At 40.9% G+C, this 71494-nt stretch overlaps 5 protein-coding genes across 6 annotated transcripts in view; 3 read left to right on the forward strand and 2 right to left on the reverse strand.

The window, feature by feature from the left end:
- Positions 1-17331: 17331 nt before the first annotated feature.
- Positions 17332-18427, reverse strand: LOC146633066 (cyclin-dependent kinase 5 activator 1-like). Its single transcript, XM_085351975.1, has 2 exons — positions 17912-18427; positions 17332-17823 (listed from the first exon to the last, which is right to left on the reverse strand). The coding sequence occupies exons 1-2, from the start codon at positions 18425-18427 to the stop codon at positions 17332-17334; spliced, it is 1008 nt and encodes a 335-aa protein (XP_085208101.1).
- Positions 18428-26379: 7952 nt separating this feature from the next.
- rpain (RPA interacting protein) lies at positions 26380-29059 on the forward strand. Its single transcript, XM_085351976.1, has 7 exons — positions 26380-26545; positions 26645-26836; positions 27079-27151; positions 27231-27342; positions 27608-27671; positions 28699-28839; positions 28952-29059. The coding sequence occupies exons 1-7, from the start codon at positions 26474-26476 to the stop codon at positions 28979-28981; spliced, it is 684 nt and encodes a 227-aa protein (XP_085208102.1). The 5' UTR covers positions 26380-26473; the 3' UTR covers positions 28982-29059.
- A 1150-nt stretch (positions 29060-30209) lies between these two features.
- LOC146633068 (26S proteasome non-ATPase regulatory subunit 11A) lies at positions 30210-42102 on the forward strand. The gene is made up of 13 exons (XM_085351977.1): positions 30210-30309; positions 31004-31105; positions 33096-33292; positions 33751-33808; positions 34016-34210; positions 34300-34444; positions 34561-34621; positions 36199-36261; positions 36395-36520; positions 36642-36677; positions 36797-36848; positions 38816-38959; positions 40846-42102. The coding sequence occupies exons 1-12, from the start codon at positions 30219-30221 to the stop codon at positions 38956-38958; spliced, it is 1269 nt and encodes a 422-aa protein (XP_085208103.1). The 5' UTR covers positions 30210-30218; the 3' UTR covers position 38959; positions 40846-42102.
- A 1684-nt stretch (positions 42103-43786) lies between these two features.
- On the forward strand, positions 43787-49246 carry LOC146633069 (homeobox protein Dlx3b-like). Of its 2 annotated transcripts, none has more exons than XM_085351978.1 (3): positions 43787-44138; positions 46502-46686; positions 48800-49246. In XM_085351978.1, exons 1-3 carry the CDS (start codon positions 43787-43789, stop codon positions 49244-49246), a joined length of 984 nt encoding a protein of 327 aa, XP_085208104.1. The 2 variants fall into 2 exon arrangements, with proteins under 2 accessions (XP_085208104.1, XP_085208105.1); XM_085351979.1 differs by having other exon boundaries at positions 43787-44135.
- An 18837-nt stretch (positions 49247-68083) lies between these two features.
- Positions 68084-71494, reverse strand: part of LOC146633070 (homeobox protein Dlx4a-like) — a 12129-nt gene continuing 8718 nt past the window's right edge. Inside the window, exon 3 of the mRNA XM_085351981.1 lies at positions 68084-68326. Coding sequence (XP_085208107.1) covers positions 68084-68326 — 243 coding nt within the window. The remainder of the gene's footprint in view (positions 68327-71494) is intronic.

Genomic DNA, 71494 nt, shown 5'->3' on the forward strand with positions numbered 1-71494 from the left:
TGTATTTTGTAACAGTAATAGTCCTGTATGTTGTTTACATTCATATTCCTATATTGTTTATAATGCAGTGAAAATCAGACAAGAGTAGCATGACAGATATTTCGTTTGATTGCACAAAGGGTAAGTGATGGATAACAGCTCGTTTTATAAGGTTTTAAAGACATTTTTTTGAAAGTTTGACCTTATTTGACCTTGAAGATGAGGCCAGAGGTCCAAAGTCCCCATATATCATTCCCTATATGCCTATATGTTGTCAATTCAAATGATGGTGGGAAGAAACATAGTTTAAATGTCTCAATATTATCACTTTGACCTTCAGATCAATCTGCTGACCTTGAGGTCAAAGGTCTAAGCCTTTTGTCAGTTTTTGACCAGTAAATCAATAAATATGTTGACACTGAAGTCCAAGGTGGATGTAAGCCAAATTTTAATCAGCTGTTAGCATGACTCCACTCTGCGCACCTCCAAAGTTTTATCAGAATTAATTGAAAACTTTTCGAGCTATTGTCTTTATAGACAGAATGACGCGCACGCAAACACTATCAAAAACCTAACCTACTGTATTGTAAAACTGACAATAGTCACATATCATGTTTGGATTAAAATTTCCCTGATAACGGTTTTCCATCACTTTTATGTCTTGGTGAACTCTTGGCCCATGCTCATAATCGCCTACATTTAGTTTAAAAAAAGTCGAGATGAGAAAGTAAAAAGTGCGTCGTCAGCGACGTTCTGGCCCTCATTAGCTGATATGGTTTCAGGATTTTATCCACAAGCTCAGCATAATTCTCTGCTCTGTGATTGCCAAGAAAATTCTGGACATCTCGCACCAATGCATTCCCCGTGCTGATTTACTGAACTCCTTGTCAAGAATCAGTTTACCAACAAACATTGGATGTGGTGTCACTTTTCATAAGACTGAACTTATTTCTTAAATTCTGAATCTCACTGACATTTCTGTCCAGTCATCCTAGTTGTCCAATCCTTGGAACATAAAAGCTAAAAATCAAAAATGGGACATGCTAGACCAAAACAGTTTATACAGTAAATCAAGCAGTATGGTGCATTTACAGTAACTTTGGCTTTAAGTCTTGAGCTTGTGCTCTCTAATCCAGAAGGTTTTATGAGGACCAGATGGCTGGTGAGACTGAATAGTGAGCCAAAGGTCATTAGTTCAATCGGCAAAGGGAACCCAAGTGTCTTACTAAACCATTTACTTCTCTCCAACCATAACCTGACTCGCTGCAAATTGGCACGAAAGCTATTACGAGGCAAAGGCAGAATATTCCCACATGAATTCTAATTTCAGTTTAGCATTTAACCTCAGATCAATAGTCACTTACTGCCTCACCATACTACCCAGGGTCGACACATCTTGTTCTTAAAGGTGATGTAAGGTTTATTATAAGCACTTTGACTGTGGTTATTTATTATTAGTGTAATGCACAACTCTGGGTCCTGCTGCTGACTGGTATTGCCGGTAGTGAACCCAGAGGAAAGGCTCCAATGAACAGCTGTTCATTCATTCCTGTAACCTGTTACAGACTCTGTTAACAAGCTGTATTTTATGGAGAGTTTAAAAAAAAAGTGGGCAAACTCAGTAAGTGAAAACATAATGTGGGGTTTTTGTGATTTTGGAGGTCTGGTGTGGATGCATAAACTAAACCTGTATGATATGGGCAAAGGTATTGAGCCACACTTTCTTTTAGTCTTTACACACCTGATCTGTATTGTCAGGCTAGCAGCTGTGTAAACACTGTGAGTTCAGCATCACAGCGGGAAACCCATAGTTGTATCTTTTTTTGTCATTCCCGCCTCTAGAGCAAAGCCAACACAGTGTCAGAAACAGGAGATGAATGCTGGGCTTTTACAAATATGCTAACTCGTGCCGACATCTGGTCCATTAAGGATTTTTCTCTACTGCCTTCTACCCTCAAAGCTGGATGCACTTGAATAAAAATTGCTTGCTGACAAGCCACACGAGCTTTCCACGCTCTGGGCTTAACGCGTACATTTTGCTGGATGACTGTGCACACTGTAAACTGCTTTCATAGACTTTCTGAATGTTTCGCAGACAAAATCTTTAATGGTTTCTGGCTGATTATAAACAGGAGATGTGGCATTCATGGACTCCTGAACAGCAATCCATCGGAAAACTCCAAAATGCTACAGGCAGCATTTTTCTACCCTCAACAGCAAAGAATCAGAGAAAAGCTGAACCAAGAAAACATATGAGCTGATGTGTTGCAGTGACAACAGTGATAACAGTGTTGACAGTGCGATCTTCCTATATTATGGTCCCGGTGTATGGTTACCATAGTAAACGTGAGATATTAGAGGGCATAAGCGTTCTTGTTTTTATTGACTAATCGTATCCATATCTCAAGTTTGCATGTACTTATATTGAAGTATTTATTTGTATCTTGGTCACCAGTGAAATAAATGTTAAGGCTCTTAGCAGACCTAGCAAGTTTCTTTGATAATTTCATGCTTGCTAGCTTGTGTGGTAATATGCTTTAGAACAGGATTCTCTTGCTGAGACTGTTGTTGATGCCAGGACCGTTTCAGTTTGGGGAACTGTTTGCTTTGTCCTGATATCCTCTGACAGATGACTTTATGCCCTGAAACAGTACAAACTGTGCTGGGCACTTCAGAATGAAGGGTATACGAGTGAGTGCCAGCTGGGGACATCAAAAATCATGCCTGTGGACACTTCTGACAAGCTGGGTGACCAGGGGGGAGGACATGCTATCTCACACACACACACACACACACACACACACACACACACACACACACACACACACTGCACACAGACTTGGGGAAATGTGATACATTACTAAGTATGGTAAAGGGAAACATGATAAGCTTTGTATTCATTTGTGGAACATGCTCTAATGCAAAGACACTGCTCAGTGCTACAACAAAGAGGTAGAAGATAATGAATGCACAGTAATGATTAGAATGTAATATAGACAGCAGAATGTTTTCAGTATTAGAGCACGGTCATTGATTTCCTTTTATCTTGTAAAACTAAAGTCAAAAAATTGTGAAAAGTTTAAAAATTTTCTGATGTGAATTTGAGGCCCAACGTATATATACACTGGAAGCATTAGATGTTTGTGAATAAAAACATGCACTGTAAAAAGATGATGATGCTTCTAAACAAGAAAAGAAAGAAAGAAAAGATTCTGGGTTCAAACGATTCTCAGGAGAAGACAGCAGCAGGGAGAATTTCAAGGTTTCCAGGAGTTGAAGCTTTATCGGCATCTAGCTGTGTGTATGTGTCAGGTACAATAGTATCTTAGATTATTGCATATTCAGTACTGGTGACCATTTTCAACTCAGAGTGCACTTGTTGCCAAATGCAGTGGTCTGATTGGTCAGATCTGTTTATTGAGCTGATAAAATAAATACTGCAAATTGGTCCTTTAAAGTTATGTGTTCAGTGTAAATGGCTGATAAAGAACAGGTGAGTTGGCAGAAAAAAATCGAATGCACAAAATATTAATACAAATTTTATGTGTCAGGTCTGTGAAGGTCTTAAGATTTAATTATTTTTTTTTTACACTGAAATGTAAGCTAATTCTTCATGGCTCGAGAAAGGAAGACATTTTTCCTGGTGACAGAGAGCTAGTTTCAGTCTTTTAGCATGATTTTAAGGATGTAACTCTTTTACTTTATGCACTTCTTTTAAAAATAAATTAACTGGAAACATCAAAAACTCAGACAGATGCAATCTTGTTTTGTCAGTTTACTTGGAGAACTGAGGTTAGCACAATTAGCTTGCTAGCTAATGTGAAATAAGAAGCTGCTTGTTCCCTTAACAGATTTTTTTTTTTAAAAGCATTGCTTCATAAAAACAGCTAAGAACATGGAAATTAAACTAGCCTCTGTTGTCAGAGTAAACTCCAAAGAAGCTGTTTGACAGGGAAAGGTTTCTCTAAGTGTTAAAAAAATCTTAAGAAGCTTTGATTTCTGCTCCCTCTAAAAATGTTTTAGAAAAATTTCCATCTTGAATCTTTATGGTCTTCATGGCTTGTCAACTTCATTTGTATTAGTTTGCGTTGGTTTTGAGTCTTTGTGCAGTTTTATTGATCCTTTGTGCTCATTTTGTGTCTCCATAGTCGTATAGGCTTGAATAGTTTGTATGAGCCTCTTTGTGATGATCGTCCATGTCTTTTTGTTCTTTTATGCTCTTTTTGTCTCTGTGCATACAGGAAGCTTTGGCCACACAATTATTATTAAATGATGCGTGGGTCTAGCTCATGTTAAGTTGTTAAAATATAGTACTATGAATTGTTGTTATATACAGCAATATAATGACAAAAACACATTAATAACACGCAGGCAGATTCCTCATCTAAATCATGATAAAAATAAAACCTGTGGTCATTTCCATGCAGTGTTGACTGAGCTCCCTTGAATGCTGAACCTCATAAATCAGGCAGCAGTTGGAATGTAAAGACATGCTGATAGAGTAAAACGACTGCTGGAGTATCAGAAAACAGTCCCACTGAGGGAGGAGGTGCTTCCACTTTAAGTGTGATGTAGCAGTCATGTTTTCCACTGACACATGAAATCCGGGCACACGCAGCTTGAGGCTCGTTGGATAACAGCACCAAGCTAATGGTGTGTGCTTGTGCTACTCTCCAGCTTTAGCATGCAGAGAGGTGATCAAGAGGTTAAAGAGGTTATGTTAAAATACAGTAAATGTACCAGCACAAGGCACACCCTCAATCAGAAGCACACTGGGTTTCACTGTTTTTAGATGAGCACAGTGAGAAAGTTGTTGTGTGGAATGCTAAGGCTGTTAGCACCTTGCATCATGACTCGGCAGACCACCTGCACTTTTGTGCTGATGAGTCTGTCTTCAACTCAAATTAATACAAGCTCTGCACTGGAAATGAAGCTGCACTGCACCATTTACATGGTGACGTGGTAGGATGGGCTTTTTTCAGAAAGCCATTGTGTCGTAGACTTTGTAAGTGACTTGTTGGTTTGATCCATTTGCCTTCTGGCCAATGGTGACATGAGAAGGTTTAAACCTTTCTCATATTTGTGTAGTATGTAGCCAACAGCTGATGTGCTTAGCTCAGCACAAAGCCTGGATGCGGAGTTGGAAAAATGAGAATTGTCCTTTTAAGAAGAACTTTGTGCCAGGCTAAAGACCTATTTCATAACATCCATTTGACATTAAAAATAGGTGTTAACCATACTAATTAAAGTTCTGCACCTAAATAAAGCTGGACCTTCATTAATGCAGTTGGTAACACCACTGTTTACCTAAGATTTCATGTTAAAACAGCAGAACCTGAGACATTAAGAATCTCCAGGCAATAACTAATAAAGGGGACTTCTTATATTAATTTCAAGTTCCATATTTTATCATCTGTGTCTACAGAAGTTGCTTATTTATCTCACTGAGGAATCATGTGACTGCTAACTGTGTCATTAACTTGCCCGCCATTTTGGATAAGTGACAATCATGGTGACAATGTAGAGTGAGTGCACAAAGTCCCAGAGTCATGCAGGCCTACAGACTGATCCACAACCATCTGGCAACCACTGTCGGTGAGGCAAACACCTCTCTGCAACTGCTTTGGGTTGCTGGCAGACTGGTACAGTCACTGGAACATGCTGGGAATCTGTGATTGCCTATTAATGTTTGCAGACAAATACATGTCTTCCATCCAAAGTAAAGCTGCCCCAGCAACCTTCCATATGAATGGAAGACATCAGTTTGTCTGCAAACAATAATAGTCAAGCGGAAGCTATCATATATAAATCATAAGGAGGTTTTTGGTACAGACACTCCAGCGACAACTGGTGACCGTCAGGAACCACTCTCCAATCAGATACACATTTCCCCTTGTAACTAGTAGTTGTATCACATCCTATATGGTGGAAAGCTCTTGTGTAAAGTCCACATAATGTTGCATGAAAAACTTCTATACTGGGATGCGATGCTGCTCCTCAGTTCAGTGTTTCCTGTAGGGTAGGGTTTGTGCTCGGTCATGGACACGTAGCAGCGTAAGAGAGTGCGGACAAATAGTCATTACTGGCTTTTCAAGTCCACTTAAAGTTTGCCTGAAGTGAACATGTGTAAGTTAGCATCATAGTGTAGTATCTTGTAAAAAGGTCTTCGCAGTTACAAAAAAATGACAGACACGCATGTATCTAGTGATAAAATTCTGTCACTCTGAGACAAACTGACTTACATGATGCCAGATGTCAAATTTATCTTAAACTGGAGAGCTGGTGGGACAGACTCAATGCAAATAAGCTGTGGAACACTGAGAATACCCATATGGAAAAGAAATAGTAAAAACTTATATGATTTACTCATGAAAGTGGCCACTTTCTCATTACTTTCATACATTGTTTTAGTAAGTATCCAAAACATACAAGTTTCATTATATAATTTTTCAAGGGATCTTATATCTGTTTTCACTCTTGTATGCTTTTCATACAAGTTTCACACAAGACAGATACAAACTTTATAAGATTTATATATATCTTTTCCATATGGGTAAGGAGTGAAACTCAGTTAAATGAATTTCAATGTTTGGGTTATTTATGACACTGCTGATCTTAATTTCACAGAAATTAACTTGAATTATTTTTTGTAATTGAAACTGTGCGGCGCCTGCTCAGGGCAGGTAGAAAACTTTCCGATTCGCAGCATGTAGGAGAAAAAAATCCCCCAAAGTTGATTACATGCAGACAGCTTAATATTGCCATCGCAATTTATACTCGATGGTTACGATAAAGCCATTTTAACCATTGTACGTGGACAAACGAACACATCGAGTACATTCGATATATTGCCCTATAATTCACCATTATAACAGTGTAGTCTTGGCACTTTCTTTTTACACAGTGAAAACAAATGTGATAAAACGTTATCTGGTAAGCTTTAGAGAAGAGCTTAGTCTGACTTGACTAACCATGTCCACTGTTTGCCTGTTTTATGCTAAGCTAAGCTGAGCAGCTGCTGGACGTAGTATCATAGTGATAGCAGGTGTCAATATGTTTCTCCAAAGTCATACATGGAGTCATGGAGGTAAAAGAGGCCTGGAATAATGATATATATACATCCGCAAAAACGAGAACATCTGTCAACTGTCGATATTTATCTTTTGTGTTGGCTAAAAGTTCAGAAGCCCTGCAAACAGTATTGTTTGTTTACAAAGATTTCTCTGTTGGCTGAGGACAAAGGGCTAATAAATTACAACACAGACACAGAGGTGTTGGTGCTAGCTTTTCTCAGTATATGCCACCCTAGTGACCAGGTTGCTATTTACTGCGTTGCATAATAAAGGCAGCAGTTTGGGGGTATCAGGGTTTAACCCAATAATTCCTACTGCAGTACCAGTCCTGGTGTTATTGCCAGGAGTGACCTGTATAACTGGGGCTGTGTGAGAATGACACCGGGCCACTAGGGGAAGCTGAGGCCGGTTACCTGACATCATCCTCCCTCCTTTTCGACAGGTTGCACGCAACCTACATGTGCATATGTAGGTAGGTTACAGCCCACCAGTCAGCCGTGCTGCTCTGCTGCTTCACACCGCATCCAGCGCTCCCTAACGCCAAACACACACACACACACACACACACACACACACACACACACACACACACACACACTGGAGCACGTAAGGCTGTTTTCACCCTTGTCACCAAAGCACCACTCTGCGCGTCCCACACAACACCGTGCACCCTTCCACGCATCCACGAAGCTTCTCAGTGGTCGCTTTTCACGCAGTCGCGTCAAGGACAAGCAGAGCCCAGGATTAAGCACCGAAGCAGCTGTAACGGGGTGGGGGGGCTGGTGGCGAACACACCGTCCTGTAGCAAATTGCTGCACAAGCTACGCGTTATCACACGGTGTGAAATAAACACCAGAGTCCGCAGTCGCGGTGACATTCAGGTGCTCCGTGTACCGAGACCCCTGACAGTCCGCACATACGGCTCGTCCGACATTTTGCTCTGCGGGTGCGCTTCTTTCATTACCAGCCACGAGCCGGACTGAGAGCGATTTGTTACAGGAATAAACGCAGCGCACGGAGCTTACCCGGGTCGCCATCTTCACGGTTGCGGTAGATCAGGGGCTGCAGTTTGAGTCAGCGGCACACAGGACAGCAGGGACGGTCAGGGCGAAAGGATCGACAGCAGATGGGCTTATAAGCTGCGGCGCACTCGGCTCTGATTGGCTGATTCGAGCGGAAGCGGAGGGAGACGTGACCCTACTCGTCTGGCTCTTTGAGCAAAAGTGGGTCTACATTGTTAAGGGTGGCATCCCGGTGGATAGCGTTTGCATATTTGGCACGCGCACATATATTAGACAGTTTCTTTTCCCTTTTTCTAATAACAATAATGTGAACTCTCTAAATTCTAAAGTGACTTTCAGTGCAGTAAGTGTCATCCCGCCTCCATTCATCGGTTTTGTATTTTTTGGTAAATGAAACCAGAGCCTCAGATTTCTGCATGTCAGCACCACGGACAGCGCTCTGCCCCACACGCTGCTGAACTGCACCACCCCACGGCTGAACTAATTCAGCACCACGGACAGCAGAGCTCCGTCCAGGCTGTATGTTTGTTTGATCGCTTAAAGGTCCTGACAGCAGCTGAGACTTGCTAAAGCGTACAAAGTTAGAGCAGGAAGAAGCAGGAAGCTGAAGAAAGTCTCAGGCAACGATGATCGGCTAACTTCTGTGTTTACATTAAAGAATCATATTGACACAACAGATAACACTCTAACATAAACTGGACATTAATGTAGGGGTGTTTTTAAATGATTATTTTTACTCTAATATTATTCCTGCAAGATCTCTTAGCTAACTAGCAAAAGCACATTGAAACTTAAAACTTAAAAGCATACTTCTATTCTATTCTGTTCTATTTTATCAAAAGTTGGGAAGTTGTGTAAAATGTAAATAAAAACAGAATATAATGATTTGCAGATCTCAAAAACCCAAAATCTTTATGACAGAAAGCAAAGAAACCACCTGGGAAGGGACCATTGATGCTCAAAGGTCTATATACAGATTTCATAGCAACATCTGCTCCCATCCAGTGACGCCTCTTTAAGGGAAGGCCTTGAATATGTCAGTAAGACAATGCTAAACCAAACACTGCATCTATTATAGCAGCATGGAACAGCCTGCCTGCAATGCAGACTTTTCACCAACTCAAAATATTTGAAGTGTCATAAAACAGAAAACAGAGCCAGGACTGCTGAGCAGCCAGAATCCTCCATCAGACAAGAACGGCACAACATTCCTCTCCAGCAGCTTCTCTCCTCAGTTCCCAGAAGTGGATGTGCTGTTGTTGAAAGAAGAAGTGATGCTGCAAAATGGGTTTAAAAACATAAACAGCTGTGGGATACTGTTTGTCCGGTATTTGAACCGGGGAACAAATCGTGGCAGGATCAGCCTGATATTATTTGTATCCCACTGTAACTTTACTGTATAAAGAGCTAACACCTCCAAAATGTCAGGAGTAGTTAGTCATTACAACAAGTGTTTGTGAACTAAAAATCAAGAATGTGAGATTCTGTGCTGCTCCCAACACAGGGAAAACCAATTCTGCAGGGAGACCTACCTCAGCACCTGTGCAGGTGAAACCAAAGGGCAGATTTGCTTCACCATATTTTCTAGTCTTTGGTTTAGAATGAAGTTGGTTTGGAAACATATTCAGCGATGCTTCATCTCCTGCTTTGCGTTTGTGTGGGCGCCCCAAGCATGTCCAAGCATTTGTTTGTTTTGGGGGTTTTTTCTTCCCTTTTCATACCGCGCCCCCCCCTGCAATGGCTCTGCGCCCCACCTAGGGGGCGGCCCCCACACTTTGGCAAGGTTTGCTTTAAGGGAAGAAGTAGAAGATTGTTACTGCACTTTAATTACTTCATTTCAATCTTTAAGTTTCCAAAATTTTGAGTTTGACTCTAACTTTGATCAAACATGCGTAACTTCTTCAGCTGTTGAGGTGGAAGGTTAGCTGACAGAGTTCAGTTAAGTTCAGTTTAAATGTACAGAATTAGACTCGTCTATATTCACTATTGTTTGATTCAGATTCAGACAACTCCACACTTTATTTAGTTATGGTGATTTATTGTTAAAAAAATGGAATCACAAAGTTATTCCTGCCAGAGTGGGGCAACTACACTGGGAAAAGCAACTGATTGGGCTCCTTTGTTTTCCAAGCATTCAAAGGAAGCAGGTCAGAGGTTACATCAGCTGACTTATGTACAGTCATATTGTGTCATATGAGGTCTGTTCTGTAAGTCTGCCTTGTTCTTCTCTTTTCGTCTGTTTCTTAGTCATTTTCTCACCATGCAGGATCTAAGGACCAGTTTGGGCCTCCATCCTGGTGGTGTGAAATGTTCTTCTTCAAAGATGGTTGGATGGTTATCCTCTCTGGTTCCTGTAAGCACAGAGGAAAAATAAACTCTCACGAATAACAGTTCACCTGCACTCACGACCAGCACCTATCTGCATCTCGCCTACCTGACCATTCTCCACTGCCCTTCTTCTCACTTCTTGTTGATTATCTTGGCCTGCCTGCTACCCCACCATCACCACCTTAAAGAAACAAACTATATTTCCATTTAGGCTCTTGTAAATAATCTATAGACTTGCTATACTCACCAGACCTAAAGGTCTCTTTCTGTGAATTTCATAGCCTCTTTAATAAAAGTTGCAAACGGTCCCTGGTGTCAAATCAGGATTGAAATCAGGATGCTGTGCTGTGTCTCTTTCTTAGACAAGTCTCTGGTAATACCTTGGGTCTTTTGTCCCTTCAGTTTAGTGTAAAACTAGGTCTGTAGAAGGACTGTATGTACTATATGCTCAGAAGCCTAGCAGCCGTTGTTTTTTTGTTTTGTTTTGTTTCTCGCTTTTTATCAGACTACAGAGGTTAGTATGATCAGTTTTTCAATTGAATATAAACTCATCAGAAACTACGATTAAAGTTCAAGTATTTAAGTGTTTAGCATTATCAGTACGTTTCTCTTTATGTCAGATGTATAGAGCAGAATAATCAATGAATTGAGGGATTTGGTATTAAAATTTTTATCACCAATAAAAATTAAACCTGCTCTTAATGACTCTCAAGTGTCAGGTTAGGGAGCTAGTGAGCAGTAATTGCATTTTTTCAAAATTATTATGATGCTCTTCCTCCCAGCTCCTCTTCAGCTGCCTCAAATGTGCAGCTTCAGAGACTCTCTGCTGCCTTTCTGTGGTCCGAGTAAGAACTGTCTCAATGTCAGTCATAACACCTGAACAAAATACAGAACACCATGCTTGTAAAGGTTTTTATATAAAGTACCTGTAACAGTTGATCAAAGTATTCTTATTTCTCACATACATATTCATACATCCACATAGTAACAGATTGCAGCATCAGCACTCTAGTAACACTAGTAGCCTTGACTTTGTTCACCAAAGATTCTTGTTTACACAATATGATTCACAAATGAAAAGGAAGGAAAACCAACTTCATCATTAGAAGCATATGTCACACAATAGTTTTTTTCTTTTGTTTTTTGTTGTTTTTTTGTCTTGTATGTCTCGCAAGATAAAATATGGCACATGGTTATGAGTTAATCAATGAGAGCATGAATCGGAGGGGGTGTTATCAACTCATACTTTCATTCTCCATTGCAAGAAAAAGGTTCATTTAGAGGACGGCTTTCCTTTACCTTCAGTTTTCTCTTTCTTTGTTGTCCCTGCACAGCTGACAGGCCTGGAGCAGGTGGAAAGTGGTCATAAATATTTTGGTAATTTTACACATTAAGAATCATCACTCCTAACATCAGTGTCAAAATCTGACACTACAAGGGTACTGAATACAGAAAATAGAATATTCAGTGTATCAGAGAACGAGTAGCGCTGACCGCTTGTGAAAAATCACGGCTTGTTTAATGATTGTTCAATCACAGCTTAGCAACTGTAACGCAGCACAAAAGGTCTTTCAAGCTTTGGGTTTGTTCACAATGTGGAAAGACGTATTTCCAGAGTTTAAGGTGGTTCCTTATCGGTGCCATTCCATGACAAATGAGTTAAGGTGTGTTTCTCATCGCTAACATAAGATACAATCATTAGCTTAACCAACAGTTGTTACCTAAAAGGCCAAGCAGCTAATTTTTTAAATAATGCAGTGCCCCTTTTATCACTAGCACATCCACTTAGTTGTATATACACTATCTGTGACGTTGATCCTATCAGAGTTTAAGCTAGTGTTAGCAGTGTTGTCCATTAGATCCAATAACATTTACTGTAGCAACCCTAGCTAGCATCACCCAAGATAACGTCACATTTAACAGACATCTTACTGTCCTAGCATTAAAAGGAAGAAAAAATAAGAGTCCTATTGACATTATTCCCTATAAGGTATGAACTGAACAGACTAAGTTGATAAGACCAATGTTTTTATTTGGTGAAGAAGCTAACTTTATGCTTGTTAGCTGTAGCCTTTGTCTTCAAGCATGAAGTTGTTTGTAGCAACCAGTTGCTTCATTAAAAGCCGTTTCATATCTCTCTAATAAATCAATAACTTTTTGTATCCGCTTGAGTGTGTCTGTTCTTAAAACTCTTGATAAATGTTCATCTACTTCACCCTTACTTTTGGTGTGTTTTGCTGAACATACTTTGGTTAAAGGTTGTTTTGTAAGAGACTACCAGTGACGAACAAACACTGGCAACCACAGTGACATTTAATCCCCATTTAACAGGGCAATGGGTGTTGGACAATTACATCTCATTAGGAAACCTGTTGTTTTGCTTTCCCTGTTTCAATTTAGCTGTTTATTAGCAACCATATATGCACACTTTATCCATTAAGTGTCAGCGATAGGGTTTCTTTAAAAAAAATACTAGCCACTAAAGCAATAGCTCGCTTCAGCTACTGGTTTATTATAGTGACACAAACAAGGCAAATGCTATTGTTAGCATTCACAGTTCACCTCTGCATTTTACAGACAGAATTCATTCCAACAAGTAATTTTGACATGACTCAGCTATGATTAATAAAAAATAATTTAGAGAATATTTTAGCTAATGTTTATGTCAAATAGCCATCAAGTTAGTTAGCCTTTGACTGTTGTTCTTTAAGCCAGTAACCGTTGTTAGCTAGAAATGAGAAATTTGTTTAATGGAATTCTTTTAAGTAATGAATTAATTATTTACTTTTGGATCAATTACAATCTAAGATTTGCCACCACACCTGCTGCCCTTATCAATGTAAGATTAGACAACTAAAGGCCTGGCCTGTGTTGTGGGGCTAAGCAAACCTTTACCCTTTAATTGGAAAACTGTGTCATTCTTCTATTAAATCTGTTAGATACTGAAAGTACTGACATGAATAAAAATTGCAAATTCTTGTATAACATTAACTTATTACAGTTCACATACATCTTGTTATGGAGTTGATGATTTGTAACCATTTGACCTTTCTTTTATCCTTTTGCCTGCAGAGAGAGATCCTTCTGGATCGTCAAGTACAACAAATTACAAACAGGATTATTCAACAGTCATCTTGTGAATGCCTTTGAGGAATATGCTACTTGTCTACTATTCAACCCATCAGAAACAGCTAGGAGGAAGGACATGTAAACAAGCATGTTTGCCATGGATTCATAGAGTGCATATTTGTCTCATGAGGTCTGACTCTGGAACAAGGCTACATGTTTTTCTTCAGAGCATGAAAGCGCTGCAGCCCAGTTGGTAATCATCTGAACATGAAACATCTCCTGCTTTGTGAAGACACGAGTCTGGAAAGAGGCATGACATTCTGTTTGATTAAAAATCCATTTCCTCATTTTTAAAAGTAAAGTCTTCATTTCTGTGTTTGTTTTGTTTTTTTCATATTACAAGGGAAGGCCAAATATTATTATACACAAATTAAACTGAATGTTGAACGCTCCAGTGTTGGATGACTCCAATTTTGGCATACATTTTGCAAAGTGACACACACAACTTCTCTGTATATTGAATTTACAAGCTTTCCATTTTGGCATGTATTCCTTACCATGTAAAGAAAGTCTTTTTCTTCTGGTCTACATGTCGGATGTACAATGCAGCAACATTATGAAAAGCTTACTCATGACAACTTTATAGTCTTTCTTGGCTCATGTTTTTTTGTTTTCTTTTTCTTTTTGTATGAAATAATGAGTCTTAGAATGATATGGCACAAGACCTCCGCCCTGCCGACAGGGCGCAGGTTTTCAAAAACTGAAAACATCTTATTGGCCGTTGTTAGACTTAGAGATATGACATCATCAAGGATAACACTCTCACCTCAGGGGGACATGTATAGGATCAGTATATCCATTTATCCATCATAATGTTTTGAAGGACTACCCTTACAATGGTCCTGTAATGGACCATCAAAGTTTTCCATAAATTTATTGGTGACACAGACTGAAAACTCTTCTATAATCTCTCTTGTGATTCTGGAGGAGCTTTCCAAAACCGAATCATAATTCCTTTGAGCTTCTTCATAAAATTCAGTTTTGGGCTTGAAGCTTCTAACAAGAAAGACCCATACAATCTGAAGATGTGGGGTCTTTAAAGGTGGACTTTAGGTGATTTAGGAAGAAAAAAGCACCAGATTTAAGCACATTATGGAAATTGTTTGATCACGCATTTTTAGACAGGAAGTCTGGAGATTTTATTCTGCCTTTTATAAGTTTTCAGCCTGAAAACATGGCTGCTTACCAAAAGTCAGAACTATTGTACTCTTTACCCTCTGAGGCCTAAGTAATCACCCTATACTATCAGAATATGTAATATTTGTTCATTTTTTCTAGCAATAAGGGGACAAAGAACATATTGGTTCTAACCGACACATCAAAATGTGTTGACGTTTGTCAAAAAAACCCCTGTTTTTCTTGTCTACAAAACTTAGGGTTTGGGGCTTAGATCTCAGATGGTTAATGTACAATAGGTTGCTGTAGAGCCACATAGGGGTAGGATTAGGGATGAAATGCATTTTAGCAACATGCTCAACAGGTATAGTTGCAGAAACGAGATGAAATTACCTTCTAAATCAATTCTTACTAAGATCGCATTTACGTTTGATCCAAAATGTAAAACATTTTGCTTTTACAGTTCATTAGTTCTCAGATTTCTCTTTGGACATACCAAATAAGTGACCAAAGAGACATAGAGGCTAATCTCGGTGGGCTCTTTTAGTCCTCTGTGTACATGAATACCAAAAACCTGTTTTAAGGGCAAGTGTTTGACCTTGCCTTGACTGATGGATTTATAGTAATGGCATGTCCACTTCTAACCTTTCACATATTGTCCTCATTGGATCGTCCTTGTGCCTGGATGTCACATCGCTCAGTCTAGCTTTCAGCAGTTCAGCATAGCAACTGCTCAGTCTCTTTCGTAACATGAGGCATGGCGTGCCCAACACAAAGCAGCATGCTAGGAAACCTATAGAAGCACACATGCATGTCAAACAACTCCGTGAATAAGTAAGCCATCAGGTCAGTGGACCAGAGAGTCTCTAAATATGGGACAACTGGACTGAACTGCACCAGACAGGACACGACCGGTTCAGACCAGACCGGAGCGATCGAAATGAGAGAGAGAGAATCTGTGTTGATTTATTTTGTCCATGTTGCTGTGGAGGCCCATTAGCAGAAGAAAGAGGGGTGGGTGTTGGGACTTCAAACAGCAGCCGAGGTCTCTGGTACCAAGTGGTGATGGCAACATCAAAGTGTTGTTGTGGAAGAAAAGTCACATCTACAATTGTTGTGTCTGGCTCTGCACTTCCACAGCTGGAGCATACTCACATTTACTTTTGATTACTAATGTGTGTAGTCATTGGCCGAGAAAAGCGATCACATGATCTGCTATAAGAACATATCCTCCATGACCCATCACCACCAGTCATTCACACAGTGTGATGCACCCAACACGAGTGTAGTCGTTTAAAAGTATTCTTTCTTTCTTTCTTTCTTTCTTTCTTTCTTTCTTTCTTTCTTTCTTTCTTTCTTTCTTTCTTTCGTCAGCACCAATATGGACTGCAGGAGAAAGTGCAGGGTAAGAGAAATAAATGAGCTCATTCCCTGTGTAAAATGTGCCCTGGAGGGGTCAGTATTGCATTTTCCCACGTATTTGTAAACAGCTTACACAAGGGCTTGTTGAATAATTATTCATCTGTGCCAAAAGGTTTAGCATGTCATCCTCTTAAAAATAGACAAATGGTCTCCTAATTCCCAGAATATTTGACTGGATAAACCCAAATGTTCCTTTAAAACTACAGTACTTTATATAATATGCGGATGCATGAATCCACTTCAGTACAATAAATAGGAGTGCCAATTAAACAATCTGGTTGACTTGATCTCATCCATGCTATGCAAGTTAATACTCTTTATGTTATGTGAATGGACCTTGCAGAACCACTTTTGATGAGTGCAATAAAGCTTGGGAAGGACTTTAGGAATAAGGTAAAGCGGAGTTGGCAATAAGCAAGTGGTCATGTGCAAGGACATATGAAGTGACCTCATGCAATGGTTCAATTCTCTATAGATAAAAATGCCTCAATGCTAAATATATACTGTATACATATACAGTATATATATATATTTATATATCCAGCCTCAGTAACTAAATCTGTGTTGTCTGGCGTCTCTAAACCCATTTATGTTTCTATTAACTTTCACAATAAAACTTAGTCAGGACTTTATTTCTTAACATAAAGGCCAGACTGACAAATTTCTTTACACCCAAGGTAAAAGGTAAGTACAATGGATCTCTTGCTCTCTCTATCATGCTGTTAATGTCACATCATGATCTCTGCTAGTCATGCTTTTGATGAAATATGACTTTCCTTTTCTTCATTGTCAGATATATTGTTACTGGGAATCACCGAATTTCCCAGAGGAACCCACCCGAGGGATTAATAAAGTTTTATCTTATCTCCTCTTATCTTATCTCAACAATTGTATCTCAGCTTTAAAACTTGTTACCCTGAGCTCAGGGACCTGGATGCTGAATGCCAACAAGTAGCCTGTTAATCTTGGGAATCTAATCAGATCCAGTCAACATGACTGGCGGTTTGAGAAACACCTCAGCAACCCTGATTTTATCTACTTTGTTGTTTAACTGCAGCCTTCGGGTAAATTTATCATCAACACTGTTTCATACAACGAGCTCTATCTTCTACATTTGAAAAGTTGGTTAATCATCACCAGTAGAGACGCCAGACAACATTACAGCTCAAAGGTAACATTACACTGGATTACATTAGTCTTCCTGTCCTTAACATATTCACTGTCTATCCTTCCACCCCCACCCCCCCACTCCCGGCGCCCTCTTATCGGTCAAGGCCTATGAGGAGCTTGGTCTTCTCTTCCTCTTTCTTGCTCTCATTTTTCAGATCAGCAAACACCTGGGTAAAGAAGTGTGGGTCGGTGTTGATCTGGAGCATCTTGCCACTCATGCGGTTGATGATGTCCAGGCAGCGGTCCCAGAAGGCTTCTTTCTCTGCTTCCACCAAGAAGGGCTTCAGTGGGTAGGAGATCTCGTTGCCCATGTAGGAGTAGGACAGGTAGAGGCAGGTAAGCAGTGAGGCCTGCAGCTCGCGCTCCGAGGCCACCTCAGCTGAGACCACGTCGCGGCACAGCATGTAGAGGAAGACCACGTTGGCTGGAGTAATGAAGCCCTGATCCTGCCAGCCCTGAAGAAGGAGGGAGCGGTCCACACTGCGCAGCCAAAGCACTGGATCTGTCGGGGATAGACGCTTTAATCTGTAACACCGACGGCACAGGAACTCGCCCAGGCTACGCATAAGTTCACTCGTGGATGCCTGTGTTTAGGAGGGAAGGAGAGAAGACTTGATCAAATTATGCATGCGTGAGTTTTTAGTTTTCCTTTTGCTATAGAGTGAAGGTTACCTGAACAATGACTCGTTTTGGCGTTCCAGCTGCAGTGGAAGGCTGGATCCCAGAACCTGTGAGGGAATTCTTTTTGGCAACGACAGTAGCTACGTTAGCCAAGGTTTTGGAGGCGGGCAGGTGGGAGGAGGTAGTGGTAGTGGTGGCTGCTGGGTCCTGGCTGGATGAATAGGATGAGAGGTTAGCACAGGACTGAGACTTCTTGAGCTTCAGGCTATTGGAGGCTGAGTTGGTGGTGGCGGCTGCATGACCATCCGGAGAGCTTCCTTTCCCCCCATCCCCGCTGTCTGACTGTAATTTCTTGGACCCCTTCCTCTTCGCTGATACAGCCACTATACGTTTCCATGGGAGCACACTGATGATTGAGGGACGTTTTAGGGACTTTGCTGCTGCAGCAGCGGCATCCTTGGCATTCTTGCTGTTCTGGACGGCGGTGTAGTGGCCCACCGTGGCCGGCCCATCCTCAAACAAGGCTGCCTTGCGGTAGCTAGGAGACAGCGATAACACTGTACCCATGATGTCTGGTTAGAGTTAGCAGCAGAAACAGGGTACAGTGGAAAGTAGTGGGGGAAAGCTCTTTGACTAGTCTAGACAAAAAGCTTGGAAAGGGTCAGCGTCTCACTTCTGGAGGAGTTTGAACCTGTGAACAAACAAACAACAGAAAAAAAAGCAGCAATATTAGTTCGATTTCATTTCAACTGATGAAGTTTCATCAGTCTTCTCTCAGTAGAGAATGAGATGTAGATGTGGAGTGGTTTATCAAAGCAAAGAATAGACCTAGACGCTAAAGTTTTGCACAACCATGACAACTTAACACTCCACTCGCTGATGAATATTGAACACGAATGATGAATATTTTTTGCCTGTTTGCAAGACCAGAAGTGACATAAGACACTGACTCAAAAGAGAATATTTATCGTTGGGATGGTGAACTTTCCCCTAGAGCGTTCAGTCTATCGCCTTCCTCTGCTAAGAGACTTTCCTCACTATGAATTCAACCATCCAGTTAGATAATTTCATGAGGTTGCTGCTGTCAGCCTTGTCAAACATGAAAAATGAGCTACAGTCTCTGAAAAAGATCCTGGGATGAAAGAAAGGCTCGTAGTAATCGTAGTATGAGTTAAGTTTTCTTTTTACTATTTCAAATGCTACAATCCTCACGTCTGAGCTTTGGCTTGTTTTGGTGAGGAGAGAATGAGGAAAACCAAGAAACATTGTTAAAATCTCCCCAAAACATCTGTAAGTGGACCCTGAGTTAAATGGGTTGGGTTATACACAAACTAGTTTTCCAAGAGCAGAATGAACTGAAGCCTACAGCCATGACAAGGTATCCAGATGAAACACCCCAAATGGCTGCTGGACTTTCAGATAAGACTTTTCACAGTTTTCTCGCACAGGACTAAGGAGAGTTTTTACTTCTCCTTTTGAAAAAAGAGTAAAGAAAGTAACCATTGAGGCCCATTGAGTTTGACTACTGTCGGCTCCAGTCAACCATGAAATGTGGTTGAAAGGCTATTTAAGTCCAAAAAGGACCGCACACACTTTGGTGCTTGAGGTCTTCACACTAGTCTAGAAATGACCCCTTACCTTCTTTTAACCATAAAAAGTGACAAATTTGGTTGAGAGTCCAAAGATATTTTGATATCTTTAAGATCAGAAACATTCTATTTGTTTTAGTGAGGGAAAATGGGAAAACATGGGAAAATGTTTGGGAAAACCTATCAAGATATACTTTCTATTTGTTCCTCTTGGGTTTCCAAGTAACAAAGACCTTGAATATGATTTTAGAAAGTGAGGTTAGTTTTCGAAACCAGAAAGGACACTCTGGTTCCTACTTTGTGAAAGCAAAAGCAAGTCAGATGAAAATGGCCCAAACAACAGTTCTCAAGGTCTTCTTGCTAGTTATTCCTCCAAGGCCCTCAGCTTGGCTAAATTTTCTTTTAACGAGGAAGTCAAATTCATGACATTTCAGTATCTCTTTTGCAAACAGCATTCAGACACTTTTTGTTTTCTTTTGATGGAGGAAGAAATCCAAGCTCCTGGAGAAAACCCAGTGGACAAACATGGTTTTCAAGCTACAGGAAAATTTTGTTGTGATGCAACACTGCTAGCTGCCTGCTAGCTGCAGTAACATACAATAAATATCAATCATATCAATGTTTACAAATCACACATATATCATTGGTGATCATTGGTGAAAAACCTGGATTCTTATCTGCTAGACCATGAGAAACAACCTGTAACCGGCCAGATAGATATTTACACAGTGAATCTGCTGTCCACTTGTAACAATGACAACTGAAGAAGCTCCTGCCTGGAGGAAGAGCCTGCAAATGCAGATGAAAGCAGGTCACAAGACCAGCTTCCCCTTTCAGAACACGTCAATAAGATGAGTTTAGGTTAGGTGGTGGGAGTGGGTTTTTTTTTTTTTTACTGCGCAAATCTCTGCTTCCAAGGTCCACATTGAGCTGTTGGTACTGTATGTTCATTAAGTGAAGAAAAGCACCCCAGAGCTTATGGTTACAGCAATATACCAACGAGAGAAAGAGTCAGCCAACTGCATTAGGTGTCTGTGCAGAAACTTCATAATAAATCGTGCAGCCACACAAATAGCTGGCATTCCATCACAGCAGTCATGTATAAATGGCGCACCTCCCCACATAAAGCTGCATATAGACGGCACTGGTAGCCCCAGCATGGGCCTACCAGTGTTCACCAGCATTATATAAGAACCGAGATAAGGCCACGGAGGCAGGGAAAAGAAATGTGCGCAAGCATCCATCTTAGCTTCAAAATGGAAGCCTTGAACACCCCCCACCCCCGAACACCACCAACACCAGGCAGCATCAGAAGCACACACCGAGAGGCAGCCCTGAACATTAGGAGAAAATGCTTTTTTCTCTCTTTTTGAGCAGGTGGCTGTGTACTGACTGATCCTGCGTTTATCTGAGAATTATTTGAGCGTCTTTAATATTTCATCACCTCACAAGGCTGGTGTTACAGGGAAAAACATGTTTCCTACCTTCTAATTAATCTTCTCTTCTTGTGAAATCCATGTATCCCACCTTGACCTCCCCCGTACCCTCGCTGCTGGGTAAGATCAAAATGTGAAAAGGCTTTCCGCCCACGGAATCCACAACCGCCGGCACGAGCTCGTCCAGCCAAACGGGTCTCGCTCGAACACCGACAGGTCTGCTGCCCGCGCCCCTTCCCTTCAGAGCCTCATTCAGAAAGAGTCTCTCGCTCCTCTGCGGGAATACACACGCAAAGCGAATATGTGCCGCACTCCTTCGCTCGCAGCGAGTGGAGAGATGTCTTCCATTGAGAAGCCCAAAAAACTACACGGTGGAGGCTGTTTGATGCTCACAACTCGCCCAGACATGAATCAAACAGCACGCCGGCCCGCTGGTCTAAAAACCTACATTAACACAAAAAAGCGGCGACAGAGAGAGAGGGGGACAGAAAAACATGGCCACGATAAAGTCCAAAAATAGACGGCAGCTTATTCCCTCAGTAAAGCAGCAAAGCAAAGAGACAGGGAGAGAGAGAGAGATGCGGGCATCAGCACTTATTCGGGTTGGATGTGCGAGAGAAACGGCGCTCTCTCATTGGCTGCTGCCTGGATGCTGCTGCCGCCGCTGAAGTCGTTCAGCCTATCGCTCTCCGAGGTGCTGAAGCAGCCGGCCAAACGTGTCGAAGCTGCTGCTGCCGTGCTGTGGTGGTGGAGGTGGTGGAGGGTGGCTGCTGAGGATCAGCGCAGTGATTTTTGTGAATCACTTCATCACAGCGAGTTAACACCGTGTTTGCTAACAAAAATAGCAGATTCACAGGCGAATCCACCTCTTACAGGTACAACCCCCCCCCCCCCCCCCCCACCAACACACACACACGCACACACACACACACACACACACACACACACACACACACACACACACACATACATACTGAGGGATGTACTAGTTGCTCTCTGATGTGTTCACTGAAATATGAATGTGTGTGAAGGTTAGACAGAAAGAACTTATGTTGTATAAATGAGTGAAAGGGGTTGTATAAAGTGCGCAAGCTGAGTAGATAAGAACCATTTAGTCAGCTGACTCAGTCTTAACCAGCTCCTCTCTCAGAAAGATGTTAAAAAATTATTTTCTCCTTACATACACAATCTACATAAATGTAGCGCCCTGGGACTATATTTTCTATTTAACATTCTTAAAGAGACAGAAAGCTACATACATGTTCCCAGTGTGTCCGCGCAGGTTGTGGCTGTCCAGGTCAGGGCTTCTTTGAGTGGTTGAAAAAAGGAAGTCAAATGGACTTCATCCAAGAGGTTTCTTCAGTTCTAAAACCAAATGGTGGAGAGTCCCAGGTATTTAACTCCTAGTAGGGATTGTTCCCATAGTTCCGAGGGTCACTAACCCTATTAATCATGCGAGTCATCACATGAGCCAAGGTATGAAAAAAGGCGTGGATCTTTATCATCACCGGGATTAAGGGTGAAACCCCAGTAAAGAGATGAGATCTTCCCCCACCTCATCCTGCGCCTGAGAAGGGACCTCAGGACTCCTTAGGTGTTTTGTCCTTGTTTACTGGGATCATGATTTCCTCAGAGCTGAAACTTCCACTCTGATCCTGAAACCACGACTCCTACATTCCTGCTTTCTGAACCGTTTTATCCGTAAGCTGGTTGACATCACTACAACAGCAGGGATGACGTCTCACAATCAGAACCTGGCTAGAAAGCTGAAGCTGGCTCGGTTCACACAGATATTGCTGGTACATTTATTTACTTATTTTTTGCAATAAAAACCATGAAGAGCGTGCTCTTTCCAACTGTGTTACATTGGCCACCCCTTGATTGAATCACAGCAATCTGGCAGACGGCTCAGAACAATCAATGCCCACACGCACAGACTGAAAAACAATTGCTTCCTTAGAGCTATGGCCTTCATCACAACCCTCCTGCTCATCAAAGCACTGATTACTGGAAATACCCCCCCCCCCCCCCCCCCCCCATCCACACACACGTTGCACTTACACATACAGATCTGACGCCGCTGCTCTTTTTTGGCTAAGGAGAGTGTTCACCTAAAATGTCATTTAACACTTAAGTAGCATTAAACAATATCTAAAATTGGAAACTATTATGAAAATAAACAGTGACTTCAGTGAAATTAGGTTTAAGGGTCTGTCAGCACAATTAATCAAAGAAGGCATTATTTTGATGAAGTCAGTGAACAGCAAAATGCTTTTAAAAAAAAGGAAAACTAGTGTAACTCTGAAAGAAGATAATGAGACAATAATCAGTTTGTCAGTTCAGCCAATCACTACCCAGATATTTCCAAAATGTACTTAGTTATGACATTATTTAAAAATGACAACCAGCACTGATCAGGAGGAAAATCACAAACCCTTTTGCAGCCACTTCCCTGACACTCTGCAGCAGACACCAAAACCCGATGCTTCCCGCAGTCTCTCTCCAGATGAAAGTCAGTGTAAAATCAGCCTGTACAGCTGTTTTCCAACAGCAGTAACACTTTTTCATCCATGATCCAGACTCCGTAAAAAGGCAGTGAGCTGGAAAATGGATTTATCTGAATGGCTCTCTTCCCAAATACAGCTCTACCCACGGGCAACAGAGGCCACTGAGTGCACACGAGGAGGGACTTTTGTAAAGCTTCTTAAAGAGGAAGCTTTATCTAAATCCTGCAAAGAATAAGATACACAGTAAAGCACAGCTGATGGGTGACTGTATGAATATATGACAAATAAATCAATATTCAGATTTATGGATCAGATGCTTAATGATTTTCAATATTCTTAAAGGTACAATGAAGCACAGTGGGGATACAGTATTGATCAGCAATCAGTGCGTTGCTGTTGAGCTTATGCTTTGTGGCATGATGCATTCAGGATGCCGAAACAAAGCAGTATTCAGGCTCACCTCTTGCACCATTGTGTCAACTCTCCCTGGTCCTTTGTCCTGTGTCTTGTGGTATAACCCTCAGCTTATTCCACTAAGGTTACAACTTACAATTGTCTTTAATTACAGTTTGTTCAGTGAACAAAACTTTTTTTAAATTACCAAACTGTTGCCAGATACATTTCTGCATCCTGGTTGGTTCCCAGTTGGCCCAGCGACATCTTTTTTCCTTTCCTGTGGCCCCGTAGTTAACCTGGCAATGAGCAGAAGTAATTTTAGGATTTAAATGAGTGTAGGAGACTGAGGATGACACAAGCCTGTGTGTCAACAGCTGAATAAATCAAATCACTTTTATTGTCACATGTGCAGGTACACTGGTGCAGTACATGTGAGTGAAATTCTTGTGTGCGAGCTTCACAAGCAACAGAGTTGTGCAAAAATACAATAACATAAAACAAGCAAAATATAAGAATGGCTAAATCTAAGACTAATAAATATATGTACAATATATAATAGTATATGCATTACTGTATAACAGATCAGGAAAGCTTTTAAAAATTTTAACATTTGATTGTTTTACTTTGTTGAATTAGAAATATTATATTTAACTTATTATTGTTATTATTATTTATTATTTCAGGTGTAATTTATTAATTTTGTTTGTGGTATAGTATCTTAAAGGGTCAAAGCACCCCTCCAATAAAACCTCTGAAATATCGTCAGTTTCTTACTACAGTAAAAACATGTCTTTATATTCGTTTTTTGGTGTTTTCTCTCATAACATCTATTCCATAAATGGTGGTTTGGACACAGTTTAGAAATCTTTAAAGCAAGGGTGTCAAACATAAGCCCTGGGTGCCATAATTGGCCCGGCAAAAGCTCCATTCTGGCCCTGCTGCATTGGAAAACATGAAGGAGGAAAAATTACATTTTTGGACTTTTAACTGTTTAAGTTTTACAGCTTTATTTATTTATTTATTTTTACTAATGTTACACCAAAGTAATCAGGAAATAGATTTTAAAAAATACACGAAAGAGGAAAGTTCCTGTTTTTTCACTTTTTCACAGTGACTTAAACCCCCCCCCCCCCATTCAATTTTAGAGGCGAGTCACTGAGCTACACCTTCCAGAAGTTTTTCTAAAATTTGACACGTTTATTTCCGTACAGTTTCTTTATCATGTAGAAACATTGAGATGCTCTGTAGAAATTATACTTCTTATTATTTTAATGTATCTCAGGGCTTAAATATGCAATTAAACCTCTTTATGCTGATAGAAGATTAAAGTGGGATTTGCGTGGTCCATGAAGTAAAATCAGTTTGACTTTCATAAATTTTAATACACTCGTGTCTAATCTATAGATATAATAGATATAGATATAATTTATTTCGAACATGCAAATATAATTGAAATAACAACAGAAAAAAACAAAAAACAAAACTTAAAAATCATCAAGTTTTCATGAATATATCTTTGTCTACAGAATGCGTATGCTCGAAAAGGAGTAGATGAAGTTTACACTTTTCTTGTTCCTACCCCCTTATTTCAAATTTCATTGCTTACAAATCCATATCCAGGATTCAACATTATTTGATCATATATGGTTAACTATGTACAAGTCTAACACATTGAACATACACAAATAAAAACCATTTTCAGCACGTAAACCAGAACAACAACAAACTACATTTTTACATAAACGAATCACCCTGTCTATAACACCCGCTTAATCTCTGAGCTTGTTTTATATCTATGTGACAAACACCTTAATGAACACTTAAGGTTGGGTTACTCAGGCCTTGATCTATATAAAACAAAAAAATGAGGACACAATGAGACAACTCAGTCACTGAGAGGAAGATTTCTTATATTCATGCAATTTATTATTTTTGAACAATCATGTGAATTTTTGTATTGATGTACTTGTCTTGATTTCATCTGTACAGGTGTTCCACACACTAACTCCTCTGACTGTAATGCTCTGATATTTTACATTTGTCCTTACTACTGGCCTGCTGAACACAAGGATTCCTCTCAGGTCATGAGTATTTGGTCTTATTTGGAACAAGTTCTGAATGTTGTGGGGAAAAGATTTATTTGCTGCTTTATACATTGTTTGCACTTTAAATTTGAGAATATTTAATTTGATAAAAAGTGGATTTGATGGTTCCCTTGAAGTAGCTTTATTTATTATCCTTATTGCTCTTTTTTGCAGAATGTATATTGGATAAGTGTGTGTCTTATACGTGTTTCCCCACACTTCCACACAGTATGTCATGTATAATAGAACAATAGAGAGTATATAATGATGTTTGATTTATGAGATCCTTGACCTTATAGAGACTTCGATATTTTGCCTCTGATATGAGTAATGTGGGGAATCCAATTATTCATTACCCATATTATTTCAATTCTTTAAAGCTGACAGGACTTTTATTTTATTTATTTTATTATTTATTTATCTATTGTTTTAGTATTTTTCAGTCAAAAACGACATAACCCATCATGCAATCCGGTCCAGTACACGCCAACTTCCGGGTGGCGGGGCGTAAAGCCGGAATGTTTTGATTTTGAAGTCTTCTCCAACTTTAGCCGGTTGTTTCAAAGAGCAATTGTAAACGGACATCCTCCACAGACGGTTGATGGACGCTCTGCACAGGCACCGCTCACTTTATAAAGGAACGACTCCGCCATGGAAAGAAACATATCGCAAGGTATTGCAAGGTGTCGGAGAGCTAGTTAGCTAGCGTGTTGCTAACTTTTTCAGGCTATGACTCTAACGCTGCAGTGCGATATTTTCTTGTGCTTTTAAGCGCTGTGTAGACAGGCTAAAAAACAGTCGGGCCAGGCTGCTGGAGAAATACCGGCAAATGGGGGAGAGCCAGCAGTGTAGCAGCTCCGGGGCCTCCATCATCGTCCAGGAGGTGATGGAGGAGGAGTGGAGCGCGCTGCAGTCCGAGGACCAGAGACTGCCCTCACTGTGGGGACCTGCGGGCATGGCAGAGGTCTGTCTCTCCCAGCATATCCTCATTTCTTATTAGGAATGTCTTCTGTGTTTGGATTTCGTTTGTCTCTCATTATTTGGTCATTTTTAGCTGTTAATTTAGATAAAAATCTTTATAATGTGAAAACTGCTTTGGCGTTCACACTGTGCTGCATGTAAAGGCTTGATTACAATCACTGAGAGCAGACGAGAGCTTAGTTGGTGTAATCTGAAGGAGAACTGGTCTGACACTTTTCTTTACAGATGTTGGGTGTAATGAGGGAGTACGATGAACTGGCGGTGCTTGAGGAAATCCAGCAGGAGCTCATGTCTGAAGGTAACACGGGTATTTTCAGTGGAGATCCAGCCTGTGTGATCCTGTTGATTCTGAGCCTCTGTGTTTCTCTGTGCTGCAGAGATGTCCATTATTGAAGAGTACGAGAAGAACCAGCTGTTTGAGCAGCAGTACATATCATCTGTCGTGGAAGGAATGGATGAGATGCGTATTATTTGCCCCATATGTCACACGTGAGTTTGGAAATCAATCGCTTTAAACACGTGACAGCAACAATTGGTTGTTTCTCATTTCGCGATTTCTAACTGGGATTTAAAGCGGTCGACTTGCCTTAAAATGTTTTCTGTCAGAGCGGTCGCACGCACACTTTCTTCTTTGTCACAAATAGAATCTGAAGGCCATTTCACACCGAGTGTGTCATGAAACACTGACATGAAATTCAGAATTTTTGGCATGCGATCCTGTCAGTCAACCTGAGCTTGCTTCTTAATCTTACAGGAACAACTTGAACCTCAACAGCTTCTTTATCTCCTGCCCCTGTGGAGTTTATATCAACACTAAGGTTTGTCTGCTGAACTCTAATCTATTAAAAAAAACAACTCATTATGAAGGCTTCACTAACTTTAGAAATCATAGCTGGTTGGCACTCTGTTATTGTCCATGATAGCCTTATTTCTGTCAGTTTGCATCGTAAATTCAGTCTTTGTTCTCCTCCTTAATAATTTGACACAGTTTCGTAGGCCTGTGTGTTCTTCCCCTGTCCCAGCAGCCGTCTGTCCCGAGTTTAGATTTAGGCTAAAATGCCCCAAAAGTGACAACCTGCTCCTCTCTGTGTGTACGGGCACACAGTGCTGTGTCAGCTCGATTGCCTTAGTGAGGAGATTCCTTCACAGTGTATTCCCTAGCCTGTTCATCCTAACCACAACAATTATGGTTGCATGAAAAAGAACAGGCCATTATAAAAACTAAGCTTTTAAAATGATCTAAATACAACTACAGAACCTTGCAAAAGCACCTTTAGCTGCAATAACCTGAAGCCATCATTTCCTGTATTACCACCAGAATTTTGCTCTTAAGTTTCTACCACAACATTTCAGTATTTTTTCTTCTTCTGAGCCCTTCTGTTGTTGTTGCTGTTCTTGGATCATTGTCCTGTTGCATGATCTAGTTTCAGCCCAGCTGTAACTGTTGGACTAATGTCCTCACATTTGACTCTTCAGATGTGTGACTCTGTTACTGCAAGGCGCCCAAATCATGACCCCTCCTCCACTGTGCTTCACAGCTGTTATGGCCAAACATCTCCACTTGTAGTATTAAAAGGAATTTGTTCTTTTGGTTTTCCTTGTAGTTCCTTCATATGCAGCCTTCCAGACCTAAGCTGAGCTACTGTGTTCTTTTTAGAGACTTGGCAAACCTGCTGAGGACCAGATGTTTTATTTGAAAACTTTCTTATTAGAATGACTGTACGGACTGTCTTGATTTGAATAAAATAAAAATAGTGTACGTGGCTAAAATATGCTGAAAGCCTGTGAAGGTAAAGGAAGAGGAGAGAAAGTGGAAACATGATGAAATGTCTGCATTGTCCTTAGAAGCAGAGCATCACTCCTGATGTCCTGCAGCATCTTCTGGAGTCCAGGGTGTCGGAGCACATGGAAGACTGTCTCCACAACCCGGTGTTCTCTGTAGCTCCTAACATAGAAGGCTCTCCCAACCTCATGATAAGCTGCAAGGTATGGTGCCCGTTCATCCACACAGCTCGCACGTCAAGTGTCATTAACGTCTCAGAGTTTGAGGTGCTGTCGGTCTAAAACATCCAGATGTTCTCGTTTACTCTCACTTTAGGTTTGTGACTACCTATCCATCGTCCTGTGAACGCAGACGGCTGTCATGAGTGACTCCACTCGTGAGATTTGATTTTGAGTTTTTTGTGCTCTTTGTATATTTTATTAAATAAAGGCAATTTTGTATATTAAACGGATGATGACGTTTCTTTTCTTTACTTTTTTAGCTCGGTAGAGTCGAGCTCTGATTTTCTCACTTTATCTCAGTCATGATGAAAATAAAATCAAGAATAAAACAAAAAATATACACAATATATACAATTTAGACAGTTTAACATTATTACGCTTGTCTGAGTTTACACAGCATATCATAAATGGCAAAGCTGTCACTGCTAAACTTCACCAAAAACTAGGAGCAAAACAGAAACAGTGTTGGTTTTCTAAACAATAATCGTGCTTGAGTTTTACTTTTTTTTTTTCTTTCATGCTTGTAGAACAAAATGACTGGTTTTAAATCAGAAGTTAGTCAAACTGGTCTCTGCATATACAGCTACCACTGGAAAAACCCAGAAACGATTCTAATGGTCAAATCACGTCTTTATTGATATACTCAGATGGCAAAACTCACCGTTAAGGGTAAAGTGGAAGCAGTTAAATGTTGTCTTTATGGGGAAAAAGTTAATATTTGCACCTTTACTGTATGTAAAGGATGTAGCTACATTCTGCTAACTCCCTGGTTTGGAAAGTCCCTTTGTAAAACCTGAGTGGTGTAGTTTTTTGTGTAAATGAGTGCACTGCACGGTACCATCATTTAGAACATATAAACCATGCTGTGTTCAGTATGAGTTAAAACTGAAAATTGAGCCCATCAGCAAAGTGTTTATTGAGGACACTACTGTAACACGTGATGTGTTTTTTGCACAAGAGAAAGGGGTTTAAAGCCCCGTCGCATTGGTTTGAAAACTGGAATATGTGTCCATCTTTAATATACAGTCTTTCCCTTGCTGCGTAAAAACCCATTCCTCAGCATTTTAAAAAAACTTGTCACAGAAATGGCCTCGTTGAGGCTCTGCAGCCCCAGTCATTAACGCTCTGCATTAATGACTGGAGGAAACATGTATGTTAAAAATTGTTAAAACATAATTAACAAATGAGACAGTTAATGCTGTGCATTGCTGTTAGAGCTTAATATGCCGTGAAACTTTTCCAAGCGCCGTTTCCCAGCGTAGTACTGGGCGCGACCTGTAGAGGGAGACATTGTTCCAACCCTGTGAACGACCTGACCGGAAAACCACCAGCCAAGTGGAGCGGAGGCAGGCAGAGGAAAGATGGCAGCCGCGGCAGTGGCTGAGTTTCAGAGAGCACAGTCTCTTCTTGGAACAGACCGGAATGCCTCTATTGATATCTTACATTCAATAGGTAAATATATTCCGCAAAACGTGGCGCTAGAGAGAAAGTTATTTCACGAGTAGACACAGAGCCTTTTACTTTGCTCCATCAGTCCTGGAGCAGCTCAGTTAGCCAGGCTTGCTCTTTGCTCGCTAGGTAGCGGCTAAGCTAACGCGAGCTAGCTAGCTCAGTGCTGCCCGTGTCTTTTTGCCGACTGCTTTGCACAGTGAGTCAGCAGCAGCGGGCTAGCCGGCTAGCAATATACCGGCTAGCTTATTAGACAAGCTAATGTTAGCTACCCCGCTCATTCATTTGACAGTGACTTGGGTGACAGCTGGCTAGTTAATGTTAGCTAGCAGCTATCCCTTGTCTAGTCAGATGACAGGCCGACAAAGAAACTTAAGTGAAAATGAGTTTGTTGCCTAATATCACCGTCTTAATCATAACGCATGTCAGTGCGGGGTTGTGATTCTTTCTGTCGTTTGTAAAGGCTTAGCGGTTTAGTCGCCAATGCCGTTTATTGTTTCACTGTGACAGCTCCGGTATTTCGCAGCTTCTGGAGCCTCTTGGCTGCTCGCCACCCACCTCATTCCGCTCATGATAGCTATATCTTGTAGCGTTAAGAGACGGAGTGGTAATGGGACATCTGCATTTTCACTGTTTGTATATCGCGGTGATTCACGTTAACACGGATCAGATGACATCATCATTATGTGTGTTGTAGTGAAGCGGGACATCCAGGACAGCGACGAGGAGGCGGTGCGTGTCAAAGAACAGAGCATCCTGGAGCTGGGGGGGCTGCTGGCGAAGACGGGACAGGCCGCAGGTAAACACAACGCAGTGTCCTGATTTTTAACACACTGTTTATGATTTGTTTACATACGTTGTGAATGTTGAGCAGCTAGACCAATAGGAAACCAACTTTAACCAACTCTTGTTTGGGCGTCTTGATGAAACCTTTGAGCAAACTCCTGAAAAACCTGATCAAGTACGATTGTTGTGTGTCCTAGGAGTTTGTTCTGGTCTAGGGGTTTGGTTGAATCATCAGGTTTGCTAAGAAAGGTTCATAAGTGAGTGAATGAAGTGAACCAGAAGTTAGGAAAGGTGTTTCATTGCTTCCTTCATTACCCCCTTTAGTTATGGATTCACTGGACCACTGAAAGGCAAAGAGACTGGATGAAAAATTATATTTTTGCCCTCTCAGTGTGAGCAGGACTGGAATGACCAACATGTTTACAGGCTTCCCGGCTGACATGGGCAGATGCCAGATCTCTGGACATAATGGTGTCACACAGGTCACAGCTAGGTTTAATAAAACTCGCTGTTCAGGGAAGCAAATAGGCAACACTACTGAAGCTTGATTTAGGCTTCTGCGGGAAACAATTGGGTTCGAATTTTAATGTAAGCTGTGATGTAGATCTGATGCAGAAGTATAATATATAAGTGACGAAGACGATCATGTCAATGAGTTCTGTCACTTCCTAGTATACTGACAGGCCTGTGTCTTGAACACCCACAGCTGAATTCTGAACCTTCGTGAAATCAGCTTGCTATGAAATTGTTTGGTATTGTATTAAATATGATGGTGGTGGGCTCTGTAGTGTAAATGTTTACATTCATCTAACACATGACAGGTCCTGGGTTCGAGACCAGGAGGAGTTATAAATACCTGCGAGGGTTGTGTCAGGAAGTGGGAAGAAAATCACGTCAAGGATGTAGATCCAGCTGCTGTGGACGCAGCAACTGAAAGAAACTTCATTTGAAACGATAAAAGTGAAATTTTTGCCATGTTTTAGGGTGATCATTAATTAACTGACTGCTGAGATAATGAAAGCCTTTATAAGAAAAAAGTTCATGTGGCTAATGGTAGCAGAAAAGAGATTACGTGAGCAGCATTTCTTAATACAGCTGTTTGATTTGACTGCTAATGAAGTGGTATGTTTGAGTTTCCTTGTTTGTGTAACCAGAATAAAACACCGACTATGATAATATAGGCATTGAAACTGTGCTTTTTGTAGTTCGACATTGGGACAAAGTAGTTTGAACACTTCAGACCCACAACATCAAAATTCACTGTCCCCTATGAGGCTTTCTTTGTCTAAAGCCTTTAAGGAGAACCTAAAATCTCCTTCACATCTGTCATTAACTCCATGACGTTTTCACAATGAGGTCAACATAAGGTGACTGATTTTTGCCATGAAATCTGCCATGACTGATCCAGGGAAGAACATATGGAAGAGGCAAATGAAAGGAAACGTGCCAGGAGCTAGTAGAGAGGTGGGCTGCAGAGGCTTTGCAGGGTGCTCACTCTGCAAAGTCCTAAACCAACTGGGCCTAACAGGAGTGGCTAGGAAGAGCGCCTTCTGGTCTGTAGGTGAAGCCACAGAGAAGGCCACAAGGTGGCTGTGGATAAAGAGGACTGATCCATGGGTGGCTGCTGCTGGGATGCAGGCTGGGGTCTGATCAACCTTTGCTGGGTCGCCTGGGTGTAGGTGTCCGATGTTGAATGACCTGAAAGACCTGAATGCTGACAACTGCTGAGGACTTTAAAGGATCGAGTTTGTATTTTTATTGGCAGCAGTGAATGACACAGGCCATTCTTTTAAGTTGTCGGTTGAGTCCAAAGACAGAAAACATTGAGGTTTGTGACTTACAGATGAATCATAAGACATGTGGCTTTATTGAAATCTAAAAGTAACAGACTTAGCTTTTTCCTCCATTACTGAGAAAACAGTTTGAAGTTGCCTTTTTCTGAAATTGCAGTTTGTTTTTATTTGCCCAGATAAATAATTTTGTTCTATTTATCCTCTTCTCAGAGCTCGGGGGGCTGCTAAAATATGTCCGGCCCTTCCTCAACTCCATCTCCAAGGCCAAGGCAGCCCGGCTGGTCCGCTCCCTGCTGGACCTGTTCCTGGACATGGAGGCTGCCACGGGTCAGGAGGTAGAGCTCTGCCTTGAATGCATAGAGTGGGCCAAGGCTGAGAAGAGGACCTTCCTCAGACAGGCGCTAGAGGTGAGATGTGCTGCCGTTATGCCTCAACTGCACTGATCACTTTGTTCAGTGGCCGGGTCTTTACCTTTCACGTTTATTTGGGCGAGCAGTAACGCTCTGTGAACAGGCGGATGTGTTTAGTTCCCTTTTTTATTATAGTCTAGTCTTTTCTTGTGGGAAAGAAAAAGTGAGAAGGAAAAACTCCCTTTTAACAGGAAGAAGACCAGGATCAGGATTGGAAGACACCCAGAGAGTAATAATAATAACTTAATTTGTACAGCACTTTATTTTTTTACCCATGGGAACCTAATAATAACATATAGCAGAGCTACAAACTAAATCTCAATAATCTGGATTGTGAGCAGCAAAGGAACCCAGCTCATCACCCTTTACATATCCCAGGATGTTCTTATCAGCAGAAATTAACAGTTTTTCAGGTTTACATTCAGGGGGAGAAATAACCTCTCCTCTCTCCTCAGGCTCGACTCATCTCACTGTACTTCGACACAAAGTGCTACCAGGAGGCTCTGCAGCTTGGTGGGTGAAAATCTCCTCACATTTCAGTTTTTAATTTGCCTGACAAGACAAACCTTGTGTGTACAACTTGCAGAAAACATATTAGTGTTCTATAAAACTATTTTTTAAAACAGTTTTAGTCCTTATTTAAGGACTCCAGGTTTTCCGCCTGTCTGAAGAAGAATCTCACGCTGAGATCTGACTCTACTGCATGTCTTCTTTCTCCAGGCTCCCAGTTGCTGCAGGAGCTCAAGAAGATGGATGATAAGGCCCTGCTAGTGGAGGTTCAGCTGCTGGAGAGTAAGACATACCACGCCCTCAGTAACCTGCCCAAGGCCCGCGCAGCCCTCACGTCTGCTAGGACAACCGCCAACGCCATCTACTGCCCGCCCAAACTACAAGCAGCTTTAGACATGCAGTCAGGTACCCTTCGTAAAAGCAAGAAACAAATCAAAATGCGCGTCTGTGCAGCGTTGCCAGCTTGACATTTGTATGTGCTCACGTGTTTCCAGGGATCATTCATGCAGCGGAGGAGAAAGACTGGAAGACGGCTTACTCCTACTTCTACGAGGCCTTCGAGGGCTACGACTCCATCGACAGCCCCCGAGCCATCACAGCCCTCAAATACATGCTGCTCTGCAAAATCATGCTCAATGCGTAAGTGCTCTACATCACTGGGGCCTTTAGAGGTTAATACAGCTACTGGAAATACAAAACTCTGTTTCCAAAGGGGTCGCCATGCTGTGTCTGACATATCTGCTTCTCTGCCTCAGGCCAGAAGATGTCCAGGCCCTCATTAGCGGCAAGCTAGCTCTGCGGTATGCCGGCAGACAGGTATCACTCTTTGTTTCAACTTTTTATTTTACTTAAAATACAATAGACTTTGCCTGGAACTGTTATTTCTATCCTAGCCAGACTTCAAAAAGGATGTGGAGCTTTGGATTGCTCTGTGCATGGTCCTGTAATCCAGATAAAGATGGACTAAGGTCGTGTCCAAATTCATGGGCTGCATCCTCCTGAGGACCCGGCCTTCGCGGTCTACATGGGCCGGGTCCTCAGAAGGTTGGGTAGGCCGGAAGTAAACGGCCGTGAAATTGGACGGTCTAGCCTTCTGATTAGCGTCCCCGCTGTCTTGGTGGAGTTTAATAAACTCCGCCGCCTGCTCCTTGCTGTCTAAAATATAACGGTACACTGGAGTAAATTCTCGACTGTCTCATACTTCTGTTTAATCAGTTTTCTGTTTGACGTTTAGTCAGCTGTGTAAAAACCAAGGAGGAACCCACCTGGGGGATTAATAAAGTTTTATTTAATCTAATCTAATAACTTTAATCTCAGCCAAACCGATTTACTCACAAACAAACAAAACACTGAAAAAAGCCCAACAATAACATTTTTAGGTTGTCTAAGTGACTTATATATTACATTTAACCCGAGCAGCGATAGTCCGCGATGATCTGAAAATGATGTGCCGGGAGTTGTGCCGTTCTCGGCCGCATCAGTGACCCTCGAGCTCCCGGCTAGCTATCGAGCTGGTGGGTAGCAGACGCCTCTGAAAACGTCGAAGCACTTTTGCAAATATGGGATATCTTGATAAACCAAGCAGATATTTGATGTTTACACAACTACTTTCTCGCCTGAAAATATGTTAAAAGTTTATTTTGTGACCCAGAAAGATTAGTATGAGTAATTTTAAAACTTAGTAGCGGCCGCCATTGTTGGAAACTGGAGTTTGGCTGGGCCGCGCTATGAATTCTGGGATATGGTAGGCCACGAAGGACACACCCGACCCATCCTTCAAATTCGGGGAAAAGGAGGACGCATTTGTCGGCTGCATTCGGCGGAGTCTACGAATTTGGACAGCCTTCGGCGCGTCGCTGTGACGTAATCGGTCTACAAATGCGGCCTCAGGAGGCCTCATGAATTTGGACACGACCTTAGTGATGGGCTAGCATTGCTTAAGTCTGCTTTTGAATTACTTTCTTTTGGAGCCAGAAGTGACCCAGTTAACCGTGTTTGTGGTTGTAGCACAAACACATGTAAATAAGCCTGGTATTTGTAGCATCCACATGTTGCTGCTTAATCTCACCCCAGCTGAACACCTGTTGGAGGTTTTGGACCGATGCGTTTGCACAACAGCAAATGAGGGAATGTGTTTTGGAAGCATGACGTTCCATCCCTCCAGTAGAGTTGCAGAGACGTGATCTTCACTTTGCACCATGAGCTGCATAATATGCTGTGTGAGAATGGGCGGCCGTGGCAACAGTAACCATTTTACCCCAAATGGACGGCTTTCTGCAGGATTTACTGTATATTTGTGAACACTTGGTTGTTTTGTGTCCAGTATCTGTCAGTAAAAGCTGTTCGGTCATGTTGACTCTACTGTTATCCATCCCTCTCTTTCTCTCCCACAGACAGACTCGCTGAAATGTGTGGCACAAGCCAGCAAGAACCGGTCGCTGGCAGACTTTGAAAAGGTGAGTGTATGTAGAGTTTGATGACTTTTTCCTTGACATTGTGGTTAGTAGACTGGTTTGTGTGGGTTACATTTTCAGTTGTAATAATATTTGAACCCCCTCCTGTCATTTGCCCTCTACTTCCCCTCCCCAGGCACTAACAGAGTACAAAGCAGAGCTGCGGGATGATCCCATCATCAGCACCCACCTGACCAAGCTGTATGATAACCTGCTGGAGCAGAACCTCATCAGGGTCATCGAGCCATTCTCCAGGGTCCAGGTAATCCTCTCCAGTCACTTCTGACAGATATGAACATGGCTCATATAGAATAACAGCTACCTGTGTAGTGCGCTGATTACTGCTTAGTGTTTATAAGCACTCGTATTCTCTTCTCTGACAGATAGCACACATTTCCTCCCTCATCAAACTCTCTAAGGTAAGGTTTTGCTCTTGCTGGTTAGTATTTCATTTTCATTATGCACCAGTTGCCTGCTTTAAGTATTTCCAAAAGGTTTATATTGTGATCGCTGCACTCATGCTGTGTCTGTCTTGCAGGGAGACGTGGAGAGGAAATTATCACAAATGATCTTGGATTCGAAGTTTCATGGTACGTGTGAGCGTTTTTTGTCAATGAATACTTGGGTTGTGTACATGATATGGGTGGTGTAATGTCTTAGGAATGAAAGGATGCCACATGGTTTGATGGAAATAAAAACGATCAACCTACACAGGGCTGAATTCAAAGACACAAGTAATAAATGATGGAGTGGGCTTGTCCATTTTGCCAAAATGCCACAATAGTAGCTCAGAATGGTACTGTAGATGATGGATGGTGTCCAGCAGAATCTCCTCCCAGATCTGGACCAGGGCATCACTGAGCTCCTGGACAGTCTGAGATGTAACCAGAACATAATGTCCCAGAGGTGTTCTGTTGGATTTAAGTCAGGCCAGGATGGAGGCCAGTCAGTGGTATCAATTCCTTTATCTGTCAGGAACTTCCTGCATCCTCTCACCATATAAGGCTGGGCATTTTCGTGCACCAACAATAACCAAGGACCAGCATGGGAGTAGGGTCTTACACTGGGTCCAAGGATTCTATCCTATTGCCTAACAGCAGTCGGGGTGTCTGTAGAACTATGTGTGTCCCTCCATGGATATGCCTCCCCAGACCATCACTGACCCACCAAACTGGTCATGCTGAACGATGTTACAGACGGGATACGTCTCCATGGCTACTCCAGACCCTTTAACGTCTGTCACAGGTGTTCAGGGTAAACCTGCTCTCACCTGTACAGATTGCTATTGTCAGACCTTCCAATTCTGCTGTTCTACAGCAAATGCAAGTCGGAGTCCAGGGTGTCGGGCAGTGAGCACAGGGAAAACTAGAGGATATCGGGCCCTCAGGTCACCCTGACAAAGTCTGTTTCTGATTGTTTGGTCAAACAAATTCACACCTGTGGCTGCTGGAGTTCACTTTGAAGCTCTGGCAGTGCTCATCCTGTTCCTGCTTGCACAAAGGAGCAGGTATTGATCCTGCTGATGTGTTGAGGATCTTCTACGTCCCTGTCCAGCTCTCCCAGAGTAACTGTCTGTGTCCTGCAGCCTCCACAGTCTCATGTTCTTGAGACTGTCCTGGGAGACACAGCAAACCTTCTGACAATGAGGTGGCTGTAGCTCAGGCGGTAGAGCAGGTCATCTACTGATCGGAAGGTTGGTGGTTCGATTCCTGGCTTCCCCTAGTCTGCATGCCAAATATCCTTGGGCAAGGTAGTAACCCCAAATTTCTCTCCGACGCATCCATCGGAGGGTGAATGCTACTTAGAACAATGTGCTTGTGTGAATGGGTGAATGCACAAGTTGTGTAAAGCACTTTGAGTGCTCAGAAGAGAAGAAAAGCGCTATATAAGAACCAGTCCATTTACCATCCTGGAGTAGTTGGACTACCCGTGCAGGGTTCAGGTATCGCCTCATGCTACCAGTGGTGACGGTCACCTTAGCCAAATGCAAAACTAGTGAAAGATGAGAAAGGATAAAATGTCTTCCAGCTGTAAAACCAGTCCTGTTTTGAACGTTGTCTCATTGTTGCTGTTAATCAGCTGAAACTCTGCTACTTCACATCAATGTCCCACAAGTTTAACTGACTTGATGCTACAAGTGTTCTTTGATTCTTGAGCGAGGTATATAAAGTGGATATCTGATACACTAAGTTTTCTTTGCTTAAGCAAAGTCCTTGGGACAATATTTTAAGCTACAGGTAGAGTAGCTCAATAACTGTTGACCTTTGCATATGTTTGCATATATATAACAACTAAAGCAGTTTTACGAAAGTTTAACAAGAAGCCCGCAAATATTCCGATCAGCTGACGGCTGTCTATTTATGTTCAAACATTAATTGTCCCTGATCAAAGGTCTTTTTTAAAAATAGAATTTAATTGTGCAGTATGGTTTATAACGTTCACTCACAGTCCCAGTCCTGATGCAGGTCTTCTATACATCACTGTGTACGAGTGTTTTCCTCTTTAAATAATGATGTTTTGTGGCTCTTTCCTGCTTTCACTCCTTCCTACTCCACAGGTATTTTGGACCAAGGTGAAGGCGTCCTGATTGTGTTTGATGAGCCGGTGGTGGATAAGACGTACGAGGCGGCACTAGAGACCATTCAGAACATGAGCAAAGTGGTGGACTCTCTCTACAACAAAGCCAAGAAGCTTACATAAGGTGAGTCTGATTGAGATCATTCACATGCACTGTAGAAAGATGCTTTTACTTCATTCCAGCAGTCTTGAGCAGTGATGAAGTAACTACACAATAAAGTGAGTTACTCTCCAAAGTATGAATTTTATTTTAATTTCTAAATATTTGGAATCCATGAATCAGTAAAATGTGTGTCTGGCTCTGCAGATTTAAAGGAGGCCAAGAGCAATCCTGTAAAAATGAAACTTTTGTGGTGACTCTGACCTGTTTACTGTAAGGTATAGAAAACCTCCGTCAGCCTGTTTGTTACTGAATTAAAGATCAGAACCAGGGGTTCAGTTAGATGCCGCTGCCGTCTCTTTCTGTCACATAACTCGTATTCACCTGCCAACTGTGAGTCTGGGTGTGGTGTTTGCCTTCAGCATGATCATTATTGACTCACAGCGAGTTGAAGGTCCTGTAGTTAGCGGTTTAGTGTGAGTGTTTACTGCTTCACCTCCATCTCATCGCTGTAAACTGAGCCTCTTTGGAGTTTTGGACTGATGGACGACGAGATGAGATTTAAAGGTTTTAAAATGTGTTTTGACAGGTAAGATTGGGAATCGTTTGAGTGAATAGTTCTCCAGGATTTAATGATTTCATCAATTATTCTGGTAGCTGATGAAAATTGATTGAATAATTAATTAATGTTTTGCGGGTTTTTCAGTCAATACAGACTGATATGCGACGCAGCAGGAGAAAACACGGCTAAAGTCAAATATTTTTTGATGATTTCCTTTTTTTATGTTTCCTAAAATGAACAAAAAACCAGGTTTCATTTATGCATTTCAAAACACTTTGTACACGTCGATGTCAAAATAGTCCATTCTTTGAGTTATTGTAGTTCAGTAATAATACAAACACGTAAATACACACTTATAGAACGATTGTAAATTTTTAAACTTGTCATTAAAAACTGCTGAAAAAGCAAAAGTCACCAGTGTCACTAACTGCAGATTTATGCTTCAGCAGAAAATCTCTACCTCAAGCACCTTGAGACTACTGTTGTTGTGATTTGGCGCTATATAAATAAAGTTTTGCCTCATTGTGAAAACACACAGCGATGCAGACTATAACTATTGTTGTGTTGATTCCTCGTGTGTATTACCGGCTACTTTTTCACTGCAGTTTTTTAATTTATCACAGAGAGAATAAAAATCACTGTCTCAGTATGAAGAATAAGGATCCTAGCACTCATAAAGAATAACAAATGTCAGCAAATTCCTGGAGGGAGATATATGAAGAAGGTACACGGTGGTGTGGCTGCGCTGAGCCAGGGTTTCCTCCTCATGGCGTACAGGTTTGCTGAACAAGGACCTGGGTTTATTTGCAGTTTATTCATCAGAAGCTGTTCAAATGATATTTTTCAGACATATTTTTGAGAGATTTTTTGCACACAATGAAGTTAAGATTACAAAATATTTGAAGGTCTGCTTGTTCTTGATTGTGTTTTTTTGTGTGTGTTTGTGCAGCCAGGATTCTGGTTCTGTATCTTTAGCTGAGTTTTTGTGTACTGGGTCACGTGTGTGACAGGTTGAGCACAACTCCTGCTGTAACAGGTCCAGAGGTTTTATAAATGACTTTATCATTGGCACAATAGTATGTAGGTGACAGGTTAAAAAGCGTGTGTCCGTCCTCAATCCTTGTAGGTAGCTGTCTGATCCCTCCATCACCCGACGTGCCCAATCCAATGTTCAGCACGTAGCACAGAAAAAAGAAGAGCGGTTTCTGTCTGCTCTGTAAATCAGAAGCAGCTAGCCTGGTCCCGAGTGTGGTGTGTCCTGCTGCCTGTAAGGCAAACATAAACTAACCTCATCCTGGTGTCTGTTGATCATTTTTTCTGTCTTGTTTGTCTTTATGGTTCTTCTCAGAGTGACACCATCTGTCCTCCTGTCTGGAGTGACGTGGGCCAGTCTGACCTTTGTCGATTGCTTCACTTCAACCCGGGAGGGACGAGGGGAGAAGGATGAGGAGATCACAAAACACTCAACAACCCAGCAAGCAAAACAACCAGCTGCCCCACTGAAGATGACCCAACAGAACAGCAAACTGACAGGGTGGACTGCCCGCTCCTCCTGGTCCTCCCTCAGCCCTCTGCTCTCCCGCCCCTCCTGTCACTGTCTCTTCCTTCCAATCTAATTGGGGTTGATCAGACACAAAGTGCTCCTCCCTATGGACAAATCCAGGCACTGCGCCTTTCTTCTTTTCTCCCACCACTGATTTTTACTGTATGTAAAATTGGATGAGCCTCTTTTCCTTTTCCCTTTTGTTTAGTTTTTATTTTGGTTCCTGTTTCTCTCTGCGCTGGCCATCAGGGAATCTTGTAAAATACCAGTAAAGAATACATATACAGCACTTATACATAAATGTATTATAAACAGACACACACACACAAATGTTTGATCTGTTCTCAGAGTGTAAAAAAGGGTGAAGGTGGGTTGGTTGGTAGGTAGATCTGAATTCTACCTGCTCTGTTTAATTTTCCAGCCAACCCTGAAACCGAACATTTGAATTTTATCTGTTGTTGTGAAAAATGGACCCCGTGTTGTCCACAGGACATCAAACAGCCCTTCTTTCCTTACCACAACTTTTGCCACCCTCTCCCTTTAACGTTTTCACCCTAAGTGTGCTCATTCGCTCACTCACAAGGCATTCTGGGATTTGTGGACCATACAGGGAATTGCTCTTCTGTCCACTTGGGACCATGCCACAGGAAAAGGGGAGAACAGTCATCACACCATGCTGGGGTCTCCAATACCCCCTCCTCTCTCCTCCCCTCTCCTCCCCTCTGCACTCCCACCTCCTGTTTGTATATAACATTGCCAAGCGCCTCTGTTCATCCCAGGCCTGATGATGTATTCACACTGTTCCCCTTTTTTTATAATCCATAAGAACAGAGTATACCTTGCCACTGAGAGCTCGGTCAGTCACATGAAGAGCTTTTGAGGCTTAAGATATGACTTGATGGTGAACTCTGTGTTCTGAGATATGATGAGTCGGTTGTGCAGAAAAGGGCAGGCTTTGCTGAAGAAAATAAAGCTGTACATTTCTGGGAACTTAATTTTGCAAGGACTCAAAGGTTTACCATATATGACATAGAGAAAGAAAAATGCTAATAAAAAAGTCAAACCTGCAAGCGGTGTGCTTTTACAACACTGGGAATAATCACCCATTCACTCTTTATTGTTCCAGCAACTTTGGTAGTATGTTGAAAATGACATTTAACTTGTTTACTTGCCTGTAGTAAACTAACTGTCAAACAATGATATTGATAAGAACACAGTTGTTCAGTTAATTATAAGGGGAGTCTGCTGAGCATCTTCTGGGTGAGCCATGTAAAAGCTAGCATGTGAAGAAGGCTATACAATCAAAGGCAGTGGTTACAAAATCTGCTTTTACTAATTCCAATAAAGAAATGTATAATTAGCTAAAGGTAGCTGATACATTAATAGCAATGAATATGGAAATGGCTACAGTAGCTTCAATTCAGGTTGAATGTGTTTATGAGCAGTTAGAGAAAACTCGGTGCAAGCTCAAGTATATTTCTGTTACTAAGGAAAACCAGTAAATGGTTAAGATGTTTTCTTTAAAGCAAAGAATGGTTAACCAAGAAACATACGAATAGATACAGTAACAGTTTCAGGTTGGCAAACATGCATTCTAAAGGCGATAGTTAGCTAAAAGTAAAGACTAACTTGCTAACATAGTTAGCTAAAAAGAAACAAGTATGTGGTTTACATGTGTTCCTAAAAGAGGGAGCTTCACAGTTAAAAGTGTTAAACTTGTGAACAAATCCTGCGGTTATTGGTTAGAGGTAAGAACAGTTCTATTACATCAGGCCGGTTGTGAAAGCGTTTTCATTAAAAACCCCTGTAGTCTCAACAGCGACGCCTGGTGGTGAGATTCAGTGTTATTCGATCAAAGAGCCTGTGAGGGAGATGGTAATTTGTGTATGCAAAAAGCCAAATTAGCATTCAGTTTTTAACAAGCTCCCTCTGTTACTGCAAACTATAGCACTTTGTACTGTTTCACTTCAAACTGAGGTACTGCAAGGAAGCTTTACCATTATCCTCCTGTATTGTCTCTCGGGAATGTCACATGCACTCAAAACTTATAGTAGGTTTGTTGCTGGCCGTTTCTCTCCCCCCATCCCAGGCAGAGCAGAAGCCCGGGGCCCCACATTGACACATGTAAAAGAAGAAAACGACGAGCCTTGATTAACTGTAAATAACTCCCAACGTGTTCTTAAACAGCACCTGGCTCTATTTGCATTTAAATGGGAGGCAGCACTATTACGTTAATGCGTTAACACTCCTTATCGCAACACCATTACGCATAGTTTGGTTAGTAGCTACATATTTTATCTGCTCTGCTCACGGTTCTCTATGTTAACTTGAATATATTTCGAGGTAGATAAAATAAGGACTTTTGAGTAAGTCCTGCCAGCTATTTACGCGCTCTGGTGAAGGCCCTAGGAGAGGCTTACTGGAGGTTTATGTGGGGAAAAGAAGGGAGCCAGACAGGCGACAGCGCTGTCTTGGCCTCAGGGCAGAGGCAGGGAACGAGCAGGCGAGCCAATGAGAAGGAGACATCCACTCCTCTCTGTCCTGCTCGGCTTGGCTCAGTTCGGCGCGCCCTGTAATTAGGGGCTCTAGTTGGGTTGGGCGCCGCCACGGTGGACAGCCTGGCTGCTGCGTCAAGGGAGTTTGGGAACGCAAGCTTCAGACTGTGTGAGGAGTTTCCAAACAGTGCTGCTTCGGAGCTCAGAGCAAACCCGATCTGAGACGACAACAGCGAGATAAACGCCTGAAAATGAACGGGCAGTCCTCACCTGTCTTCGAGGAGAAGAAGCCCTCCATCCCCGTGGCCGGTGGTTCCATCTCGGCTTCCAAGGATTCCCCGACCATGCCGGAGTCCTCCTCCACAGATATGGGCTTCTATAGCGGTCAGAGCGCGCTCCACGGCTCGCAGGATTTCTACCCGGCACAGCAGCCGTACTCCGCTCAGCACATGAACCCGTACGCATACCACCACTACAGCCTCAACGGAATGGGTCCCGGCGGTGCCTACCCCGTTGGGAAGGCAGAGTACCCTTACCCCCATGCAGCATACAGGGAGCACGGAGCATTCAACAGGGAGGTTCAGCCAAGTCTGCAGGACAGCGGTAAGTTCACCCGTAACGGAAAATTTTTAAAAAAATATGAGCATAAATGTGATAAGCACTGTTGCGTAAGCTGCTCTCCATCTTTGTCAAAGCCACACTGACCACCTGAGGCTGATGTATGGCAAGAGCTCATGTCTCGCCACATGAACCCAATAATTGCGCATGAGTTTTACGCACGAGAAAAAAAGAAAGTTATTTTTGTTTTTCATTTTTCCACTGCGTCCAACTTTCCACACATCACATTTCATAGATATGTGGAAGCATTCAACGGATTCTCAAATAACTTTCTATTGTTCATCACGAGAAAATGATTAGGCAGGAGCAAAATCCCACACACAATGGTGCTGGGCTCCGGGGAGAGGCGCTGGCTATCACTTTGTTGAGAAATAACCTTGTAACGTGTCTGTGTAAAGAAAGAAAGAAGACTCACAAAGATATTATGAAGAGTAGCTGTTCTTCAACTCTACAAAGTAAAAAAAACAAAACAAAACAGCCATGTTCATATGCAGCTGATGGAGTGCTACAGTTTGTGTTACCTTGTTTTAAAAGTCCCAAACGTTTTAAAAAAGGAAAGACAAGTCTATAAAAATCTAAGCTTTAACGTCGATAAACATATCAATGGGAAGCTTGTCTGGGATATCACAAACAATTAAGGCATCAGTGTAGTTTCTATGAGGCAGGATGACGTGATGGGTATATATTCCTCGAAGAAACGGGGATCATCACCGGTGAGCTTCAGTCACTGCGAGCAGAGCCTCGGTGCAAAACGCTCCTGTTTATCATCACTGCTTTGAACCTGATTCAGATCATATTTTGATAGGGAAATGACGAGCAGGCCGAAGGCCTTTGGATGGGAGCCACGTTCCAGCTCTAATCAGTGACTTTTCAACCTCACCGGTATCAGCAGCGAACGACTCATTTGTTAACACGCAACCGGTTCACAGTGGGCTCAACGTGCTGATCCCGTGTCGGTATTATAGCACAGCAACGTCAACATTTTCAACAACAACCATAAAGGGAGTTCTCTGTAACTTCCCTTTGAGTGCAAAACAAACAAACAAGAAAGATTTCTCTTTGGGCTCCTTTTTAGAGCTTGGAAGGTGTGCCGGCGCAAACGACAGGGAAAAAACAAGCTTGACAGACTGGTGTACTGTTTTTGGCATTCCAGTTGGGAGTTCACTCCTGGAAACGGCCCCGGGGGACTTTGGCCCACAGCCACGTACATCAGGTGTCACGACTTGTCAGTCAGCCTTGGCCTTTGAATCATTCAACGTGCATGGTTCCTTATCACGCAAAGCCTGTCGCCACGCCCAGAAAAATAAATAAATAAACAAAGGTGCAAATATGTAAACCCTATCATCCGTAACCAAACGATTAATGAATTTGAACACAGCCCAGAAATGTAGACCTTTTTTTTAAAGTATAAACTGGTTCTTTAAATACATTTTATTCTCCTTTATAAATCCTTTAAATTCTCTTTCAAAAGTACGGAGTCTAGCACATGACTTTTTAAACAACCACAGTGTGTGGGTTTAATATAGAATATAAAAGTTTAGCATAGAATAACTCCCACTTTGGCTACAAAGCCTGCAAGAAAAACACTGGAGTGGAATGTAATGAGTCTCTTTTGGAACTCTTACACGTGAAAAGCAATTTCAAAATGATGTTTTTAAGCCTATTATAATTAAAATAGCTTGTAAAAAAACTGTCAATATAGACTGCTTTGTAAATAGTTGCCTTTCAGATTCAGGCATGCATGCAGTACTTTACTATTGTTAAAAAGCTGCTTTATTCAATGCACCTGTACAAATCACACACACTGATGATGCAATGGGGATTCATTTAGCATTGATTATTACTACTCACTTGTCGAACACTGCAGACCGGAGGAGCCGAAGATCAATTTGCTGACTTTCTTATTACTAAATAACTCCCACTATGTCCTGGACCAGAGCCGCCCAATGTGTTCTTCCAATACAAACAACGAGGGGTTGTATATTTAAAGACAGACCCCCAAAAAAGGATACAAGAATAACAACAGGACAAATGAGCGGCGTTGTATACAGTCAGGCCTCCAGGCTACATGAAAAGCACCTATAAATCTCTGTCTCCCTCCCCAGCTGTGGGAGACACTCAGACCAAAATTATAAGCTCAGAGTGCTGGCGGAATTTCTTTGAAATTTCGGGGTTTGCAGTGGCTCTGGCTATTTTTGTGCTAAAACTTCTCTGCACCAACTGCCCTGTAGTAAAACAATGCAAGTTTAGTTCATTGTATGAGAAACGTAGGCGTGAAAGGGTAATACGTCAGTTAAAATATTGCAGTATTTTTACTTCTTTTTTGTTTTCCCTCGCCGCCACTGCAGTGAAAGAAGAACCAGACGTGGAAGTTAGGCTGGTCAACGGGAAGCCCAAGAAGGTACGCAAGCCCCGGACCATCTACTCCAGCTACCAGCTGGCAGTTCTGCAGAGGAGATTCCAGACAGCCCAGTATCTGGCCCTGCCAGAGCGGGCCGAGCTGGCTGCACAGCTGGGCCTCACACAGACGCAGGTGAGACTTTATGGGTGATAACTTTGCAGTTCAGTCATGACTTGCAGAATTTAAAAGCATCGGAAGTACCGGCCAAGTGGAAGCACGGAAAGGATGTGAAGTGTCCTGTGAAATGGATGCGCTGATAGTATTTCACATTCAAATTTGGCTTCCTAAGGTCATTTTATATGTAAGCCAGGGTCTAAACTGAAAAGGCCCTAAAGCAGTGGAACTATCAGAGACGTGAGAAATGAAAGCAGCTGAATGGACAGTGATGCTGGCTTTTTAGCAGCGATGTCAGCTGAATGCAAAGATTCACAGCGCAGAAAGCTGAGGTGTTTGAGGTGTACTCTAAAGTTTCAGAGGTCTCAAAACTTGAAGATAAAGATGCTACAATATATAAAATTTACAAAAAACTGAACTGGAATCACTCCGAAATAAAAATGTGAAATGTATGAAAAAAATCACGCTTTAAAACTCCCCCAGATGAAAATAGAGGAGAACACAAATACACTACACTGAACGTCTGACCTTGACTGTAGGCAGCGCTGCGAGTTGTTGCAGTGTGTCAGTCTGGTTTTTGCTGTCGTAATCTCCGTGCCCTGATGATTTACTAGCAGACGTATTATCTGTGCTTGAGTGATAAAAGACAAAACTTGAGGTGTGAGTTGTTTTATCACAGCTGTTGTAAATCATTGCACTGCGTCATGCTCGGGTAACATTCCCAAGCTTTAAGCAAACACAGACATGAGCACAGTTCCCTTCAGCTTGAAAAAGCATGAAATATGATTTGAAGCATTCACTGACAAATAAAAGAATAATAGGGTTAACAATCTCTTTAAAGTCCACATTAAACAAGAATTAATATGCCTCATTCTTTTTTTAAAGCTTATTTATTGTTTAAAAATTAGCTGCATCAAGATTTATTTGGTAACAGCTGTTGAATAGGTGCGTTTTAGAAATGACTTTGAGATGAGATTAAGGCAATGATACAGACATTTAAGTAAGGCAGTGAGTTTTCAAAAAAATTATATAAATCTGTATTTCTTTAAAATACTGGTTAATGAAATATAACAAACATTATAATAGACTTGGAATACTTTGTCTTGGCCACATAATGGATATAACTCAGTTTTTGCCTCCTCGGCAGCTAAATGCTACATAGCATTTACTAGCTAGCTGCTAAACTTGTCTGTAATTCATACAATTAAGACAAATTGCCTGAAATTAGATTATTTAAGCTTTTTACTGCATGTTTTGGCTAGAAAGCCTGAGAAAACTCACATTTATGCAGAGAAATTCTACTTGATTAGCAAAACAGTGCTAAAAAGAAAGAAGAAAATAGGTACATTAAAAACTGACGGTAAGCTAACTAGGTGCTGGCTTTAGCTATAGAGTTAGCATAGAAAGTTGAAGGAAGAATAAGTTTATCTTCAAACTCTCCCCATTCTGCTTGTGGCTTAGATTAACACTATAATGCACCCATATCTCTGACTAATCTTACCAGTCAATTATGCGTAATATAGGCAGCTGGTTTTGAAAAATATGAATAGAAATTTCTCACATAAGTTTTCCAGTAGTCACGTGGAAACCGGTCATGGAGGAACAATGTGTATTCCACAACTGTCACAAGGTGCATGCACTTAAAACCACCTTGTGATTGCCTTGGTCATGAGCAGATTACCACAGTCGCCTGTAGTTCTTGTGGAAGATGCCGACTTGTCTGCAAACATTCACTGCTAGTCGATCGGAAATACAAGTTTCAACATCAAAAGTTGAACCTCCCCGCTACAGCAAACACAAAAACGGCTATTGAGGCAAACTTCAATAGCTCTGTTTCTGTCGTAGTTATTTTGATGCTTTTTTTAAAAAGCATAAAATAGATGATTTTGCATGTGAAGGCAAAAATATACGAAATTCTAAGATGGAAAAAATCCAAACCAAGGTGACACCTTTATGGTATCAATCCTAGTGAAATTCCAAACAAGAAGCCAAATAAGGATATTTTACTATTTCAGACTTTATAGTTACAAACTATGCTCAAACTATATAGTTACAATATGTCACACACTAGTGGCCAAAAAACAAATCCTAATATTTAAGTTGCTTCAACATTTTATCTTCTTCCTCTCAGGTCAAAATCTGGTTCCAGAACCGTCGCTCCAAGTTTAAGAAGCTCTACAAGAACGGAGAGTTTCCGCTCGGTGATATTCCTCTTGAACACAGTCCAGACGCCAGCGACTCCATGGCCTGCAACTCTCCTCCATCCCCAGCTGTGTGGGAAAACAACAACAGTAGCAATGGTAACAATAACAGCAGCAACCACAGCAGCGGGAGCGGCAACAACCCAAACGTCAGCAACGGTAGCGTCAAAAATAGTGCAATGCTGGATCCTACCAGTAGGGGGCAGGTTCCCTATCAGCCTCCGGTGGATTCTCCACCTGCCTATATGGGGGAGTACACACACCAGAACTGGTACCAACAGCAGGGTGCACACTTAGGTCTCTCACAGTCAGGCCAAGTGCACCACGCACCACCAACTGCTCCGTCGGCCACACAGAGTATGGGAGCCGTCTACTGATGTAGAAAAATGGACAACATTTCGACTGGAGTCCTGGGCTTCACCTGGGGCTTTTTTTTTTTTTTGGATGATTCTGAGCTGTGCTGTGTGCAGAAACACCTGACAGTGATCATCAAATCCGAGTCATAACTGCAAAAACCCGAAACACATGTTGTCACACAGGCTGCAAATGTGGATTGAAAACAAGTGTCGGCCTCATTTACCCTCCACCGCCCACAAGGTGAACTCACAACACTGTGGGAGACCGGGGTGATTCAAATGGGTTTTTTAGTGCAGAGACTGACATTTATATTCAATATCACTGATAACAGTTCATGTTTTGTTTATAAATATTTGAATTCTGAATATATTTATGCAGAAAAATATAGAAATGCTCAGTATTTCCCTCACACATTTCTTCTTTCTGTAAGGGGGAGTTAGACAGACTTATTCCACTAAAACTGGTAATACTACTGAAAGTCGCCCATCAAAAGAAAGCCTGCCACACTATTTCAGCGCAGGGCTTGGAATTGATATAGAATAAGAATATGACAGCTTGATGACCATTACACGCATAACATATCAACGCAACAGCGAAACAGAGGAGAATAATTACCAGCATGTAATTTCACATTTGCTGGAATGAAACTTGTTTTCCTCTGTGGAACAACAAAGCGGACTTAGCAACACAAGCAAACAGGTGGTTTTGGTTTGTGTGGAAGTGAAGAGCAAAGCTTGTGCTCTCAGTTTAGAGGTTTGGCTTAGACTAAAAGTGATCCCCCCCCCCCCCCTTCAGATAGAGCCGCACCTCTTGTTCCAGTATTTACACCAAGGGTTAGGCAGGTTAACCAGCTGCTGGTTGTAGCTACAAAGTCAGCATCTGAACATGAGTATGAGCAGTGTATTAAACTCACCTCTGGGGGCTAGTGGCTAAAAGCCAGAATAGCTGCTTCTAGCCAATATAGTTAGTTAGAAACAAAGCTAAACTAGCTGACATATGTTTTAAAAACACTTAAAGATGCTCTTTTAAAAAGTGGCTCATATTCAATCCACCCCATAATTTCAGTGCATGGCATGATGCAGTCTGCCATATTGGTTGTGAAAAATATATAATCCCCATCTGGTTGGCGAATGAGTCCTGGAGGTTGCTTGCAGCCAACGGGTGAAATTGGTCACAAAGGGGGTGTTGCATCAAAAACCACTTTGTAATTGCTCCAATCAAAAGCAGAGTGCCACAGCTGCCTGTAGTTTGCATAGGAGACGTGGACTTGTTTGCAAATCATACATGGGATAAAAGATGAGTCAATTAAAAAAATTAAGACAGAAGAGAAAGTAGCTGGAAGCGCAGAGGAGGAATCGGCAATACTGGTCTCAAGTGTCAGTGCAGGTGGCGCTGATCCGAAACATAGTTGTATTTATAAGGAAGCACACATCAGATTATGGCGTAAGTTGCAGTGTAGGGTTTTAAAAAGTTTATAAGAGCATATAAGTAGAACTAATCTAAGTTAAGATAGGCTAAGCTAACTAGCTGCTAACTGTTGCTACACAGTGAACACACATACTTGAGCGGAGTTTGACTCCTCTGCTGGAATCCTCCACTCCCGGTCACAGAATATGCGTTGCATATCCAAAGACAGACATATTATTCAGTTAATCTTTTTTTTAATAATAAATGCCTCCAACAGAGGTTTGGTGCGCAGCTACAAAAAGTTTAAGGGCAGCTGAGCCTGAGCCAAGCTGTAAAAATGCTAATGCTTAAAATACAACCTACAAGTGCCGTAATTCACCACATTGTAGTATAAATTCCCACATCTTTTAAACATCATAGCCCGGCCTTTCTTTAAATCTTAAACCGAGATAACCCTGATTATATCACTTTAGTTATTTCCTCACACTTTTAAAGCCTTTTGGTGTTTTCGCTAGCTCAGTAATACTTTTTTTATTTTAAAAAACAAAGCTAAACAAAATCCCCTGGCCTTTCACTTCCTAGCAAGTTGGTGCTAAAATATTTTTAAAAACAAGCTGTTTATAATCTTTCAGAATTGTGCTGTGCTCAGGTTTTTTATTTATAGTGTCAAGTGTAGATATGAAGTAGCACAACAGTTTGTGCCTTTGGAGCTTTTTTTTCTGTAAAGTTGAAAAAGCAAACCGAAAATAAAATGTACTATTTTGTGTATTTCAATCTGCTGCTGGTGTTTTCATTTCTACCCGTGTTTACGCGTGAATACACCAAACACACAAAGGCGTAGTGCTGACGGTGCGCTCTTGGTGTGCCTCTCGGAGTGAGTCAGACAGCAGATCCAGGTTGCGCCCATCTATATATTTTACACACACAAACAGGCAGGGTGCGTGTAAAGGAGGCTGTGGGAGGTGACAGCGCAGCAGACACTCTGGAGTCTCTGGATGCTAATAACACACCGCTGACACTGAGAGAGACGGGTGTACGCCGCTTTCATGTGGCACACACTTGAAAAGGGGAGGAGAAATGTTTGTGTGGCAGAGTTAGTGTGTGTGTGTGTCTGTGACAAACAAGCTACACTTAACCAACCAAACCCATGGGTTAGCTAACAAAAAGAGGGTGTGACAAGGAAGAAGAACACAGACTTGCATGCTTTCAAACAATGTTACTAGGAAGAGTGAAAACATGACATTGTGTCTTTGTCTGAAATACCACGACATTAAAAGGAATGGCAAGGAAAGTTATGCAGAGCAATGTAACCTCCCACGAAATAAAATAATCTTCCTCCATTGTTCAACACCATTAGTTCAAATGCATTTCTAGATTTTATGATGCCTGTCTTGCATTCTGTTGTGCTCAGCATTGGCATCTTCATATTTCTGCACTCCTTCCTGGTTACCAAATGCTTAGATTTTACTACTTCTAAAGTCACATGGAGGAAAATGTTAGAACTATTCTTATAGTCTAAAACAGCTCAGTATACATAAAGCCTCAACATATACATTAGGAGCAACTGTGACTACATAATTTCCTCTGGGATTGATAAAGTATTAAAGCAAGACTGGCGACCTGTCCAGGGCGTACCCCGCCTCTCACCCTATGACAGCTGGGATAGGCTCCAGCGCCCCCCGCGACCCTGAAAAGGATAAGCGGAAGCAAATGGATGGATTAATAAAGTATTCTGACTCTGATTTATCACTAGCACCAAGTGCATTCATCAGGACCTGAAGTGGGAGCCCACCATCACCTCCGTCATTAAGAAAGCCCAGCAGAGGATGTACTTCCTGAGGCAGCTGAAGAAATTCAACCTGCCAACACGGACGATGATGCAATTCTACACTGCAATCATCGAGTCCATCCTCACCTCCTCCATCACCGTGTGGTACGCTGGAGCCACTATCAGGGACAAACAGAGACTGCAGCGTGTTGTGCGCTCTGCTGAGAAGGTGATTGGCTGCAGACTCCCATCTCTGCAGGACCTGTACACCTCCAGGACACTGGGGCGTGCAGCTCGGATCTCAGCTGACCCTTCTCACCCTGGACACAGTCTGTTTGACCTGCTCCCCTCAGGCAGGAGGCTCCGGTCCATTCGCACCAGAACCTCTCGCCATAAGAACAGTTTCTTCCCCTCTGCTGTTGGACACATGAACAATAACCATATGACTGTTCCCGCCACTAACACATGACCCTACGCTGTGTCACTGCATCATTCCATGTTTGGCACTGATCACCACCTGCACTCATGTATATATCATGTATATATCTATCTACTTAGCACTTTTAATTCTTATTCTTATTTTTATTTACAGTATGTTTGCACTGAAGCACCGCAGCAATTTCCTGATGTTGTAAACCTGCTCAACATTTGGCAATAAAACCCTTTCTGATTCTGATTCTGCATACAGGCCAACCTAACCAAATACAAAAAGTGCTGACTGAAGTAACACACTGAATATATCTGTGGGCTTACAGTTTTGTGTGTGTGTGCATGTGCTTTTAAGTATGGAAGCCCGTTTCTGCCACAAAAAAACCCTATCCATAACTCGAAATTTCGAGTTAGCTCTGCCAATCTGTAATCTACGTAAATGACGTCATTTTCTTGTTACCCGGAAGGATATGGTGCAGAGGAATGCACACTCAAAACCAGACTGCAACAAACTGACGCTTTCGAGAGTACGTGGCTGATAGTAACGCCATGTGATTCAGCTAATAACACAAGGATTTCATCATTTGTGAAGCCTCACTGAAAATACTCAGCAATCTGTGCATTCATGACTGGCTGTGATACTGGTAGCTTAGCTGTAGCATTTGTAGCTGAGGGCTTCAGCTTCCGGGTAACAAGGAAATGATCTCATTCACTGATTGGAAGCGCTAACTCGAAATTTTGAGTTATGGATACTTTTTTTTCGTGTGTGGCAGAAACGCTCTTCCATAATTATGCCATGTTTAACACATCCCAACGAGTATGTTGTATGTCATTGCTATGTGGATGCTAATCCTGGACACTAAGTCACAGGCTCGTGTCAGCAGTTTTTGGTTATTCTCAATGCTCAAAAACCGCTAATCTGCCCTTCTGTACTTGCTGTTTGTTCTCTAATGTGAACCATTCAAATTTCATGCATTTTATCACATCTTCATGTAAACATATAATAAATGACGCCTGAATTGCTGTAAAGCAACACTGAAAGCTCAAAAACTTGGATCAGGCATTCCTTTGGCCAATAACGTTTGTTTTCAAGATTTTATCTAAGAAATCTCATACCTTGCTAAGGCAGAGGAAAATGTGAGAACTATACTTAGATGTCTACATTTGCTTGACACGTTCCCCTGAATCCATAAGTGTGCAGGGTGTGGACCCTAAACCATAAATCCACTAAAACACCTTCCATGTTTGCTGAGGTGCTTACCTTCCTGTGCTGAGCCCTCGGCTTCCAGGTGTCAGGTAGGAATGTACCTGAACATCACAGGGAGACAGACAGTAAGGGCAAACAGAGACTTGTAGCGACCTGTGACTGGTACTCCATTGTGGGTTTTTGCCTGACAGATTACAGTTTTAACAAATAATCTTCAGCTTATATTCATGCAACCAAAGACAACCATGCCAAGTTATGACTCTTTTTTTTTGTCATGAATGAGTTTTACAAGCATGTTCACTCACTTGGAGAAAATGAACATCTTATTATATTAATGTGAAAAAGTTGCGCAGTGTGTTTGGAGGGTTAGCCGAGGTGGCAGTTAAAAAAATTCTTTAACATTTGCAGGAGGGCTGAAAGGGTGAGATGAGGTGAGAAGAGGTGACGGCATAACCTGATGCAAGCCAAGTTGAAAAAATCCGCAGCAGAAGAAAGGTTTATGACAGCTTCTTGACAGACTGGAAGCTGACATTACTTTCCTTTCCCTGCCTCGAGGTGTAATGTGTGTGCTGACCTTGGAAAAATATGTGATTTTGAAATCTGATACTAAAGCCACCATCTTTATTCCGTCTGTGTCCATTTTGAGATATTGCCTTTTATGTTACAACAAAAATAAAATACACGACAAACCAAATAATAACAGAGGGATGTTCTTTTCTGAAGAATGCACTTGCTGAAGAGTCAGTTGACCCATTTGGGGGGGGCGATCGTGGCTCAAGAGTTGGGAGTTCGCCAACAGGAAGGTTGCCGGTTCGAGCCCCGGAGTCTCGGTCGTTGTGTCCTTGGGCAAGACACTTCACCTACCGCCTACTGGTGTTGGCCAGAGGGGCCGATGGCGCGATATGGTAGCCTCGCTTCTGTCAGTCTGCCCCAGGGCAGCTGTGGCTACAACTGTAGCTGCCTCCACCTGTGTGTGAATGGGTGGATGACTGGGTGTGTAAAGCACTTTGGGGTCCCTAGGGGAGACTAGTAAAAGCGCTATACAAATACAGGCCATTTACCATTTGAGCCCATCAATTTGTTTAAGCCAATTCAATTTCATTTATATGGCACCAGTTTACAAAACAGTCATCTGTTGGTACTTTATATTATAAGCACAAATCCAGTAATATTATAGACAGAACTATCACACCATCCCCTATAAGCAAGGACAAACAGGAAGGAACATACTATAAGTGCAATTTATGTCTCTCAGTAATAACATAATGTAAACAAATGGGTGCTACAGATAATGCCTAATAATCAAAGCTACATGTATCTGCGTATTTCTATAGTAACTAACTGCTTGTGGTTAACAGCTCACGATTTTGCAAGGAGCAAATCACAACAACAGTTGCCTCGAGGCACTTTATATTGTAAGGTTAAGACCCTACAATAATACAAACAAACAGAACAGCAGCAACAGCAAGAAAGTCCTCGGTTTGAATCTGCTAGCCAGCCTGAGTATACATGTTCTCCGTGCCAGTTTGGCTTCCAACAGGTTTTTCCTCCCACATTACAAAGACATGTTTGTTAGTGTTGTTAATGAATATTAATTGAATGCGACTGTGAGAGTGTGTGGTTGCCTCTTTGTGCTAGCTTTCTGATGGACTTGGGTGAAATTCCTTGAAATAGGATAGGCTGACTTGCTCATGTGCCCAGATAACTATAAGTTTTGGAATTTTGATATGGGCCAATGTATTTGGAGGAAAAAAGTGGATAAAACAGTTCTATAAAAATAGGAAACCAATTTGGTTTCCTATTTTTCATGACCAAAACTAATACTGGTTATTTTGGATCCAAAAAATGCATTTAGACTGAAATAAAATGTGTACACTGTATGACAGTTTGCCCATACCTTTACCCAAGCGAGCCTTATTCCAGTGTATGTCACTCAAACAAAGCATATTTGTATTTAGTGTTGTTGTAACACTGCTTCTTGGCAGTAAGGCTTATACTGTTGGAAAGCCTGTTTTAACACTTACTTGCTGCCACATTTGTAACGAAAATGCATTTGTGGGTTGAGCAGCAGAGTTGATTATGTGGGTTGCGCCCATGAAAAACTTGTCAAATCTTTTCTTTCGGTGCCAGACAGGTTATTCTGCTACTGACTTGTTTGTTTTTTGTTTACTGGATTAGATGATTTAAGTCTGAAGAAACAAGACATACTGGCTATTTAACAATTTATTCATTTAACAAACAGGGGCTTCAGGAGCAAGCATTATTATCTTGGAGATCAGAGTTTGGTTGCGAACTGTGTTAATATGCCACTGGTTGCAGAATCTCATCTTAATATCTCTGTGCATTGAGATTGCCCACAATAATGACAAGTCTGTCTTTCTAATGAGGGAGATGCTCTGCCACACCATCATGTAGCCTCCACCAAAAGCCGTTACCCTATTGGTGCTGCCATCTCCACATCTTCTGCGCTGAGAACTGCCTTAGGCTAAATCTGACCTCAACACTGAGCATAAAGTTCTTCCACATGTTTAGGTTCTAGTGCGCATGTTGGGCCTAATGGTAAAGGGCAGTCATGACAGGCCAGGGATTTGCTGTGTGCATCCTGTTCCAGATTGTCTGGATAAAGGCCGTATAGTCCTGTAAACCTTGTAGAACACTGCATACAGTACAGAGGAAACGGTCTTCTTGTGGTGTCAGCTCCTGGGGATCTTAACTTTGCAGCTTGTCTTTGACATTCGATTATATGAAACTTGGCCTTCAATTTGGTGATGGTACTAGGGCTCACTCTAAAGAATGTTGTTATTGGTTTTGTGGAACTTGTGCAGCTTGAAGTCAACCTGTGGCATGTCTCCTACTCCCTATGGTGTGCTTTGAGCAGACGCAAGTTCAAAACAAGAGTCAGAATAAGCTGTTTGGTCCAAGTCGTTCATTGGCGCTACCCACATGCTCAACTCTGCTACTCAACCCACTAATGCATTTTTTTTTGTATAAATGTGGCACCATTTAAGGGGAAATAAAAAGGCATTCCAATAGTATAAGAATTATTGCTAAGAAGTATTGTTACAACAAAGAAAATATCAACCAAACAGAATTACCTTAGTTTTTGTGCTATGTTTTTTTTTGGGACATTTTTAATATAAATTCAAAGATATGTACTTCACCAGTGAAATCAGAAAAAAGGGATTCTTAGTTCCAAGTATTGCATATCTGTTGATATATCTCATAAATTGCATTATTATTTTTTTTACTATGTTTCTGTAATGAATATGCACTTAGAATGCAAACAGTAGAAATGGCCAGTGCAGGGTTTTACATTGGTTGATTGTGCATTGACCTATTGGTAATTTCTCCAAAAGGTGGAAAGGTAATTATCATAAACAAACACCTATGCACTTAACATTTTACTCGTAACTGTTAATTCATGGCTGTTCAATGTGATAGAAAGAGGTGGATTATTGACTCTATTGTGTTTGGGAGTTCCTGTCACTGTCTAAGCTAGTGTTGCTTTTGTCTGAGCATATTGTTGTAGCTATTCTGTAGTATTTGCATTCCAATTAGCCATTGAAAGGTTTATAGTGCTTAGAACTTAATTTCATCAGTTTGAAAAGTCAGTTAATGTGTCAGCTAAAATATATAAGTTAAAAAGATCTATTTAGTTCATGTTACATGTAATGATGAAAGTAATGTCACTCAGACCCAAGTTGACTCTAGTGGACGCGGAAAGTAAAATGTAGACTTGGTAGCAATGACTATAACTCGAAGTGAGCACAGACAAATGTAGTCGAGAGCTGTGTCTTCTCTTTATTCATTTCCCGTCATTTTTTTGTTTTTGTTATGTCACCGTTTAAGGTCACAGCACATTAAACAATTAAATTTCCCATCTAACCCCTTCCAGCCTGTCTTCATTGTGTATCCTGCACTGTAAATACATTGTCCTTATGTAACTGATTTTAGTGTCTGTAATTGTATTATTTTATCTGTACATTTTGCCACATCCTGAGCAGTATAGTAAGTAAAGTATATAACACTAATGGTTACCATCAGACCTTAATTTAGTAGAATTTGTGGTCATTATTTCAATAATTTTATGTTTAGAAATGTAATCCTTGTGTATATGAAAGGAATTTTTTAGTGGTTGTCTGGCAAAGAACAGTTGACACTACATTATTGATACAGGAAATGTAGGAGATGATTGAAACCCCTGGATGACGCGATCGTCTGGTATCGGTCGATATCATTGTGCATCAGTGTCAGGCTTATGCATTAGCGCATTACAGAAACCTTGAGATGTGCACACACACACACGAAGCCACATTCTCATACACTTGGGCAAAAACAACCAAGGTTCTGCAGTATCTCCGTTGCACTTAAAATCTAAGCATGCATGTGTTTCTGCACTGCATGGGTCAACTTTAACAAGCAAATAAAAAGTGACCCCTGCTGCTTATTACTTGTTTTAATTAATGTGTTTTTTTCCCATCTCGCTCCCTCAATATGTCTCATTCATGAATCCCCCTCTTTATTTGCTTTCTACTCTCTAAGGGGTCACATGCTGTCATCTGCCCAGTAGCAAGTTGTGAAGGCTATAGTTTTATAGTTTTTACTTTTTAGTCCTCACGCAAGAAGGAAAATTTCTCCCCTTTATTTCCTATTCATCCTGCACATGCCTGATGTCTTCTTATACCATAATGTACTGTGGAATACCATGTTGTGAATGTATATGAATATTTGGATGGGAAATTACTTAAATATAAAAAAAAGTTGATGATAAAAAGACTTGATAACAAGTCCAGATAACTTAGTAAGTTGCTTGTTAGGCCTTTAGCATCCAGCTAGGAAGTAGCAGTTTATCTAACTTGCTGCTGGCCCATCTGCTTATTTATGGTTCACTCGGTTACAATATTTTGTAGCCACACAAATGGCTGGTGCTAGTTATTAGCTAGGTGAGTCATATATATCCATTAGTAGATATCTTAAGTTCCAACATTTAAGCTTGTGAGAGGACAAGCATACTGAGAATTTAATTGGTTCTTGCAGTACTGATTGTTTTCTGTTCATTCACTGTAAGGTTGTGCTTTACAAGTATTTGCATTCTATATTTATATTGCATCAAAGTCCACAATATACATGGAAAAATGAACTCACCTAAGTATATTATGTAGTAATCTGCCTATTAGGTTTAATTACTCATGTCAGAATTGCAAATCATTCTAGCTCAATTTAACACAGAGTATACAGAGTATGTATCTTTTTTCATCTTTAAAAATTGTCCTCCCAGGTCTTGGCAATCAGGGGACAGAAAATAATTATTCTAAATAAAATCAAAAATATCAGAGGCTCCTCTCGTTTCCCCCAAAACATACTTTCTGCTCGGCTTCTAAACAGAGTGTAAAGGTACAGAAGAGGATTAGGGCCACTGGGGAAAAAATTGCCGTTTTTTTAAAATCAAGAATTCCAAGATAAAAGAAAAAGCTTTTTTTTCCTTTTTCCAGTGCCCCGAATCCCCTTCTGTATAAATGTCTTTACACACCAGACGCCCTAAAATTCTTTTTCAGACTCATTTGTTCTTACTGTTCCAGTTCACTGGACAAATTTGCAGCATTAATTTTTTTTTAACCAAGTTCAATTGTTTATTTTTTGAGGTTCCAAATGAACTGATTTGACCAGTCAGACAACCGCATTTGGCAACAAGTGCATTTGTAGCTCAACACATCCTCCAGTACTGAATATACAATGAAATGGAAATAATAAGATACACAGACACACAGCCAGATGCTGCTTTGGGTCAATCGGATCTCTGCAATGATTTCTCTGCCTCCTTAGGTGTGGTCCAGACTCTGCCAACAAGAGCTCAAACTGCCTCACTGACATCCGGAAATATGTATGAAATCGATTGTGATACAACTTCAACTCCAGGATCAAACTATGAACTTCTCCCTTTATTGTGGGTATTTTTCAGTTTTCTAAATGAGCAAGGAGGAAACAAAGAATGTCTTTAGGCGTTCCTCCTCCTTTTTTTCTCCCTGAAGAGTGTATTGAGTTTATGTTGGTCTGGACCTGTGTAAGATTACCGTCCTCAGCCCTCCTTTCCTTATAAATGTGACATACCACATTGTAGCTGAAAGTGCTCAGTCATTTAGTCATACAGAAGGTTTGAATCCTCTTGTGTACTGACTGTATTCAAAAACAATGTGAACATGCTTTTTAAACATAATCCTCAAAGTTTTGTCTGTTATTAAGGGAATAAGAAAAGGACTTTAGGAAATATCAGAAATGCTCCTGTGTTTCGGGCTCTGTGTTTTATCAACAGCAGCTGGCAGGCTAAGCCTGGAGGCTTGGAGAATAAAAGGCAAAGTCAGCACACAGGATCTGTACCTACATGTCATGAGCAGATAGCAGTTGTTAGTGGTATTGAGGAGTTAGGAAAACAGCAGCATCTCACTGGACCCAAGTGATATTTGCAGGTATGTGGAAGCAAGGCTTCACATGCAGTGCAGGGAATAGACTAGAATTACCAAAGTGAAACTAAGGGGCATTTTAATTAAAATAATTCAAAGAGTGTATATAAAGATCAATCTTAGTCCTTAAAGTCATCATCATCCCCTCAAAAGTGTTCTCTTAATCAACAACCATCATATCCGCATATCTAAATGGCTGAATAGGTCTCCCTCCAGTGACTTCCAACATACTAAATGAGTGTTTGTAGAAATGACACAAAGTTCAGGGACATCTATTTGGCCACAAATGGTAAAGATCTTTACCACAAACAGCAACATGACTATGAAGTATTACGCTAACTGTCCATTGTTGCAGTCCCAGCAATGAGACAAGCATGGCTATGCTCAGAGCTCTTAATGATTGCACTTTTCTTAAAAAGTCAAGGAAAGGCATCCAGCAAACAATCAGGTATTTTTCGTCATGCTAGCATAATGTTTGTTTTGGAACAAATTTTCAACGTGACTTATAAATACATCTTTATTCAGTCAAAATGTTTTTTGGGTTCGTGCTTGCAAACTTTGACGCAAACCTAAATCACCTTTTTGTTAAAAGGTTTTTGGAAAAACAGTGTTGGAAACGCATAACAAACAAATGACTTTTACCCAGGAAACTGGGATTTGTACCTTATACATGACCATTATTTTAGAGTTAGCTAGCTGATTCATTAGGAGATATGATCAGTAGTAGTGACAGCAGCTCAATATAACCACTTCAGTAAATCTGGCTAGTCTCATGTTCAAGTTGATCTTCTCAGGTATATCCACACAGCTTCCACATAGCTGTTTGTTTTTTAGATCACTTGTTGGTAGTCCCCTTTAAGCAGTTTCAAACACACCCAATTTCATGAGGAGAATTATTAAGTATAAGAACTATGTCTTCAGCTGTGACTAAGCAGTTTTTTGCCATTTTTAATTAAAAAGTGCAGAGTTTCGTAGTTTGAAGGCAGCACACCAGATGAGCAGCTAAACCAGAAGAATGCTTCTCCTGTTCTTTTATCCAGCATTCATGAGGTTTTGCACCATGACATCATTCCCCAGGGATACTGTTAATGGAGAGATCTATCGATGGAGAGATCTATCTATCGACATTCTGAGGAAACAATGAAGACCGAGTTGAAGGAGCATAGTTTTGCTATACTGTACTGGTGCAGGGGGACACAATAGAACTTCAGAGGCCCAAAAACAACAGCTGATTAAAGGCAGAGATTAAAGGCATACAAGGCGAAGATGATGGCCAAATTTAAATCAGGTAAGGCATTTGATAAATACAGAGCATTTCTAATTTTTGTAAACACAGACTTCTCTTCCATTTTTTTGGTTACCATGGTGAACTAATAAATGACTGGTTGCCTGAGGATGAGTGGGTTTTATCGACATCTGGTCTTTTTAAGCCCCTAAAGCAATCAACTGAAACAGACTCTTTTTGAAAAATGTGAATGGTTGTTTATGTGTGTCACGTGGAATGATACTTTTCTTTGTTCCCTGATTGCTAAGAACTGAGAGACCAATTTAATCAAAACAAAAATTAAAAAAACTACATTTTGATTGCCAGAGGTGAGAGTTAGTGTTGGAGTTGTCACACTTGATGAATTGGTCCTCGGAGGGTTAAAGGTCTCTGCTCCCGCCCTGCTCTATCTGCTATTGTGTATGTGTGGCCCTTTGGTTCGCTCTCAGTTTTTCTTGCCTCCTTCATTTGCCAACACTTCAGCAGACACCGTTATGTTGCCATGGTTCCTCAGCCTCCAGGAGGCTTCCGTCAGTTCATTAGGACAATCCGACATGTCTGAAGTATTCCATAAAACTCTATGGTGTGAACTCTGCCAGGGGCAACAGGATGCTGCTCTTGGTAGCAGATTAAATCAATTGAGGTCTCCTAAAAATCTCCAGTGCGGGCTTTCTTTTGTTCCAACGGCTGTTTGATGGTTGGGAGAAAACTACACAAGAAAATGCTTGTAACTTCCACTCCTCTTCCATACGAATCGAGGACTTTTAATATAAATAAGTCCATTAGACTTCTGGCGTGAACAATGCATAATGCTCAGGTACTCATCTAATATGTGTTTACTGTGAAAAAGACAGCAGTCAACTGTCTCGATTTAAGAGGAAGAGGAAGAAAATTGTCCAGTGGTGTAAAATAATTTACTGTTGCAGTTAAATCGCTTCCTGAAAAATCAAGCCCCTTCATGCTCAGGTGCAAATGACTCCTTTCTCTGCTTCTTCATTTAATGGCACGAAGGGTGCAGTGTCATTAATAACGGATTATATTTTCCTGTCCCAACCCAAAATTACACATTTAGAAGCACTATACGAATGATTTCAAGCGTTTGTTATTATCAACCTTAACTCTTTATATGATGTGATATAAACAGATGGTTTACACTGGACGACTCAGTTTAATTCATTTTAATGATTTGAAAGTATTTCTATTGCCTCATTTCACAACAATGGCACTTCACTGTGTTTTCTACTGTAAAGTAAAGACCCTGGGATATTCTAAGGTCTGATGACAGTCTGTGAGGAACAGTAGAAAGGAAGAGCACAGCTCAATAGGCAGTTTGAATGTGAGGGGGAAAGAGGACAGGATAAAAAAAAAAACAGTGGTGGCCTCCATTATGCCACCTTGGCACAACTTTAAATTTCACAGCTAATGTGTCATTTGAACAGAATCTTTGGTTTACATGATAAAAGAAACGAGTAATTTTCTTCTCTACACTATTTATAAAATCACGTTTAAAACACCGGTCAATCTGAAGAACAATCTTCCTCTGAAGCCGCTGGTCTCACCGTGAGAGACCACAGCATTCAGCTTAACTGGACTTTCACCTTATATAAATGCATAAATGTTAGTTTTAGAAGCAAAGTATTGTTATTGTGTGTCATTAATAAAAACAAAAACAATGTCATATTGTTAAAAATCTAGAGAGAAGAATAATGAAGTTCTTTGAAAATGATTTTACATTCACAAACTGTCATGAATCGCTGTGCGGCAGGCAGGAGTTGGACCCAAAATGCAGGCACTCAGGCACGAGGTTTAAACACAAAGAACTCAGCTTTATTCGCTGGCAGGACAAAGTCATACAAAGCAAACTAACCCACAGAGAGACACAGGGAGATCCACACAGCATGAGGGACGACACGACACTGACTCAGAGAAACACAGGGTTTAAATACACTGGGAAGTAACGAGGGGAATGAGACACAGAAGGAGGGCACAGCTGGGAGAAATCAGGACTGACGAGACAAGCAAAGCAGGACACATTCACATAAGACACGGACCATCAAAGTAAAACAGGAAGGATCACACAGAGACGCGAACTTGACACAGTGGAGACAGCAACTAAGAAACAGAGACATAAACCATAAGGCAGAGGACTCTAAGAACCGAAAGACACAGAGGGAAATACTAAGCTTGGAGCACAAGAAACTAGACTAGAGGGAGTAACAAAAGACCAACCATGAGAACATAATGCACAATGCAGAGTGACAGAAAACAAGAAACTCAAACATGCAAAGACACACAATTACACAGAACAGAGGGGGCACAGAGAAACATGAAGGGCAAGGGATCAAAACTAGAAGCCATAGAATAAATCACACACAAGTACAATAATCACAAAGAACTAAAAACGCTGGGTCAGGGGACCCAGGACTGTGACACAAACGTTTTTATTTATGTTTTTACTCTGTCATTATGGGATAATGTGAGTATAATTTTGAGGTAAAAATTGAATGTAATGCATTTTACAATAAAGCTGTAACATGACAAAATGTGGAAGAAGTGAAGCGCTGTGAATACTTTGTGGATGTAGTTGCCTCTTCCTGACATGTCTTCCTGTTAATAAAAGGGAGTTCTTCTTTCCCACCATCACCAAGTGATCACAGAGGACTGAGAGCTGATTGGAGTTTTCCTACTATAATAATGTTGGCTCTTTACTATAAAACCGTTGAGAGGATTGTTGTTGTGAACAGGCATTTCATACAGTAAATAAACTTGCACTGGATTGAGTTTCACCAATTACTATATTACAACAATGGAATGTACTACCTTATAATGCCCCTTCCTGACTTCTTGTTTTTTTGCATATTGTTTGCAAAAACATTTTTAGTATTTGACAAAAATAATGTACAGATAAAAAGATAGTAAACACAAAATACCATTTTTAAGTGATAATTTAATTTATGAAAGGATAAAACCGTACCTGGCCTTACTGTATGAAAAAAAAAGTAATTGCCCCTTAAATGTAATAACTGCTTGTGACATCCTTGGCGCCAAAAACTGCAATCAAGTGCTTGTGGTAACTGGCAAGGAGTCACATCTCTGTGGAGGAATTTTGGTCCTCTCTTTCTTAATTCAACCACACTGGTTTTTTTTTTATTTTTATCATGAACAGCCTGTTTAAGGTTATAACATCAAAGCATCTCAATCTAATTTAAGTCCCAACTTTGACAACCAATCAGAGGTGGACTTACTGGTTTGTTTCAGATCAATATCCTGCTGCATAACCTGCGTGCACTTCAGTTTCAGGGCACAAACTGATGGTCGGACATTTTTCTTCAGGGTTTCTGCTACACAGCAGAATTCATAGTTCCATCAATTACGGAAAGTCATCCAGGCACTAAAGCAGCGAAGCAGCTCGAGACCATCACACTACCACCACCATGCTGACTGTTGCAATGATGTTTTTTTTAATGAAATTCTGTGTTTTACAGCAGATGTAACAGGACTCAAGCTTTCCAGTAAGTGCAGCTTTTCTCTCATCAGTCCACGGAATATTTTGCCCCAAAGTCTTGGGAATCATCAAGACTTTGGTCAGCAGTGTTGTTTCCTTGGATCTCTCCCATGGGTGCCATTTTTGCCGTCTCTTTCTTATTGCAGAATCATGAAAACAGACCTTAACTGGGATAAGTGAGACCTGCAGTTCTTTAGATGTTGTTCTGGGTTCTTTTGTGACCTCCTGGATGAATCACCAATGCGCTCTTGGGACTATTTTGGTCGGCCGGCCACTCCTGCGAAGGTTCAGCACTGTTCCAAGTTTTGTCCATAGTTCATAATGACCATAGTTTACTGGAGTCCAAAAGCCTTAGAAATAGCTTTCCAGCTCCTTCCAGAATGATAGATGACTGGCAGACTTTGTTTCTCAGTCGTTCTTAGGTTTCATCTTCTAGATCGTGGAATGATGAGTTGCTTTATGAAATAGTTTAGCCTTTGTCAGACAGGTTTTATTTAAGAGATTTCTTTATTTAGCATATCTGGCAGTAAATAGTGAGGCTAGTGAAATTAAATTCAGCATTCCAATTTTTTTTTTATTAATCTCAGTTAATTAATAATTTAACAGAGAAGGGAAGTTTTTCCACACAGGGCCAGATAAGTTTGTATAGTTTATTTCTCGTCATAAATGAAACTGCTTTTGTATTTATTCATCTTACCTTGTCTAACATTAAAATGTATTTGATGATCTAAAACGTGTGAGAAATATGGAAAAAAACTAAGAAATTAGGGAGTTTATCACGGCACTGTAGGGATTTGCTTTTTCTGGTCCGAAGAAAACATGAAACTCATGTTTTCACGCAAATCTTCAAAAACCGTTCAGCAAATCAATTTGATGCGAAAGGATTAAGCCTCAGTAATCCAGTTTGATGCAATCCACTACTTCCTAGACTTCTCCCTCGAGGGCTGGAGGCAGAAGGATATTCCCTTGACTGACAATTACAGATAATTACAGCGTCAGAGTGAAAGCTTTATTTAACAAGCTGTGTCCTAAATTACCTATAATTGACGTGGTCATTTTATAAAATCATTGACAATGTTTGACGACTCTTTTTGCATTTCCAGATGTTTGCAGGGGTGAAAGACGTGACTTGCTTCTTCTGATTTACGACTTTAAAGAAAATGGCTTTGGGCCACAGGGACGCACAAAGAACTTAAACTGAGGAGGGGATGTGTTATTTTAGCAACAAGTTACTGTTGCCAGAATTCGATATTCTATCGAAGGTGCAAAGACAAATTACATCCACCTACGGATTTAGGTTAAATAAACAAAATCAGCGATAGGTTTGATTTATTTCAGATAACAAAGGCTAACCTAAATCTGCTATTGGCAAACTGATAATTTGGGATTTTAAGAGGTCGTTGAGTTGAAAAAAAAGAAGTTTGGAATTTAAAGTTGAAACTTATGGAGACGGTCTTTGTAATTCATTGGTGAAATAAAATGAAAAGTTCATAAAAATGTAAATCAGCCTATTATTTTCCACCAAACACCCCAATCCCACTAAAGCTTTCTGAGGAAAGAAGTGAACAATGAGTTGAATGGAGAGGAGCATGAAGTCCAATTATTTTAATTTAGTCAATTTTTCACTTATGTGGATTATAAAAATGAAAAAACAGTGAGCCAAAAAAAAAAGAAAGAAAGAAAGAAATGAAAGGCTTTTACGAAACACCCTAAAATGACTCTTTATACTGACACTATATACTATATAAGTGCTATTAGTACTTTTTTATATTTGCCTTTTGCACTGGATCCTACACAGAACACAAACACACAAATGTCAGCATCACAAGAACGTTTGTTTTCATCTGTGTTTTAATTTGATCTGTATTTAACATTAAAAAACCAAAGTGTTCATTAAAAAATATTTATGAGGACGCCCTCTTTTTACACATGTACCTGCCCGAGTGTAAACCCAAATAAAAGGCAAAGAAAAAAAGAAGCCTCCGGAAAAGTCCGGAAGCAGTGGTGGCATTAGCTTTGAGTTTGAGTTAACTTGTAGCTTTATCAAAATGTCTTAGCAGGCAGAGCTGCCCTGGAGGCAGAACTAGGCTTTTTTTTAAAACTTAGGTAAGGTTATTTTAAAAAAAATATATTTAAAGCTAAATTCCTCCTCATACAAATGAAAAGCTGAGTTCTACTGCTACTGTAAAGCTACATTTGACATTTACCATATTTATACTGTAACTGAGACTTCCTGGACCCGTGGTCACCAGTACAAATGCAGTCTCGCTTTAAATTGGAGTCGGATACGTGCAGTTTGATATTAGGCAACTGGCAAAGTAAACACCAAAAACATGACAGTGAAATACTTCAAACAGGTATACACAGTGCTATGGCTTTGTGTAAGTACCTAACACTTACTGCTCAGCCTGGTAGATCTGATGATTCACTCCTCATAGCTGAGTCTCGGAGAAGTTTATCAATATTCATATCTCGCTAGTTATATTTTACAAATGAGACCTGAGCCACTTTGTCGATCCCTTATTCCAAGGCTTATCAGACATCATCAACACACCGCTAACAGCTAATAGTAAATTCAACTCGTCTGAAAATTGTACTGATTGTAGTATTTCTTTCTGTTATAATATTGTGTATTTTACAGCTATTTTAGCCGTTTCCCCTATATCTGTCCACTTTAGTTTTATTGCATAGCTGCTGCTTATATTTTTGCCTCCAGAGTGGCTCAGACTCTAAAAAATGTCCTTGTCTCTTAGAGCTTCAGTTCAGCCTGCCGGAATAATTCCGCAATTTGTCCCGGAAGCGTCGCATCTCCCCGTCTGTCACATCATCTGAGTTCTTGGCATGGGTTCCTGCTGGTGTCCGGGATACCAGTGTCCAAAATTGTTCACATATCCTCCTGAGTGCACCGGTGCACCTTTGGCAGCCATGCTGATATCCCACAAGGAACACGGCGAGGAGGAGGCTGGTGGTGGAGGGGCAAGGTGTTCTCCCTCAGGTCCACAGGGCCCATTCTTCATGATCTTCTTGTATTTAGATCGTTTATTTTGGAACCATATTTTCACCTAGAAAAAGAAAAAGTACAAGAGTTAAGAGTCATACAGGAAACGCTGTGATTGGATTGAGTGATTTATTACAAGATATCATAAAGTGACTGTTTTATTTTAAGGTCATGGGCTCAGTAAATAATTTTATTTAAAAGAATTATGCAGCACCGTGTTCTTATTTTGTCCTCTTTTTTTCTTCCTCGAGTTTTTAAAAAATCAGTAACCAACACAACAGTGGGTGAGTCTTTAACCATAAATATACATCTAAAAACACTTTGTTCACAACTAAAATCAAATCAGGTTAAACTCTCATTGCACCCTTGTGGTTGTATACGAATACCAACAAGTCAAGTTGGAGTTTACAACTGTCTTTACCAAGGCACATATAATATATGCTTTATTAGCATCGTCAACCCAGCAGCCCAAAAGAACTGTACAATCACCTAAAAATCAAGGTGGGTGTTGTCACAATCTCTCCTATAATTTTGTCATTAACCACAAAACTAATCAGTTTTTCCTTGAGTTCAAATGGAGGGTTTTTTTTGCCAAATTTGAAGAAATTCCCTCAATGTGTTGCTAACAGTGGATCACAGTAAAATCTAATCCGATCATCCTTAAGCCTGAGTGAACCCTCCTTCACCACAGTTACTGACAAGAAGAAAAGATTTCGATATAGATGACCTGATAACTGAATCATTATAAAGTCATTGCTATCTAGCACTAACAGCTGTGATGACCAAAGGTAAGTGATGTGCATGAGCAGATTAACATTAGCTTTGGGCTCCTTAAATCTAGGTGCTAGCTTAGGTGCTTCCTTTAAGTTGAACTCAGCGAGGAAGCAGTTTTTCTCTGCACAACTGTTTCTGTTTTTAGTTTTTGGAAACATTAAAAGGTTTAGCACATGTTAACAATGATACCTAATGATGTAGCGGTGATAATGTGATACCTGCGGCAGGCAAAAACAAAGCAAAACAATAAGGCAGTGTAAGGTTACATAAACCAGGCAACAATAGGCAGCACACGTAAGATGTGCCTATACTTCAATGCGGTACTAACAGAGAGTAAGCTTGGAGTAATATTACAGGGAAACTATAGTTAGCTCCTACAGCTAAAAACACCAGCACATGATAAGGTACTTGAATCACACTGTCACACCCACACTACAGCATACAGCTCCTTTAGGGTTTTAAAAACTATCTTGGTGTGACACATAAAGCTGTTTATTGGAACGCCTGCATCTTATAGAACGACGGGTTCAATGGAAACTGATGGTCAGCATATTACCCAATCCTGTGAGTATATTAGCCAGCAGGTTCATACAAAAATATTAATATGTGACTACAGGCATCATATAATTAAAATATCTCAAAGTATTTAGATGAATATCACTTCAATCATTTATCAGTGGTTACAGATGATTTAGTTACGTTGTTAACCCTTTAAGACCTACCATAGAACCAAGTTCGCCAGAGCTTATATTATATGTTTACATGCTGTGGAGCCATTTTTGGGAGCATTTCAAGTTGCTATACATCAATACAACCATTATAGCCCAAACTTTAATAATATGTCTGCATTAGGTGCATAGTAATTACATAAATTGCAAAAAAGTGCAATAAACTACAAAAAAATTGAAAATCGTTTTTGTTTTTTTAACATATATTTCTAGTTAGAGAAATTTAAGAGGCTTATCCGTCAAAACTGTAAATACAAAAAAGTTACACAAACTAGTTTCCCACCACAGGAAATTTATTTTGAGTGTCTTCATAGTTTTATTTTTGAAATACACCAATTTTTATATACTGCAGGAAAAACGAAAATAAATATTATAGTGCAAATTTGCAAAATAACAGCATATGCATCAAAATAAACTATTTCCAGCAGTGCAATATGAGTCCTCAGCATCCCAGAAACGACACAGAAAGTCATAAACTCAAACATAACTTTTTAAAACACATAACAAGTAAAACACAAGCTCATAAGGGCCCGATAGTAAAAAACTACATTTCCGCAAAATGACGTCACTTCCGGTTTCGGGCAGGTCATGCGGTCATGTGATAGTTCGCGCTGATGGACGTAGGAAGTGTTACAAACAGCTGATCGGATCGGCGAAGAGTGTTTCTGGAATATCATGTTTTTGTTGCTGCAAGTGATTTTTATGCAGTTTTTGCAAAGCTTTATGTGGAAGGAAACTGTGACCTAGGACAAGCTGGTGGCATAAGATGTAAGTACAACTCCTCTGGTTTCATATGCAAAAAAAATTATTGCGCTAGCTTACGTGGTTGCAGAGCTACCGGGATTTAAAAATAGTTACGCAAAACAGAGCGTGCCCGCTCCGATCGGCTGTAAAGGGTTAATATAATTGGCATTTCTTTGTTTCCAGCATGCTTGCAAATTGAGCATCAAATTACGCAAATATGCCTGTCGGCCAACCTGTCAGCTTAGCGGGAACGAGTGAATCATGTATAATTGTACAGAGGCAGTGAATGATACTTTTGTCTGAAATGGGTTTTAACTGTGCTGTAAAGGGGAAAAAACCTGCGCCCATAGCACAGTTCTGGCTAGCAACAAAGGAGAAGAAATATAAAAGAGTGAGCAAAAGAAAAGAAAACACTCTTGGCCCTGAAAGTGTTTTCTTCTCCAGTCCTAGGAATTATTACCCGGGGAGTTTATGGGTATTTATGAAGACTGTTGTGAAGTGGTTTTATGCAAGATATTTTAATCTATAAAAATTCTAATTTCAGAGTGCTGTAATTGATTTGGAATATGTGGAAAAAATTATCCCTTTCCCAGTAATCCCAAAATGTCCAGCTTTCACACCCAGCTTTTGAACTGAAACAGCCAGAAATCATGCCGAGTGAAATTTGACATTTAATTTAAACTCTATTGTTCCAATATATCCACTGACGCCAGTCACCAGCTGTGAAAAGCATAGACTCCATAAATATACGATATAATATATGAAAATTAAAGGCGATAATGCTGCTTTTCAGAAATTAAAACTAATTAAATTGTAAATTATCCACTTTGAATTCTTCAAGCTGCAACATTTAGGAAGGTTTTAAATCATATTAAAGTTCAATTATTAAATTAATATAATATTAATCTTAATATAAAAAGTGATAGTCACACACTGCATTGAATACTATATAATAATCCCCTGCAGTATTACACTGTGGATGAAAA

This window comes from Diplotaxodon limnothrissa, linkage group LG4 (assembly GCF_057381915.1).
Source record: "Diplotaxodon limnothrissa isolate DT_005_m linkage group LG4, D_limnothrissa_male_GT1.1, whole genome shotgun sequence".
Taxonomy (NCBI): domain Eukaryota; kingdom Metazoa; phylum Chordata; class Actinopteri; order Cichliformes; family Cichlidae; genus Diplotaxodon; species Diplotaxodon limnothrissa.

Bases quoted from the DNA above. Each gene is read 5' to 3' on its own strand.
- LOC146633066 (XM_085351975.1), bottom strand. From the start codon at position 18,427: ATGGGTACAGTGTTATCGCTGTCTCCTAGCTACCGCAAGGCAGCCTTG. The intron at 17,824-17,911 runs GTAACCTTCACT...TCCTAAACACAG, and splicing joins CAAAACGAGTCATTGTTCAG to GCATCCACGAGTGAACTTAT.
- rpain (XM_085351976.1), top strand. From the start codon at position 26,474: ATGGACGCTCTGCACAGGCACCGCTCACTTTATAAAGGAACGACTCCG. The intron at 27,343-27,607 runs GTGAGTTTGGAA...TTAATCTTACAG, and splicing joins ATTTGCCCCATATGTCACAC to GAACAACTTGAACCTCAACA. The intron at 27,672-28,698 runs GTTTGTCTGCTG...CATTGTCCTTAG, and splicing joins GAGTTTATATCAACACTAAG to AAGCAGAGCATCACTCCTGA.
- LOC146633068 (XM_085351977.1), top strand. From the start codon at position 30,219: ATGGCAGCCGCGGCAGTGGCTGAGTTTCAGAGAGCACAGTCTCTTCTT. The intron at 34,622-36,198 runs GTATCACTCTTT...TCTCTCCCACAG, and splicing joins TGCGGTATGCCGGCAGACAG to ACAGACTCGCTGAAATGTGT. The intron at 36,678-36,796 runs GTAAGGTTTTGC...TCTGTCTTGCAG, and splicing joins CCCTCATCAAACTCTCTAAG to GGAGACGTGGAGAGGAAATT.
- LOC146633069 (XM_085351978.1), top strand. From the start codon at position 43,787: ATGAACGGGCAGTCCTCACCTGTCTTCGAGGAGAAGAAGCCCTCCATC. The intron at 44,139-46,501 runs GTAAGTTCACCC...CCGCCACTGCAG, and splicing joins GCCAAGTCTGCAGGACAGCG to TGAAAGAAGAACCAGACGTG. The intron at 46,687-48,799 runs GTGAGACTTTAT...TCTTCCTCTCAG, and splicing joins TGGGCCTCACACAGACGCAG to GTCAAAATCTGGTTCCAGAA.